Source organism: Schistocerca piceifrons, chromosome 2 (genome assembly GCF_021461385.2).
Source record: "Schistocerca piceifrons isolate TAMUIC-IGC-003096 chromosome 2, iqSchPice1.1, whole genome shotgun sequence".
NCBI lineage: Eukaryota > Metazoa > Arthropoda > Insecta > Orthoptera > Acrididae > Schistocerca > Schistocerca piceifrons.
The window spans coordinates 886861281-886933369 of NC_060139.1; the positions used below are offsets into that span (position 1 = coordinate 886861281).

Below are 72089 nucleotides of genomic sequence, written 5' to 3' on the forward strand. Positions count from 1 at the left end.
ATGCAATCAAAGCCAGACAAGAGACATTTAAAGCATGGAATAGCAACAAGACAGAAGACACATATGATACATTCCTGACAACTAGAAAAGACACTTCAAAACTAATTAGACAAACAAAAAGACAATATGAGAATAGTCAACTCTTAGAAATTGAAGAAGATTTTCAGAAATACAATACCAGAAATTTTTATAAAACTTTTAAAACCAAAATAAAGGGGTACCAACCCCAGAATCTTTGCTTCAAGAAGGAAAATGGACAGTTGGCTCTTAACAACCAAGAAAATTGCAAAGAACTTTCTAAATATTTTAAGAATCTTCTAAATTGCCCCGAGCCCACAGAAAGATTTCCACCAAAAATTCCCCAACAATGCAATCCAGTTTCACTTGCACCAAATGAAGAGGAAATCATTAAAGAAATTCATAGGTTGAAAAACAACAAAGCATCTGGTGAAGATGGAATTGTTGCAGAACTTTTAAAGGCAGCTGGTCCAAAAACCGTTAAAGAAATTACTTCAATCATGCAAAACATTTGGCAAACTGAAAAAATTCCTGATGAATGGAAAACCGCCTTGATTCACCCACTTCATAAGAAGGGAGACAAAACTGATGTTAATAATTACAGAGGAATTTCTCTTCTTCCAGTCACATACAAAATCCTCTCTCAATGTCTTCTGAACCGAGCACAACAACAACTTGAATGGAAAATTGGCGAATATCAAGCAGGTTTCAGGCCAAATAGATCTTGCCCAGAACAGATTTTAGTCCTCAAACTAATTCTCAGACATCAAAAAATTTACAATAAAAAACTAGTTTGTACCTTTGTAGATTTTAGAAAGGCTTATGACTCAGTGGATCGTGAATCTCTTTTCCAAATTGTGAAAGAACAAGGCCTGGATCCTAAAACCACAGCAATTATCAGAGACACGCTAACTGGTACAAAATCAAAAGTAAAGTTCAGAGGAGAAATTTCAGAATCCTTTGAAATAAAAACAGGCGTGAGGCAAGGTGATGGACTCTCTCCGTTGCTATTTAACTGCGTTCTGGAAAAAGTAATACAAGAGTGGCGCGAACGAAAATTGGAGTTCAAAATTGACCAACCAGTGAAATTAGGACGAACAAATATTCGAATAGACTGTTTGGCCTTTGCAGACGACTTGGTTATTCTAACGCAGGACATCCAAATTGCTCAGAAACAAATAGAAATTCTTAAAGAAACAGCAGAAAGAGTAGGTCTCCAAATCTCATTTGTAAAAACACAGTATATGACTAGCAACAAACTGGCACCCAAACTTTTGGAAACTAAGTATGGAAAAATCAAAAGAGTTTCGCAATTCAAATATTTAGGTGAAACAATCTCAGAGACTGGTCTAGAAAAAATTGGAAATGAAATTCGTTGTCAAAAGATGGAGACAGCTTTTAGACTTACAAAAGACATCTACAACAAAAAATGTCTCTCGAGGTACTCTAAATTGAGACATTACAACACGGTCATAAAACCAGAGTGCCTTTATGGGGCTGAAACGCTAATTTTAAACAGAAAAAAGGACATTCAAGAAATCCAAAAAAGAGAAAGAAAAGTAATCAGAAAAATTCTAGGTCCAAAATATACTGAAGAAGGAACATACAGGCTAAGAGCAAATAGTGAAATTCAACAATACACCAGCATATATTCGGATATGAAAAAACGCAGATTAAAATTTTATGGGCATATTAAAAGAATGGATGCTACCAGACTAACTAAACAAGTAGTGGAATTCTACGAAAATCGAAGTAAAGCTAAATTTGAGACAATAAAATGGATTGCTGCTATAAAAGAGGACATGAAAGAGGCAGATATAAAACAAGATGAAATTCAAGACAGAAAATTATTTGGGCAAAAAATTCATGACTGGGTAGTTGGTCAAGCTGAAAAACCAAAGAAAACTGGAACCACATGGTCTGATGAAAGGAAAAGAGCTCATTCCGAGAGAATGAAAACAATTTGGGCAGAGAGAAAGTCTAAAAGAAAATAACTGAATGCCCCGTGATTGTACTTCGCGTGGTCCAGTAGGGCCCAAACGTGAATAATAATAATAATAATAAAGACACATGCAGATTTGAAAACTTACTTTACATGATTGCACATTTTCGAGAAAATAATATGGTGCTCAATGAGCATTCTAGATGTGTTTCTAAAGGATGAATTTCCTTATTCAATGTAAAATAACTGCATTAAAGAATAGAATAATGTGTTGACATTATCGAGTGCAATATTTTCTTCGCACCACTACCAAGAGAGGGTACATGTGACGGCTAGAGACGGTACCATTAGTTACCAAAGTGGTTTTTTCTTTCTCTATGTGATGGAAGGAATTGCATTCGTGACTGAAACTGCAACGTGGATCCACGAGGTAACAACAGTTCGTTTCAGATGCGGCAGTGTACTTTCTCTCCGAAACGTGAAGTAAGAAATAAAGAAGTACACTATACACATTAGTTGTCGTGATAAATCGGCGAGTAAACTGTGAGTATGGAGAAAAAATAGTTCGTTGACATCGCAGATTGTAGGTAAAGTAGCGGTAGAAAGGATTACACTGGCGGCTGGGAGTGGTGGCGTGCTCCTGTAATCCAGCGACCTGGAGGCCGGGTGTAGTGGATAGTCTGAGGATGGGAGTACTGTTTCGCAGCATCCTGTGTTGATCTCGCGTCCGGACTGAGTTCGCCATCAATATGGTCGCTTAAGAGGAGTCTTGGGCGACCAGGTTAGCTAAGGAGGGGTGCACCGGGCCAGGCAGGAAACTGAGTAGCCAAAAGTCCCCGTGGCGGTTAGCAGAGGGATAGCGTCAGAGAGTGGGAACTGTGTAGCAGCATGTCTGATACGACCAGACCTACAACCAACTCTTTTTAGTCTCACTTGCCCTTACTTTCGGTATTCGCTCATATTCCTACGTTTTCTTCCTAGTTCAAACAATTACGCACACATTATTTGCTAGAGAGTGTCACCCTTTCTTCCAATTCCGCATTCAGCCATTACAAAATTCAGGCACATACCTCAAGACTGGACTACATCTTTTTCCATGAATTGTATTTGCAATTGCTAACTGAGATGAGCTGCTTCACTAGTGACTTCAAAAAATAACGAAGGCTAGATTTGACACACTTTTAAAACTATCATCTCTCAGTATAAATGTCTGTCGAAATTTATTTCCAAGTATTGGACATGTGTGTTTCTTGCACGCTAGTGGTCAGCATAAAGGCACATGGGAGAAAACCTTCTGGACTGACTGCTTCTCCAAGTAAGTAAGATCATTTGTGATTCACAGACGGTGCTTGACGTCCTGTCATCCGCATCAAGAACATGGAGACTACTGAGGAGGCACGTCACTCTCCTTGAAGTGCTAAGATTTACGCATGCGCTGTGTAGCGTTCGAGACATCTCTGTTTCACAGTTGAAAGCAGAGAGAACGTGGGAGATTACGAATTGTACACATAAACCACGACGTGAGTGTAAGAAATTATCGTTGCTCAGCCTGTAATCGAAATTATGTTACAAAATGTGGCACACAGGAGATGTAAATGAAAAATTTTCGGCATTCGTTGTAAATATAATAAAGACACATGCAGATTTGAAAACTTACTTTACATGATTGCACATTTTCGACAAAATAATATGGTGCTCAATGAGCATTCTACATGTGTTTCTAAAGGATGAATTTCCTTATTCAATGTAAAATAACTGCATTAAAGAATAGAATAATGTGTTGACATTATCGAGTGCAATATTTTCTTCGCACCACTACCAAGAGAGGGTACATGTGACGGCTAGAGACGGTACCATTAGTTACCAAAGTGGTTTTCTCTTTCTCTAAGTGATGAAAGGAATTGCATTCGTGATTGAAACTGCAAAGTGGATCCACAAGGTAACAACAGTTCGTTTCAGATGCGGCAGTGTACTTTCTCTTCGAAACGTGAAGTAAGAAATAAAGAAGTACACTATACACATTAGTTGTCGTGATAAATCGGCGAGTAAACTGTGAGTATGGAGAAAAAATAGTTCGTTGACATCGCAGATTGTAGGTAAAGTAGCTGTAGAAAGGATTACACTGGCGGCTGCGAGTGGTGGCGTGCTCCCGTAATCCAGCGACCTGGAGGCCGGGTGTAGTGGATAGTCTGAGGATGGGAGTACTGTTTCGCAGCATCCTGTGTTGATCTGGCGTCCGCACTGAGATCGCCATCAATATGGTCGCTTAAGAGGAGTCTTGGGCGACCAGGTTAGCTAAGGAGGGGTGCACCGGGCCAGGCAGCAAACTGAGCAGCCAAAAGTCCCCGTGGCGGTTAGCAGAAGGTTAGCGTCAGAGAGTGGGAACTGTGTAGCAGCATGTCTGATACGACCAGACCTACAACCAACTCTTTTTAGTCTCACTTGCCCTTACTTTCGGTATTCGCTCATATTCCTACGTTTTCTTCCTAGTTCAAACAATTACGCACACATTATTTGCTAGAGAGTGTCACCCTTTCTTCCAATTCCGCATTCAGCCATTACAAAATTCAGGCACATACCTCAAGACTGGACTACATCTTTTTCCATGAATTGTATTTGCAATTGCTAACTGAGATGAGCTGCTTCACTAGTGACTTCAAAAAATAACGAAGGCTAGATTTGACACACTTTTAAAACTATCATCTCTCAGTATAAATGTCTGTCGAAATTTATTTCCAAGTATTGGACATATGTGTTTCTTGCACGCAAGTGGTCAGCATAAAGGCACATAGGAGAAAACCTTCTGGAGTGATTGCTTCTCCAAGTAAGTAAGATCATTTGTGACTCACAGACGGTGCTTGACGTCCTGTCATCCGCATCAAGAACATGCAGACTACTGCGGAGGCACGTCACTCTCCTTGAAGTGAAAAGATTTACGCATGCGCTGTGTAGCGTTCGAGACATCTCTGTTTCACAGTTGAAAGCAGAGAGAACGAGGGAGATTACGAATGGTACACATAAACCACGACGTGAGTGTAAGAAATTATCGTTGCTCAGCCTGTAATCGAAATTATGTTACAAAATGTGGCAATCAGGAGATGTAAATGAGACATTTTCGGCATTCGTTGTAAATATAATAAAGACACATGCAGATTTGAAAACTTACTTTACATGATTGCACATTTTCGACAAAATAATATGGTGCTCAATCAGCATTCTAGATGTGTTCCTAAAGGATGAATTTCCTTATTCAATGTAAAATAACTGCATTAGAGAATAGAATAATGTGTTGACATTATCGAGTGCAATATTTTCTTCGCACCACTACCAAGAGAGGGTACATGTGACGGCTAGAGACGGTACCATTAGTTACCAAAGTGGTTTTTTCTTTCTCTAAGTGATGGAAGGAATTGCATTCGTGATTGAAACTGCAACGTGGATCCACGAGGTAACAACAGTTCGTTTCAGATGCGGCAGTGTACTTTCTCTTCGAAACGTGAAGTAAGAAATAAAGAAGTACACTATACACATTAGTTGTCGTGATAAATCGGCGAGTAAGCTGTGAGTATGGAGAAAAAATAGTTCGTTGACATCGCAGATTGTAGGTAAAGTAGCGGTAGAAAGGATTACACTGGCGGCTGGGAGTGGTGGCGTGCTCCTGTAATCCAGCGACCTGGAGGTCGGGTGTAGTGGATAGTCTGAGGATGGGAGTACTGTTTCGCAGCATCCTGTGTTGATCTGGCGTCCGCACTGAGATCGCGATCAATATGGTCGCTTAAGAGGTGTCTTGGGCGACCAGGTTAGCTAAGGAGGGGTGCACCGGGCCAGGCAGGAAACTGAGCAGCCAAAAGTCCCCGTGGCGGTTAGCAGAAGGTTAGCGTCAGAGAGTGGGAACTGTGTAGCAGCATGTCTGATACGACCAGACCTACAACCAACTCTTTTTAGTCTCACTTGCCCTTACTTTCGGTATTCGCTCATATTCCTACGTTTTCTTCCTAGTTCAAACAATTACGCACACATTATTTGCTAGAGAGTGTCACCCTTTCTTCCAATTCCGCATTCAGCCATTACAAAATTCAGGCACATACCTCAAGACTGGACTACATCTTTTTCCATGAATTGTATTTGCAATTGCTAACTGAGATGAGCTGCTTCACTAGTGACTTCAAAAAATAACGAAGGCTAGATTTGACACACTTTTAAAACTATCATCTCTCAGTATATATGCCTGTCGAAATTTATTTCCAAGTATTGGACATATGTGTTTCTTGCACGCAAGTGGTCAGCATAAAGGCACAAAGGAGAAAACCTTCTGGAGTGATTGCTTCTCAAACTAAGAGATCATTTGTGACTCACAGACGGTGCTTGACGGCCTGTCATCCGCATCAAAAACATGGAGACTACTGAGGAGGCACTTCACTCTCCTTGAAGTGCTAAGATTTACGCATGCGCTGTGTAGCGTTCGAGACATCTCTGTTTCACAGTTGAAAGGAAAGAGAACGAGGGAGATTACGAATGGTAGACGTAAACCACGACGTCAGTGTAAGACATTATAGTTGCTCAGCCCTTAATCGAAATTATGTTAGGGAGCGTGGCACACAGGAGATATAAATGAAAAATTTTCGGCATTCGTTGTAAATATAATGACACATGCAGATTTGAATAATTACTTTACGTGATTCCACATTTTCGGCAAAATATAATGGTACTCAATGGGCATTCTAGACGTGTTTCTAAAGGATGAATTTCCTTATTCAATGTAAAATAACTGCATTAAAGAATAGAATAATGTGTTGACATTATTGAGTGCAGTATTTTCTTCGCACCACTACTAAGAGAGGGTACATCTGACGGCTAGAGTCGGTACCATTAGTTGTCAAAGTGGTTTCTTCTTTCTCTAAGTGATGGAAGGAATTGCATTCGTGATTGAAACAGCAACGGTGATCCACAAGGTAACATCAGTTCGTTTCATATGCGGCGGTGTACTCTTTCTCGTAGAAATGTAAAGTAAGAAATAAATAAGTACACTATACACATTAATTTTCGTGATAAATCGGCAAGGAAGCTGTGAGTATGGAGAAAAAATAGTTCGATTACATCGCAGATTGTACATAAAGTAGCGGCAGAAAGGATTACGTTGGCGGCTGGGAGTGGTGGCGTGCTCCTGTAATCTAGCGACCTGGAGGCCGGGTGTAGGGGATGATACTCTGATGATGGGAGTACTGTTTCACAGCATCCTGTGTTGATGTTGGGCATCTGATGGAGTACGAGGCGCTTATATGTACGACGACGAACATGTTTCCGCGGGCGTGTCAAGACCTATTTTTTCATCTGTAGGTGGGTGGGATGGCCCTCCCCGAGTTCATTCTTCCATACGTCTTCCACACCATCAACCAGATCGGTCGCATCGTGGATGACTACACATACTTTGCTAAAATATTGCAAAGCCCTGGGGGAGACGGGCTAGTGCACTATGTTTCTGGTCCGTCGTGGCCAGACTTTAAGCATCAGGTTTTGAAGTGTTGGATTTCCTACAGGTAACGCACTCATGGTGTTCGACCTGCATGGCTGCACTGTGCTACTCGTAATCTTTATATGTATTTGTAGTAGTGTAGTGTTTGTTAAGCATATCTTATGTTCCTGTACGTGTGTCTCAGAAATCGAAAAAACTCAGAATTTTTCCTGTGACATCATAAATTTAGTTTATGTTTACCGAGACTTTGCCATGACGTGTTTATTTTTACGAATATGAGACTGTACACACTTTGATATCACAACCACTATAGTAATGTAGGGAATGCGTAACTATCGTTTATTGTGTTTACCTATTGCTGTGTGTTACCTGTGTGTAATTTAAAGTCCTTTTAACAGCTTATTTTTCGTTAAATAAGGGTTTACAACATATATCCATGTATCTTTACTTATAGATCATGGATAATATTGAACAATAATAATACTTAACAACCGATTAAAGTTTGGAAAGTATGGGAAAATATGGAACATGGTAAAAATGTGGAAAAGTAGGCAAAAATGTGAAACTATGACAAAAATGGAAATCATGGAGAAGATGTAAAATGTGGAAAACATGGAAAATGAGAGTGCTTACATTTCTGTCTAGATTTTGATTAAATTTAATTTGTTATACACAAATACCCATTTGTTGGTCGCTGCCCTTGACCTCAGTATCGAAACTCACATAATTATAATAACAAAAATTATTCATAAGGCAAACCTGATGGTTCTCGACCTTTGGTGCCCAAACGTCGAATGGAGCATCCCACACAACTTCTCCAGCAATAAAAAAGGTTGAGGTGGTGGTTAAGGGGGGGGAGGGGACTCCAGCTCAAAGGTGACGGAGGAAATGTGCATGGGCAGAACATGAAATCTGATAATCGGGTGAAGATTGATTTGAAATGACGGTGTGGAAGGTGTGTGGGGAGGCCTGCTGGAGAGGGTTTGGGGGGTGGGGGGGGATAGAAAGGGGTGCATGGACACAATGCGAAAGCTGATACTCAAGGTCAAGGCGATATCGTTTGGCCAGCTGCCTCAGGTGTATGGTTAAGGGTGGGGGTGTCTTTAAATATGCCTAATGACGCTTCTCTTATGTTCAACTGTAACCTGACATTGGAAGTCCTTACCAGGTTTATAGATAGGCGTGGGGGAAGTGGGTGATGTTGTGCAGCATGACACTGGAATTCATTTTAAAGTTAAATATCATCAAGGTTGAATGGTCAAACGTCGATGTCGTCTCATACGCTCACTACTTAACTACTGCTTATCAGTTGCAGCATTGTATACTATCTCCAGAAGTGATTCACCATCCTGTGTTTACCTGGTCCACAACTGTACTCAGTAACTAATCTCATCTAGAAGGATTTGTCTTTACCTACAATACTGCTATGTAATACCTGCAGGTTTAGGTGTCATTAACGTTTTTCTTTGTCACTTAAGATGAAAAGGCCAATGTGTTATTTGACCCATGTGTTATTTGCCACTTACACGTTACATAAATTTGATGTATTTTCCGTATATACATTTTAGACCGAGCGAGATCGCGCAGTAGTTAGCACATTGGACTCGCATTCGAGAAGACGACTGTTCAACCCCTCGTTTGGTCATCCCGGTTTAGGTTTTCCGTGGTTTTCCTAAACCGCTAAATGTAATGCCGGGATTGTTCCTTCTAAAGGACACGGACTCTTTCCGTCTTCGTCCTTCCCTAATCCGAGCTTGTGCCCCGTCTCTAATGACCAAGTTATCTCCTCTTCCTCCTCCGGTCATACTAAGTACAAGTATTTTCATAGGCCAACATTGTATAAATTAACAGGACATTAAATATCCACTCTTGAGATTGATTGTGAATGGACTGTGAAACGTGTATCAGGAATTCTTTTCAGTTATTGACTTTTCTAACCCACTGGCTTGTACAGCCGGCTCACCCGCAGTTTTCAAGTTCGTTATTACGTTGCCGGCTGTACGGCTAATAGACCGATAATAGCTGGACCACTGGAGAGCTAAGAAATCAATCTGTTTAGTTGTTTATAACATACTCTATTTCTTTCTATATTTTGGAAGCTATAAGCAGTCGTTTTCTGGATTTTTTTTAGATATATCTCTGCCAATCCCGTCAAGAAAACGCCCTCCATGAGTTGTACAGTTTGCAGAGCAAGGAAGAAGATAAGTGATACACGACATGACTGTGTCAAATGTGTAGTGGTGTTGAACATGTCTGTATTTTTTCAGGTTCACCAAACCAATAAAATCATCTAAAACCGTATTATCTTCACTACTCATCACCAAAATACATAGTAAGGATAGATTTATAAAAAGTTCCTATAAAAAATAAATAAAGTTGAGAAAAGTGTATAAAACGAGAGGTGCTGATTTTCGTAAATTTAAATAGTAAATATAGGGTCGACTATGGAGAAATATATTAGACAGTAAAGGGGTTAATAGGAAAATTGATAAGCTACCTGTTGAAAACAGACATTCAGACTTAGGAATCGATCTACATTTATCTTAAAGGAAGGAAACATGATTAACGTCTTCACAGTTTGTGACTTGAAGCTGAAGTACAGCAGAATATGCATTTTCGAAGATACTAAGTACAAGTATTTTCATAGGGCCACAATGTATAAATTAGCAGAGCAGAAAATATTATTTCGCTCCAGTACCCACATTGGAGATTGATTACGAATGGACTGTAAAACGTATATCATAAATTCTTTCCAGTTATTGACTTTTTCTACACAAAGACAAAGGAAACTCTTGGATGTACATTGTAAGAAATGATTTCACGTATTGTCAGTTAAAAAACCAAGCCACGTATGTAACATATATCCCTTTTATCTTCTTCAAAAGTGTTTTCTCTCTTTGTCTGCAAACATAATAGCTGATAACGGGTGACCGAAATTGTACAATCTGACCATTATTTCATACCTGTGTCAATCGTCCATCATAGCTGTTATGAGTTTGTTCTTGATGGTTATCGTCTTTATTGTGTATAAGGGTCTCTGCATGTACATTCTAAGTAACGTTTACTCGATGATTGTCAAAGAGCGGACAGGTTTTACAGATGTTTATATGATGCACACTAGAGAACCAGTTATTTTCGTCCTTATGTCTACCGGTTAACAATTGTGGATAACTTCGTACTTCAGCTAACAACGAACACATGCCCTGGAGAAGCTAATCAATCCGTGGTTCAGTGGTAGTCGCTGAAAAGTTACTGAAAACCTGACCTCGTGCATAAAAGTGCTTATAATTTTACACGTGTCGAATGCTTTCGCTGTCTTGTCTAGGGTCAACGAAATAGTTCTTATATCACTTTGTCTTTTTACTGCGTCAGTACCACCAACTTCAGGCGCCACTCTAAAACTCGCACTGACAACATCATACAAACAATTGGAACACCTGTAATTATTCTTTACTAATGATGATATGAAGATATTTACAGTTTTATTGTATTCTTTTTATTTTCAGTTGCATTGCTCAAACTTTTCAGCACAGTAGTACAATATTTCCAACGATCCAGGGTTTATTTGTTAAGAAAATCAAAGGGCTATCTAATACTTTCCATCTTCCAAGTATGTTTGTATCGCCCTCTCGCGGATCTGGTCGTACTTCTTAAACAAGGGACTAGTCTTCTGTAGTAGATCCATCCACCTCTGGATATTTTTGTACTTCGAGAGGTCTAGTCTACCCTTTTTTGGAAACTGAAATAGAAAAATAAACAAAAAATGTTGATATTAAAATGATTCGTTGCGCCCAAAAAACAATAGAATAGAAAGTACAGAATGTGTTTGTCACATAGTGTAAAAATTTCACAACTGAAGAAAAATCGAAAGATTAACAAATAAAGAGCTTGGTCTGCAAATGCCAACAGGAAAAGGAATGATCCCGAAAATTACTTAAAGTCCGTAGCACCATTCTCTCCAGTACCAGAGTCTAGGAAAGAAACGTTTCGTGATGTTATAATACAGGTCCAGTCGCGTTAGATAATAATTTCTTTTTGACAAATGATAGGTATTCCCTTCCTCTGTACTCTTAACGAAAAATTTGAATTTATTCACCAGCGCCCATGGCAGGCGGCTACATGTTACTGAAGGCCAAGGCGTCAACGGACGACTAGACATCGTATTTTTATAACTAACGTAGTGTACTCCTCAAACAACACAATGAAGAAAGGATTTTCTGGTTCACTGAATAATTATCTACTACAACCTCCGACCTGTTCACCCAACATTTTCTGGGCCACTACTAACAAATATGATACAGGGATTTACACGAGTTACTACATGACTCTATAGTATCCCATCACTAAAGAAGCAGGTTAATCAGTAAACAAATGCGAAACTGAGGTTGGTTCACAAATGGCAGCAATGCACGACTACATGTAACACGATGCCTTAACTGAAGTTGGCTCACGGCGTAAAACTCCGTCCACGGTAGCAATGCGCCTGCGTTCGCAAAGTAATTTTCAAACAGCACTATATAATCGTCGATTGTGTCGTTTCCGGGTTAAAGCTCCTTAGATGATTTTGATACTTCAGCGATTCTGCATAATGAGTTCCTTCTGCTTCCACTTAAAAGCCTTACATTTCCTTCACTAACTGCTGAACAAAAAGAAATTACTGATTTAATGCGTAAAGATAAGCATCTGCTGCAGCTATCAAATTTTGAGAATTTATGTCCGAGGAGATCAGAAAACTCTTTCCCACATCGGCGACGAAAATCTGCAAACCTCCGTCTACTGGATCACATTTCAGGAAGATTTTTCATCTTCACTTACAAAAATTACAGCTTATGTTTCCATATATGTTTGTGCCACGTGGTGGACTAACAAATTTTCATGGAAATGACGCAATAAAGCTGTCACTCTGATACCATATTACCATGAACGCTAAGCCAGCATCTGAGATATTGTAAGTTTACCAAATGTTACACAGTGCGTTTGGAGATTTGGTGATGTAACACGAGAATAAGGACCTAACCACTATAATAAGATGACAAAAATAGCCACGCAAAACTTAATACACATATACACAGTTCAATACTCGGTCTCTGAAGTATCTATTGCTGAAATGATATGGTTAGCCAGACTTCACAAAACATCCATTTGTATCCAAGATTACGGCTATAATGCATGCTGCACAGATTATTAGGCTTGTGGTGATTATTCGTAATAATCTAAAACCGCACTCCAAGAGTTTACTGTTTCAACTAAAGGAACATATACCGTCTTCCCTAAATAATCGACAATGGCTTTCAAGACTACGTAGACCACAGAAATTTGATAAAGTAACATTGCAAGTGAAAGAGATGTATCTTACTTTCGAACGTGTAGTCGTTTTGCAACAAGACTAAAATGAAGTTTAAATACCTAAGATATTTAGGTAACAGACTGAATCAGTCTTCAACATGCAGCACCTCAATCAATGTAAGTTTTCGTCTATAAATATCCATCGTATACGAGAAAAGTCTTCAGTTATGAAAAAGGAACGTGATATTAAGTTTGATGTACCGTGCGGCTATCTGCAGCATTCTGTAAGATTCATTGTAAGTCCTAAGTTTTTTTTTTTGAACCAATTCTACACTGAAACAAACAAGATTTACTGCTTCAACTAGTACCCAAACACCGTTCCTAGTTGTTGTAATGTTGTTTGCGCTTAAAATATGTGGTTGTTTTCCTAGTCGGACAGATCGCTTGTTTCGTGTAAATCATTTCATATTTACTGGAGAAACCTGCAAAACAGAGGTCTAAATTGGAAGTGACTGCACCTATAATTGAGAATACAGGACCTGAAAAGCCATTGTGGTTAAAATAAATCTTTTTAAATAGATACAGTTGACACAGATATGGATATATGCTAATACATAAAATTAAGGAAAATCTTTTATCTAAGCAGACGAGTCACAGAAGACAAATGTGAATACCTGGTTGATGTGATATTTGAGACCTTATCTTCAAAATCTGCATAATTTATTACACGAATTTGCGGTCATAAACGAACTGCATGTCTGAGAAAGAACGCAATTACAAATAATTTGGGAAAATGTAAAAAAAAAATTAAACTTTCATAGAATATTCTGAACATGAAAACTATAGAATAGTTTAGAATGGAGTAGCTGTAAGGAGTAAAACAAACGGTACTGTCTCCCCACAACTGCATACTGATAGAGAACATGGCGTTCTAGTGGCGAGGGAAATTACTTACGTCAAGGTATGTGACTGTACAGTAGCAACAGTAGTCAGCAATGGTTAAGTTGTCCCCGGCAAGAAACTTGTTGGTGGTCAGGAAGCGTTCCAGAGTCTCCAGGCCGTCTACTAAGTTGTCCCTCAATTCGTCGCTCGGCTCGTTTTTCTGAAGACAGATGTATTCTGCAAAAACTGACTTGATATCTTCATTAAAAGTTAATGTAATTAGAGTCTCAGATAAGGCTCAGGCTATGCAATAAATGAGTGAAAGGGGAAAGAACCTACATTGTGGTTATGGGATTTGATAACTGGACTGACAAAGGGACTTCGAAGAGAAGCCGTCTTAAAAAAAAATGGTTCAAATGGCTCTGAGCACTACGGGACTTAACATCTGAGGTCATCAGTCGCCTAGAACGTAGTACTACTTAAACCTAACTAACCTAAGGACATCACACACATCCATGCCCGAGGCAGGAATCGAGCCTGCGACCGTAGCAGTCGCGCTGTTCCGGACTGAAGCGCCTAGAAGCGCCCGGCCACCGCGGCCGAAGCCGTCTTCGATTCCGTTCATACTTACAGCCTTTTATAATTTATCCTGAGAGCACACATATTACGACTGATATTAATGGCCTGAAGCTATAACCCTTTGTATGAAGTTTGCCTCATGAGTGAACAGCACAGCGATCTCACTGCCGTTAGTAAAAAAAAAAAAAAGATGAGGCAGTAAGCAAACTGTCATAGTGCAACGTAACAATTTAAAGGCCGTGGACTTATATGAAAATAAATTGTAACCAAAATTTGCAGCTGTACTAATTCGACTTTTCAATGTAAATGCGCCCCTTGTAGTAGGAGAAACGCTTGTAGTGCAGATGTAATTGTACACTGTACAGTCCTAAAGCACTGACTGTACACCGAAGAGCGCAGTGCCGCGAAACGGCATCAAGAAGGCGCTGACACGTGCCAGTGATAAGACTAGACAGCGCAACATCTCCAGAAATACAGACCCCTGCCAACGCTGACTTAACCACCCGCCCATCGCTGGTCAGCCTCGAGTTCGGTCGCAGTCTTCGGGAGCATCAGTACTGAGTAATAGCGAAACGAATCTTAGCCGGCGTTCTGCAAGTAGTAATAGTGTGTAAAAGTAATTACATGTAGCTGGCACAGGAAGAACATCAAGCCGCCTCATAACGAGTTATGTTTCTTTCCCTTTTAGAAAGAAAGTGTTCTACTAATCTGCAAATCTTATGTTTCAAAATCCCTCTGTCTTCAGGCCACGAGTGGCCTACCAGGACCATCCGACCGCCGTGTCATCCTCAGTGGAGGATGCGGATAGGAGGGGTGTGGGGTCAGCACACCGCTCTCCCGGTCGTTACGATGGTATACTTGACCGAAGCCGCTACTATTCGGTCGAGTAGCTTCTCAATTGGCAACACGAGGCTGAGTGCACCCCGAAAAATGGCAAAGGAGCATGGCGGCCTGAATGGTCACCCATCCAAGTGCCGACCACGCCCGACAGCGCTTAACTTCGGTGATCACACGGGAACCGGTGCAAATGTTGTGTACATATCATTTTAGATTGCTGGCACCGGTTGTCGCAACTTCTCTCCTTCCTTGTTTGTGTCGGTGCTGACTCCCACAGTAGCCGACTCAACACACACCGTATTTTCTAACAACTACTGAAGAGAAAACAGTACATTTGAAAGTAAAATATCGGTCATTGCTACGGCACGTATCTTAAAATTAACTGCGACTTGCACTCACCTCATATGGCCGAAAATTGTAAATAAAATCGTAAAAATGTGGGACTGCCGAAGGCGGTATATATTAATACTAACTTTGCTGTAGGCAGTGCATTGTAAATAAGTTGTTCTCGTAACTGCTGCGTGTATGAACAAAGGAAAAGTAAGCACTTTTGCAAACAAGAATGTATGTTCATAGGACAAATAAGACTTAATGAGGAAAATTATTCGTGAAATATTTTGACCTAACTCTTGCTATTATTCCAAACACACCCAAGACAATTTATGAACAGTATGTAATAATAAATGTCTTATAAAAGAGTACGTGATTGTACAATTCCACATAATCCTAAAAAGCAGAAAATTAACACAATATGCTTTAAAGTCCCTGTAATACTATTCAGAGAGTGGGAAAGTAATATGAAATAAGAATAGCACTTTGGGGAGGCTCAATATAAAATATAAATTTATCCTCGTGTACGGATGCAAACACTCGAACTGAAGAAAGACCTAACTCTGCTCACATGGATACACAAATCGTGAAAATGTGTCACGTAGATGCTCTCAAAAAATCAAGCGATGCTGAAATATTCAATTCCAAAGAAGGCCAGGAAAGGTGTCATCAATAAAACTGAGTGCTGGAGCTTCGAAATGCCATCCTCAGTAACACACTAGACAAAATGTCTGAACTTATAAAATCGTCAGCCGGCAGAACGATGTTATCGGCTACAGGCAGACACCACAGAAAGTGTCTCATCATAGCTCTAATCTACTTGAAACTCTGCGCCAAACAACCTGGTGCAGTTTCTAGCCATGCATTTTCTCCACTCAATCAAAGATACAACTTCGCTAGTGAGTGATCCACCAGTTGCACATTGATACATAACATAAAAGGTGGTATTAATAGACCTCTTTCAGCTTGAACGTCAGTGCGCGAACATAAATTTCCTACAGAGGTATAGGACAATTCAAAAAAATACTCGGCAAAATAGAAATTTGAAAAGATTACGAGTGTTTTATGTATAAAACACTTCAATTAACATTACAGTAACGCTCGTGGTTGAGCATGAAACATTTTAGTCTCGAAATCACTAAGTCACTAGTTTGATTCCAGATTTTTGTATACTGGTACTTTATTGGAATACATACTGCATATCAAATTTATATGTTACATATCAAATATTGATGTAAACATCATTTGTAGTCAAAATAAAACATGAATTTATAATTTATAGCCCCATAAAAAAGTATATTGATAAGTAATTTAGCATTTTAGTAATACTGCAATTACTTTTTAACATTGTTTGTATTTTTGTAAACTCTAGGAAAAAACTTCAAGTTCTGTGTAATATTTCCTACTTTGCACCGAATTTTATTTCAATGTGGGTACTCCTTTCTTCATATAATAAGAATTTTTTAAAATCATGATTCACATCAGTATTGTTCATTAACATTGCAATTTATTAATAAATATTGAATTCAAATAAAAGTCTGAAAAAACACTGCACCTAGTAGAATTCGAACCAGCGACTTTGTGATTCTGAGACAAGAATGCTGTGTTCAAAGCTGCTTCTTAATGAGCAACAGCAACAAACAGTATGAGTTTCTGTACATTGACCTTGAATACAATATCACAAACACAATGATTTTGTGCTGAAACTGCATAACGTATATTCAGATGCAAATAACTTCATTGTCTTATCTAAATATTCGATGTATCTTTCCTTGTAGGTTTACCGTTTCTCTCAGCTTATGCTGTTGCGATGCTATTAGCACCAGCTACGAGCGATTTAATTACGTTATTTGCGATGTTTTGCACACAACAGAACTCGGAAAACGTCAAAGTCGATTGTTTCTAGTGTTTTTGAAAATTGGATCGAGCTTCTTTAGGAAACTGATTTCCGCAGACTGAGATTCAAGTGCCGTAAATAAGAAGAATATCTAACTGAACCAATCTGAGCTGGTGCGTTTCTGGCGCCAGTTCCCATCGATTGTCTTTTCATCGTTGAGTCGACTTGGATGCTTATTTGTCTTCTTCACATCTTTGGCGGCGGGGGATTTTAACTGCAGTGTGCGCGCTTTGCTGTTGGCCGGTATGCGGGTATCCGCAGTGTGAGGTGGAGTGACGTGGGACTGTGTTTGTATGCAGCACGGCGAGATGCCGAGTCGGCATGATGAAGGAGAGTGCCCAGACGCTATTGCGAGTTTAGTCGTTACAATGCAAATCTTCTGTCAGTGGTGATGGGGATTTCCTCAAGGTTGGAAAGCCAAGTTCCGTCGACTTGGTTACAAGTTACACAGGCCGAATGAATTGGAGTCGTCGAGTTGCTTCGGTGGGTTGTGTTCATATTAACTAAATATTTAAGTGTACTGTAAACTATATGGAATTGTTCCAGTTGCTTATCACTGAATTTCGTGTCTTCACTTGATACCTTGACGACACTTAAGGAAGTGTAACGACGGCACCAAACAGATACGTAGCTAGAAGTAGTACGTAAGTCTGTGTCTGGCGTTCCAAGCTGCGCTGAAGTATTTTTCCAATTCCACCCGTTGTCATTATTATAATCTGGCCTTTAAATGTGCGCCGAGGTTATTCTACCATTATTTTAGTGAGGATTTTAAGGGATTGGATAACCAAATTTTAAGAGCCATGACTACCCAAGTAAGTCACGGAGGTTTATTCTGTTGGTTTCATTTGTGGCGTATATAATACAAAGATATTGATAACTAGTTGTGCATTTAGTATTGCGTATCTCATGCCTCAGAATATTGTCTGCCACTGATGTGTTTTATGATGAAGATAACTGGCAGTGGTTGACGTGAGCAAACTGGGATAGGACTTCCACGGCGACAGAGTGATATTTAAAGCCCTACCACCCCCTCCCCGCCCACTTCACCATGTCTCGGGCTGGAGAGTTATGGTTTCTGAAGCTCAATCGCAGTGCAAAGCTGAGTACCTTTTTATTTCATTTCCTGTCCTGTGTATTTATTGTATTGGTTAAAACCTTTTGGTGTGCTCTCGTCCATCACTAATTCTCATGTAGAGTGAAAGATCTTCTTGGGAAGATCTTCTCGTTATAGTCAGGTAATGAAATCAAATGGTTCAAATGTCTCTGAGCACTATGGGACTTAACAGCTATGGTCATCAGCCCCCTAGAACTTAAAACTACTTAAACCTAACTAACCTAAGGACATCGCACAACACCCAGTCATCACGAGGCAGAGAAAATCCCTGACCTCACCGGGAATCGAACCCGGGAACCCGGGCGCGGGAAGCGAGAACGCTACCGCACGACCACGAGCTGCGGACTGGTAATGAAATCATACGAACCTGGTATATGCAAGAAGTTGGCCGAGTAAACTTTAAAAATTTTGGGGCTTGTTGAACTCAGAACTTTGATGTGAGTTATGTTAGTCATACTTTTTGAATCAAGATTTTATGAACATTGCATTAGTCAATGAAAAGTTGCCCAAGTGAACCTTAAAAATATTGGTGTTTGTCGAACTCAGAACTCTTATCTGGGCTAGAAAGTCAGTCATATTTTACGAAAGATACTTTTATGAATATTGTTTTTAATTTACGAAAAATTGGCCGAAGAAGCCTTAAAAAATTACTGTCTTTCTGAATTCCGAACTTGGATGTGATGAAAAGATGGATAAAAGAGTTTCCATGTAAGTGATGAAGTAGGTGTGATTTATGTGTCAGTCATATTGAATTAATTATGGGTCCGTGGACATGGTTTAAATTAATGTAAATGGTTGAAAGCAAAACGATATATAGAAGGTATCTTAAAAGATTTTTGTTGAAAGACAAGCTTTGATGTAATTATGATTACTGTATTATGAGCAATATGTTTGTAATAAAGAAGTGTGTGGCAACTACAACTGATTTCGATTGTGACTTGCGTGCGTCGTTAGGGGGACACTGCACAGTCCATAAGGATCCTTGTGAGATTATTTTCTTGTATCCTCGGCAAGTGCCACCAGACATTGAATAATAAAATTAACGAAAAGAATAACAAACTGTTTAACCAATAGAAAAAGATATGTATAACTCATCAGCTTGATAGTGATTAGGGCTTCTAATGTGTAGTAATGTTCTAGTATTATCATTGGCATGAAGATAAATGCGAAGACGAGAGGGGATGAAACCTGGTGCCGACGTGTAGCTAATCTTTCACGAGGTTCAGGTCCTTCATCAAGAGATAGAAGGAAGGAACGACAAAGGTTAAATACACTACGTGATCAAAAGTATCCGGACACCTCCAAAAACATACATTTCTCATATTAGGTGCATTGCGCTGACACCTACTGCCAGGTACTCTACATCAACGACCTCAGTAGTCATTAGACATCGTGAGAGAGCAGAATGGGGTGCTCCGTGGAACTCACGGACTTCGAACATGGTCACGTTATTGGGTGTCGCTTGTGTCATACGTCTGTACGCGAGATTCCACACTTCTAAAAACATCCCTAGGCCCACTTTTCCCGATGTGATATTGAAGTGGAAACGACAATGGGCACTCACAGCGCAAAATCGTACAGGCCGACCTCGTCTGACTGTCAGAGACCGCCGACAGTTGAAGAGGTTTCGTAGTGTGTAATAGACAGACATCTATCCACACCATCACCCAGGAATTCCAAAGTGCATCTGGATCCACTGTAAGTAATGTGACAGTTAGGCGGGAGGTGAGAAAACTTGGATTTCGTGGTCGAGCGGCTGCTCATAAGCCACACATGACGCCGCTAAACGCCAAACGACACCTCGCTTTGTGTACGGAGTGTAAACATTGGACGATTGAACAGTGAAAGAACGTAGTGTGGAGTGACGAATCACGGTACACAATATGGTGGTCCGATGTCAGTGTGTGGGTACGGCGAAGGCCCGGTGGACGTCATCTGCCAGCGTGTGTAGTGCCATACTAACTTTCGGAAGCGGTTGTGTTATGGTGTTTTCGTGTTTTTCATGGAGGGGGCTTGCATTCCTTGTTGTTTTGCGTGACACTATCACAGCACAGGCCTACGGTGGTGTTTTATGCACCTTCTTGATTCACACTGTTGAAGATCAATTCGGTGATGGCGATTGCATCTTTCAACACGATCGAGCACCTGTTCATAATGCACGGCCTATGTCGGAGTGGTTACACGACAATAACATCCCTGTAATGGAATGGCCTGCACAGAGTTGTGACCTGAATCCTACAGAACACCTTTGGGATGTTTTGGAACGCCGACTTCGTGCCAGGCCTCACCGACCGTCATCGATACCTCTCCGCAGTGCAGCACTCCGTCAAGAGTGGCCTGCCAATCCCCAAGAAACCTTCCAGCACCTGACTGAAAGTATACCTGCGGCAGTAGAAGTTGTCATCATTGCTAAGGGTGGGCCAACACCATACTGAATTCCAGCATTACCGATGGAGGGTGCCACGAACTTGTAAGTCATTTTCAGCCAAGTGTCCGGATACTCTTGATCACATAGTGTATCTCTTCGACTGTGCAGTGATTCTCAACTGATCATTAGCTTATTTTCCAGACCTATGAGAAAAACAATCGACACACGACCTCTCGACGGAGTGATTTTGACATTGACACGGATTGTTGTAGGAGGAAGAAACTAAACCTATAGATTATGTTTGGGGTACCGAGCGTTTCCTCAGTCGAAACTGACATCAACTTACAAAAATATGCTTATGCGACCAGCTATCACTCTACTAAGAAAATGACCAGATATACCAACACACGAATATGGTTGTCGATTTGGCTAGCTGATGCTTTTGATTATTCATCACAGACCACATGTAGCGTAAACTGTACATTAACTCTGAGCATCCAAGATAGCCCGTGTTACTCATTTTTAGTTACGGACAGAGCAAGGAGGGTGAGATAGCTGGCCCCTACACTCACCTCTCGCTGCAGTTGTCGGCCGTTCAAAACTCGGTGTGATTCCTCTTGCATTTTCTTTTCCTTAAAAATCTGAGTGAGTTGCCAGGTAATATGTCTAAATGCATGTGAGGTTAGGGAAACAGTGGCAGGAGCGGCAGCATTCGCTAGGATTGACATATGGGATGTAGATACAATGCAGCGCGTGGCGGTTTCAGCATGTGCAACGCAAGGGACCTAAAGGCAGCTGTGGTTCCCTGTGCCAAACTGGCTCCACTGGATAACTGTTAGGCTTGCCAGAAACAAATTTTTTACCGATTAAGCTACCTTCTTTTCTATTCTCTTCACATTCACCTCAACTGTTCTTGTTTCCTCTTTATGATCTCCGTCATATCGTTTGTAAATGACTTATTCTATTTGCTGGTTAGCAATATTTCACTAAGCATCATCAATAAAATTGCATCGAAGCAATGTATTTTATTTCTAGTCCTCTTACTTATATTCATTTCTAACTGCGCGTTGCTAGTTCAAAGGTCACCTGAAGTTAGTCTTGCAAACATTTCAGTAAGAAAATGAAGGGTGGCAATTGTTGAACTATATGAAATAAAATCGTCAAACTTGTGAACGGTTTGTGTTATGAAGTTCAAACCGCACGGTTGGCCGCGGTGTGTGATTGGGAATAGTATGCACTGTTTGGTTTGTTTTAGCGACAAAGCCTTCTTTCATTTGGTTGGGTTCATTAGTTTGCAAAATTGGCGCATTTGGTGGACTGAGAATCCGCATCTCGCGATCGAGAACGGGTGAGTGTGCGGCGTGCAGTTTCCAGTCACGGAATAATCGGTGCGATTTTCTTTGATGGCTGGGTGACTACCGAACGATACGTGAAAGGTTTGGAAAAAGATTTAATACCCATTATCCAAAATGACTCTGATTTCGACAAGATGTGGTTCCTGCAAGACAGAGCTCGTCCGCATCGAAGTAGGAGAGCACTTTGGGGACAACATTCTGGCTCTGGAGTACCCAGAGGGGACTAGCATGGGCCGCTATTGGCCGTCATATTCTCCGGATCTGAACACATACGACCCCTTTTTGTGGGGCTATATTAAAGATAAGATGTGTAGTAATAACCCCAAAACCAGAACCATTGCTGAGCTGAAAATATCCATTCAAAAGGTCATAGACAGCATCGACGTTACGACACTTCAGCGGGTCGTGCAGAATTTAGCTATTCGTCTGGCCACATCGTCACCACCAATGACGTCAGGCATATCGAACATGTCATAACATAAACCCGAATATCTGTATGGATATTTACATGTTGAATAAAGTGTGTGTGTACGCCCGGTTTGTAACCAATTTACGTTTTTTTTCCTTATAGTTCAATAATTGTCATCCTGTATATACAACACCTTACACTACCAAACCATCACATCTCAAACTACAATATCTGCTTGGTCTACGTTTTCTTTATTTGGTAAAGGGAATGACTTACTTGAAAAATGAGACATAAATGCTTACCACAAACGTTATAAGTTTACTATAAAGCGCGACGTCGAAAAACAGCCTCTCGTGAACTATGGAGCGTTTCAGGATGTCCTTCGGATATAGGTTTTCATTCTTCGCATATTTGTCCGCTAAATAGGTCACTATTGCATGACTGAAACATGAAATACACAAAATCAGACACGATTGCTTGATAAAATAATTCTTAAATATTATAAATGTTTCTAAGGTCCTGTTTTGTGTAACTGCAAATATTTTAGAATTTCGAGTATTTTTTTCTTTTCTTCAAATGATCCCTTGCCGTCTTTATGTACGTTTATAGCAAGCAAATGATGCGAGGAGTAATTTCCTCTGCATATTTCAGTACTTTGGAGCGCATTTCATTTTGCTCTTATTTCCCACCTGTGGTTAAACCTTACAGAACCTTGAAAACCAAAAGTACTTTTTTTTAATGAACATTCACTCAAAAACTTATTTTGGCATCTTTGGTATTAGTTTTACCTATGATCATTTATGGCTGTGCTATAGAACCTGACAACGATTTTAATAAGGTTCACTACTCCTTCCTTTGTCTTCACTGTCAGCTGTGCGAAGTCGTACTCCTATTACTTACTTACTAAATTATATACTGTAAGAGTAAATTTCTCTACGAAAACGTTGAAATATATTTCTCACTCAACAGACTGAAAATAAATGCACCAACTGAAGGAAAATGTAAATTATCGAAAATAAAATGAATAATCAAAAGTGTGTAAAAGTTTCATTTTTCAGTAACAATGTAGAATGAATCATGAGAAGTAAAGCAGTGTAAAATGTTGTATTAAAGGCCGAATAGAAAAGTAACAGGTTATACAAGATATTAACCTTACTCTCCATAAGGCAAGTGTGCGGTGTCAGCTTTCGTCCTATCGACTCTCCTCCAGAGATCGTACCCTTTCGGCGCTCGTGATGTAGTCGTAAGGTTGCGAGCACGAGAGAGGATCGGCCGAACGAACGTGCGGCTACCTTGGCGGCTAATTCTGTCAATATGAAGACGTCCATTCGGGTCGGCGCTGCCTGTATTGAGCGCGTTTTGGATCGACTGTGCAGCGAAGAAGTTTGGTGGTCGTTAGCCGATGCATAATGTTGAAGTTCCTGACTCGTGACCTACCTTTCCGATGCTGCTGGACAAGGACTTCAACTGACGTAACAAGATGATATCATTATATTCACGTCATTGGTGAGACATTGTCTCCCATTCGTGTTGCAAGTGTGATAAACCTAACACAGGTTGCTGGTTGATTTTCAGTCACGGAACCTTGTGTACAATTTCTCTTGTGGTTCGCCTCTACGAAACATCTGATTGTAGTAATTTGTGTTAGCGTCAGATGGCGTCGATAATCTGGTTTATTATTTAAATCTTGGGGCTCACTGTGTATTATTTCTTAATCTTAGTGTTTAGTCTGTTTGAGAAAGCACGGTGTATCACTGAACAAATCGATGCACCAACGTACGGTCTTTGCACCAGATCTTTCTGTGGAGTCATGAATGTTTGGGTCCATCAAGGACGTGTAAGTATTGTAAGGCTAATTTATCCTTTTATGCCTTTCCTTGACGTGATCTTATGTCAGTGTGATTTGAATTGCTTGTTTTAAATACCTCGGGTTTGAGTGTGATTTGATTACTGTTTGCAGGCAGTGACAATTTGTTTAACGTGTTTTGGTGCTAGTTTGATGTTTTTATTGTTCTAAGTGCACTGGCTTGGGTTCATTAGGGTAGGATTATTTATTTAAGGAGTTTAAGTTGTAGCGTATTCGTTATTGTAGTGTGACGCGCAATTTATTGGATAACAATTTCTTACGATTTGTTGTAGTTCTGAGCCAGTGTTGTGAGTTTGACCTACGCCTTCGGGCCCTTGTGCGTCTTTCTTATTTAGTGGACTTTAACGTTCCGTTTATGCTCCAGGTACACTCAGTACCAGTTACCTGTTTTAAAGTTAGTACAGTTTGAGGGAGTATATGTGAGACAGTGTCGGTCTGAGACTTGTGTAGCTCGAAGTATTGGGCCGGCCGACAAGTGTGTCATTTAATGCCTGTTGGTCGATTTTATCACTGTTCAGTTTGTCTTCAGTCTAGTCTTCGAGACACTTAACATTGAAAGCATTTTATTGTAATCGCATTACTATAATCTCAAAAATCTGTATTGACGTCAATTGCCTTCTGCCGTTTTATCTATAATGATTGATCCTATCATTCTACTGTTATTCATGGTCCAATAATCCCATGAAGGTTGCATTAGTGTCAATCGGCTACTGTGGTCTCATATGTAACTAGTAATCACTGTAACGATACACTTTCAGAGAACTGTTATTTAATCCCAGTTTCTTCTCATTACTGACTGTATCTGTATCACAATTAATGTCTAAATGGCAAACTTATTTAGATATCTGGTAATCATTCATTTGGCAAAATCTTTGATTTAATTGTTTACATGAATAAAACTTTGTCTCAATAAAAGGTGAATGAAGTTCTGCCTCCCCCCCCAAGGTTTAATCCTTCAACTTAGTCCTTTAGGGAGTTTTATTAGGCACCGATATATCTCTTTATCAGCAATATTTGTTTTATAACCAGATAAATGGTTTTTAAAAATTTTTACCACTTGTACAGTGGCAATGCTACTCAACACAAACAAAATAACCATGGATAAAAGATCTTTCAAGCTTCATATACTTACTACAGTTTTCAAGAAAATATTAGGAGACTGTAGCTATCAAAATTTATACTAGCTTCATACATCAAACGTACTAGCACATTCTGAAATAGGTCCATGTAACTAATGCACTCATCACAAATGGAAAATGCCGCTTACGATACGTAATTTCAATAACGCTGATAGGAGCACTTAAGTAATGTCAAATACTAGCACAAGTCACATCATACTCCACATATGAATTCGTTACTAATATTACAAATCAATTCAACAAAAAGTACAATTAAACGAGTTATGCTTTATAACCAATCCAATATGGCATTAATAAGATGTAAGTGAACATACCTCTCAGACAAAAAGAATCCGCCATCGTTGATGGTTGGAATCTGGTGCATTGGGTTCATCTGCAAATGAAACCAAAATTAGAATGAGCATTTAGGTAGAAAGTACTGAGGGCTAGAATTAATAGTAATTATTAGAGAGAAACAATAATTATTAGAGAGAAACACAATTAGTAAGGCACTACACACCGTAAGTTTTCTCATTATCTTACACAGCTTCTTCATGTGCCACTGGAAATGACTGTCAAGTGAATCAGACCACAGCATACGCTGTGAATTATTCTGCTTTGTGTGCCTTTTTCACACGCCTGTGTTATGTTTGAGCTAGGATTAAGAATAATGAAATGTGTATGAAAACGAGCAACTCTTCTGCTCCCGATGATAACTGCTTGTCGAAGTATGGACTGATACTTCAGCCTTTACGGCAGAATAACGGAAGTCGTTCCGGTATTAAGGACCAAGTGCCAGTCAACAGCGCTACGTGTGAGTCATGTCCTTCAACTCGTCACATCATCATACCATATTCAGGTACACTATCTGTTAGTAAAGGTATGGATCGACATTTCTTATAAAATTAAGAAACGTAATCGATGTCTAATTACTATTTCGCGCAAAGGCTCAAATACGAGGCTAATTTCGGAAAATTCGTGTACTGTTGTGAAACAGACTTTCAGGCTGTTTATATTGTTGTAATTGCTGGTCTTCAGTCCCAGAACTGGCTCGATGCAGCTCTCCATGCTACTCAATCCTGTTCAAGTCTCGTCAACCCCGGATAACTGTTGCAACCTTCTTGGACCTCCTTGTCGTATTCATGTCTTGATCTTACTCTGCGATCTACCCCCAAGCCCCCCATCCACCCACCCACACACACACACACACACACACACACACACACAGACACACACACACACACACACACACACACACACACACAAACAAACAAACAAACAAACAAACACACTTCTCTCTACTAACATATCCATACGATTCCTTTATACCTCAAGATGTCTGCTATCAATCTACCGCTTCTTTTAGGTAAGATGTGCAATAATTTTTTTCCATAATTCGATTCAGAACTTCCTTATTAGTAAAACCATCTAACGAGCTAATGGTTAACTTTCCTCCATACCACGAAATTACAAAAGTTTCTATGCCCTTCTTGTCTGAACTGTTTATATTCCAAAAGTTGCGCAAAACTTGGAGGAAGTTATGTAGTAGTCGAACTAAAACAATTTCGGAAGACGAACTGAGGGTCTTAGAAGTAATCCTGAGTAGTAGAAGTTTTGCAATGGCAGGAATAACAATAAGCAATGCACGCGCGGTAACATGTATTGTTGTTAGCATTCTCTGCATATTAAGAGAAAAAATGAGAAACATAATACACATCATCTGGAGCCATTAATAAAAAAAATTTGTTGCTCACTATATTAGCTGATAATTATACATATTCGGTATTGCACAACGCTGATCAGCCAGAACATTATGACCACTGACCTACTATCGATATTAACCCGCCCAGGCGATTGCAGCGTCACCTGGAGAGGAATGACTGCTAGTCAGACACAAGCACGGGGCACGTAGTATCAGTGTATGTCCTCTCCGTGTGGGGAAGGCGTGCAATCTATCTGAGATTGACAGAGGGCAGATTGTGATGTCGCGGAAGTTCGGCATGAGCATTTTGGGAGCTGCACGACTTGTCAGTTGGTCGAACAGTGTGCTGCGATGAGTGTCTTCAAGATGTGGCGAAACCAAAGTGAAACCACGTCCAGAGGCCGTGGGGTTGGGCGGCCACCCCACATTACAAATGTTACACGTCATAGGCTGCGCGGACTGGTAAAACAGGATAGGCGGCATACTGTGGCGGAACCAACATCAGACTTTAATAGTGGGTGTAGTACCGGTGTCTCTGAACATACAGTGCACCGAATACTCCTAATGATCAACCTCCACAGCCGACGACCCATGCATGTGTCAATGTTAACACCATGACATCGACCCGTGACTATTTGCACTGGGCGTTGCCGCAGTGACAGAGAGTTGCATGGATTGATGGTTTCCGATATCTTCTTCAACATGCCGGTGGGAGGGCAGGAATCCCTCATCTTCCAGGGGAGCACCTGTACTGTGTGGTTAGACACTGGACTCGCATTCGGGAGGACGACGGTTCAATCCCGCGTCCGGCCATCCTGATTTAGGTATTCCGTGATTTCCCTAAATCGCTCCAGGCAAATGCCGGGATGGTTCCTTTCAAAGGGCACGGCCGACCTCCTTCCCCGTCCTTCCCTAATCCGATGAGACCGATGACCTCGCTGTCTGGTCTCCTTTCCCCAGAAATCAACCAACCAACCTGTACTGTGGGATGGAAACAAGCGGCAGCGGCTCCAGTATGCTCTTGGGAGCATACCCGTGGGCATTCATGACTCCAATGGTGCTCGTGAAAGGCACCGCGACAGCCAGGGCATATGGTACACTGGTTGCAGACCATGTACACTCCTTCATGACGACGATCACGTTTCACAACGGCAGTGGCATTTTTCAACAAGATAATGCGCCATGTCACAAGGCCAGGACTGTCACGGTGTGATTCTAGGAGCTCAATGTTGAGTTCTGATGACATTTTTGTGTTTAAAAATATGTGTATGTACAAATTGTTCCTGCTGATGAAAATCTGACAATTTAAGAAATGGTCACGCTTAGGAACAATGTAAGAAATAGGTGTCACGTAAAAGCCAGTATGCTTTTGTTTGGAACGAAAGTGGCTATGGGGGGTGGAAAAAGTGACAAGGGTGAATTTGCGCGCTGCCTAGGACAAGCGCGGGAAGTAAGCCACTCAGTCTGTTGGAAGCAGTGACTGAGGCAACACCTATGTGGAGTAGGAGAAGCTTTGCTTGCAAATTTGCACAAAAATGCCTCGGATGAAGACTGCAAACGGCTTACTGCATAGCCGCGAGTTGTTTGGCTACTGTATGTAAAATTGAACGCCGCCAAGAAGAGAAATTAAACCGATACAGCGAGATGAAAAAATGGTTCAAATGGTTCTGAGCACAATGGGACTTAACATCTGAACTCATCAGTCCCCTAGAACTTAGACTACTGAAACCTAACTAACCTAAGGACATCACACACATCTATGCCCGAGGCAGGATTCGAACCTGCGACCGCAGTGGTCACGCGGTTCCAGACTGAAACGCCTAGAACCGCTCGGTCACTGCATCTGACACAGCGATATGATTGCAGGACTTACTGTGGTAGTGTATCTGTCATAATTGTTCGCAACATCCAAGCCTACAGCCACCAGATAAGATTATTTCGTATTTTTACTTTTGTACAGAGTGAACCATTAATTTAAACTGGGTTTTAATTATGGTTCATAAACTTTAAAGAAACTGGTTCACCCTCTTATTTAATCCTAATCATACACATAGGGTTCCTTTCTGGTATTTGATTAATCCGAGTATCCTATTTTACAGACTTATGGTGCCAATTCTATATAAAGAGGCACCATTTAAATTGTTTTTTATGTTTTATTAACAACTGCAAAGTGTTATAGTAAAAGTTTGCTTACATAATGTTCAAACAGAGTGTAACCAAGTAACTAGAATCTGTTAAATGACTATACAGAGTTAGTTCAAAGAATAGTAGCTGTTGAAAATAGATCCCAATAAGAAAGAGGTTCTCGTGAAATCTTCAGTATAAAAAGTGTGCACTTTAGGATCTACGTATTTTAGTATTTAAGTTTGTTGATTATGGAAAGTGTTTTTCTGAATGTTCAAATTTTCTGAATGGCCAAATTTTTTTAGCTTCCTTGAAGCTGTCTACTGGACTTTTTCTCTTTTAAAAACTTAATGTTTAAGGGTGTAGTCCAACATTGTTTAAGTGGAGTAATACTTTTGAAGAAGCAACTTAAACAGTAGCAGGAAAGTAAGAAAAATTCATACTTCTGCTTTTCCAATATTTCACTGTCTCATTGCCTCGATAGGCTGGCGACTATTAGTACATGTTTTTAACCAAGAAATCAACTGAGTTGTCCTAGCTTCAATATCATATCAATTATACTGCATTTCTATCTAACCGCTGGGTAAGATCTTAGGAAAAGAAATTAATATTCTGATTTACTTAGACACAACACACGGTCAAATCCTGTAAAAAGGGTAACTCTATTGATTAGCTTTTCCTATTAACAGGACTATCCTCCCATAGCGTACTTTATTTGGAAATTAAACTAAATTTTAGTAAGAGGGCTATACGTGGCTTTTCCCGTAACAGGACTATTTGTTCCCTCGGGGTATAGTATATGTGACAACACCGACACAGGGTTTTCTGTTATTTAGGTAAAGATATACTACATTAAAATAGTAGTGGTAGTGTTATATATGGCGTCTGGTGACAGGACCTTTTACAGCAGTCGGGAGTCCATTAAGTAGTTAAGCACAGTTATACATTTTACAGATAGGTAGGATTCGCTTGGAAGACGTATAAACGTCTCATCAGGGATGTGGTGGTGGTGTGTTGGGGCTTTTGGGCGCTCAACATCGAGGTCATCAGCGCCCTGACACACATTTAAAAGAAACAAATGTGGACAGACCTAAGAAAACTACAGCACACACTCAAACAAAGCAGGAAAAGAAGGAAAATGCTACCTGGGAAAGTAAAACCTAAGGAAAGGGGAAACATAGCAACAAGAATGCCACTGAAATTGTCACTGGCGGGCTACTTACATAGAATATGGGCGAGCTTGTCACACAGTGAGCAAATTAAAATCCTCTCCCTAAAATCTTTGTAAAAACATTTGACATGGCACAGAACTTTAAAACTTTAACCACATTCGTCCGAGTGTTGCCTAAAAGAGTTGGCAGGTCCGCTGGCAAGTCAGCCGTGGCCCGCTGGTCAGAAAATAAAACGCAATCCAAGAGAACGTGGCGCACAGTGACCTGGACGCCGCAAGCACTACACATTGGAGGGTCCTCTCGCCGGAGCAGGAAGCCGTGCGTCATAGGGCTGTGGCCTATTCGAAGCCGAGTGAGGAGAACCTCGTCCCGTCGACGGGGCTGAAAGGAAGTACACCACACACGCGTTGTGGGCTTGACTATACGGAGCTTATTGTCAGTCACTTCCAGCCACTCATCCTCCCACGGATGCATGACCCGTGAGCTCAACAGCGAGGTGAGTGCGTGCAAGGGGATAGCACACTGAGATACTTGTGGAGCGAGACACGCCTCCTTGGCTGCGAGATCTGCCCTTTCATTCCCAGCAATGCCAACATGCCCCGGAACCCAGCAGAAAGCTACAACCTTCCCCAGTCGCTGTAGTCGGAGGAGGGCATCCTGGATGGTCTGGACAATTTTGTCTGCCGGATACAAACGTTGCAATGAGAGAAGGGCACTGAGTGAATCGGAACAGACAAGAAATTTAGGAGAGGAAGAATGTCTGATGTGCTCCAGTGCCCGCAAGATCGCAAACAATTCTGCATCGAAGACAGTAAAAGTCTGAGGCAGTCGGACCTTAAGGACACGATATGGAAAAACAACTGAGCAACCAACAGAATCCCCTTGTTTCGACCCATCCGTAAAAACAGCTACATAGTCGTGGTGCTCAGATAAAATGGCAGAAAATGCTGCATTAAAAACGGTGGCAGGAGTGCAATCTCTCTTGTACTGCAATAAACCTAAAATCACTCCGGGCCTCTTCAGTAACCAGGGTGGCAGGCGGTTAAAACCTTGGATTTGGGGTTGTACAGACTCCACACCGAGAGACTCTAGTACACGTTGCACACGGATCCCAAACGGCAACGTAGCCCGGGGACGGCGGGAAAAAAGGCGGTCCAGAGGTGGATGGGCAACAAGATGGTGAGCAGGCGATCTGGGAGCTGCAAGAAACTTACAAGCCTGGCGCACCAGCAGGAGCTGTCGGCGGATGGTAAGTGGGGGTTCGCCAGACTCAGCACAGAGGCTGGGTACGGGACTGGTCCGATAAGCACCCGTGGCCAGTCGGATCCCAGCATGGTGAACAGCGTCAAGGATCTGCAAATAAGATGGCCTCGCTGACCCATATACTGTGCACCCATAGTCCAGCCGTGAACGCACAAAAGCTCCATAAAACTGTAGGAGACGCGCCCTGTCCGCGCCCCAAGACCTGTGGCTGAGGCACTTGAGGATGTTCAGTGCCTTCAGGGTTCTGGCTTTCAAATCACGTAGGTGTGGCAGCCATGACAACCTGGAGTCAAAAATTAGGCCCAGAAACCGCACTGTGTCTCTAAAATGTAGTACAGTATCCCCCATATGCAAGGCAGGCAAAGTAGAAAGATGACGAGAACGATTAAAATGAACACAAACACACTTTTCGGCAGAAAACCGAAAACCCGTCTTTGCAGCCCACTCCTCTAACCGCCGCACTGTTAGCTACAACTGACGGCTCACGGTTGCAACACTGGAGGAGGAACAGAAAACAGCAAAGTCGTCCACAAATAAGGAGCACTGTACTGGACTCCTCACTGTAGACGTTATACTGTTGATGGCTATGGCAAAGAGGGTAACGCTTAAAACACTGCCCTGGGAGACACCGTTCTCTTGCTCAAAGCGATCAGACAGTGTGTTACCAACGCGGGTCCGAAAAAACCGCTGAGACAGGAAAGACCGAATGAAAATGGGGAGGCGGCCACGAAAGCCCCATTGATACATTTGTGCAAGAATACAGTGTCTCCAAGTAGTATCATATGCCTTACTGATATCAAAGAAGATACCGATACAGTGATGCTGACGGAGAAAAGCCTGCTGAATAGCTGCCTCTAGGAGGGTCAGGTTGTCGACCGTGGACCGAAATTTTCGGAATCCACACTGAAAGCGGCTAAGGAGCTGTCTGGTCTCTAACAGCCAGACAAGACGCCGGTTAACCATCCGTTCCATGGTCTTTCCGACACAGCTTGTCAAGGCAATACTACGATAACTACCGGGACATGTGCGGTCCTTTCCTGGTTTGAGGAGAGGGATGAGAATTGCCTCCCTCCACGAGGTGGGGAACACTCCTGTCTGCCATATGAGATTAAAACATTCGAGGAGGATTTCCTTTGACGCCGCTGGCAGATGTCGAAGCATGGAGTACCGGATGCGGTCGTAACCTGGTGCAGTGTCAGAAGTCTCAGTAAGTGCCGATTCAAGTTCCCACATGGAGAAAGGGGAATTGTAGGCCTCAAAACTGTTCGACCGAAAGTCCAAGGTCGCTCTTTCGACAGTCGCACGGTAGCGACGAAACGCTGGATCCTGATTTTTAGTGGCAGTACTTTGTGCAAAATGCTCTGCCAGCGTCTGAGCAATGGCTCTGGGTGTCGTTTGGAGGCATCCCTGGTTCAGGACAGCAGCTATTGGTAAACGGCTATGTTTACCGGAAATCCTCCGGATGGCTTCCCATACTCTTGTGGAACAAGTGGAACGGTTGATGGAGTCCAGGAACTCCTGCCATGACCTTTTCTTGCTCTCTTTAAAGACACGCCGTGCCCTGGCTCTCGCGATTCGAAAGGCGGTAAGATTGACCGCTGTTGGGCGGCATTTAAATCGGCGAAGAGCCGCACGCCTGTCCCGGATTGCTGAACGGCACTCTTCTGTCCACCAAGGCACAAGGCGCCGCTTAGGAGTGCCAGAAGACTGTGGTATGGACAGGTCAGCAGCATGATGGACCACAAGCGTGATGTGATCCACCCATTCCTGTACGTTATTGTGGCGGTCAAAGACAGCCAACCGAGTGAACAGTGGCCAGTTAGCCCTGCCAATCATCCACGATGGTGGCCGCTGCTCCAGCGATACACCATTCAGGAGATGAATGCGGATAGGGAAGTGATCGCTGGAATGAAGGTCGTCAATGACTTCCCAGTGAACAGAGTCGGTGAGGGTTGGAGAGCAGAAAGATAGGTCAATGGCTGAGAATGACCCTGTAGCAGTAGAGAAATGAGTCGGAGTACCTGTGTTGAGTATGCACAACACTTGAGATGTTAGGAGGCTCTCCAAAATTCGACCTCGAGCGCAAAGAGAAGTGGAGCCCCACAGGACATGATGGGCATTGAAGTCTCCCAGGAGAAGAAATGGGCGGGGGAGTTGGTCGATAAGATCTGTGAGAGCGTCTAAGGTCATTGCATCCAGAGGGGGTAAATAAAGGGAGCAAACGGTAAGCCTCCGAGGTGAATAAATTTCAACTGCAACTGCTTGCAGGTCAGTATCCAGGGGGAGGGCAGAGGAGTGGTGGTCATTATTGACAAACACAGCGACTCCGCCTTTGGCCCTTTCTCCAGTCAGGTCATCTTTGCGATATGACGTATAGCCCCTTAGTACAGGAGCATCAGATGGTTTTAAATGCGTTTCCTGTAAACACAAGCACAGGGGGCGTTGCCGTGCTAGGAGGTTCAGTTCCTCCACATGTGCCCGGAATCCATTCATGTTCCACTGTATAATGTGAGCCATCTATCAGGGTGGGAGTACCTTCATTCTCACTTTCTGTTGGGGAGGAGAGCCCACAACAGGTGGAGGCTCAGTTTTGGGGCGAGATGATTGCCCCAGTCTGACATCAACCTCCATCGCCGCAGAAGAGGAGTCGAGAGAGACGTCAGGGAGAATGACCTCCACATCAGGAGACTGTATAACTGCAGTCTCCTTTAGTGGGCGAGTCTTCACCTTTGTCTTTGGCTTCGATGTTCTGGCTTGAGGTGGCATTGGAGCCAAAACCTCAGAAGCAGTAGCGGGTGTAGCAGTGCTGGGCAGTGCACTAGACTGGACCCGGGAAGGGGCAGGAAGTTCCATGATGTCAGCTACCACAGCCTGGTCAGATGGCCGGGGGGGAGCAGCAGGCTTCACAGGAACGGCAGCAGCACACGTACATTGACAAGCGCAGGTGCTAGTGCAGACAGTAGCAACCTCCGTTTGTGTAGCGGCATCGGTTTTCAAGACTGGTTGTTTGAGAACGGAAGAAAAGGAAGCAGCGAACGTGGGCGGCTGCATGGACTTGTAGATTTTCTTCGCCTCACCATACGGGATGCGTTTTGTAGTTTTTAGTTCCTGGATCTTCCGTTCCTCAAGGAAAACTCTGCATTCCCTACTCTACACAGGGTGATCCCTAGAGCAGTTGACACACTTGGGAGGAGAGGAGCAACCAACTCCCTCATGGGCGGCTTTACCACAATTCCCGCAAGTGGCTTCCCCTCTACAGCCGAGAGTAGTGTGTCCAAAGTGTTGTCATTTGAAACACCGCATGGGGTTGGGGTAATAAGGCCGTACACTCAGACGTAGGAAACCTGCCTTCACATGCTCTGGCAATTTGGTGGTGTTAAATGTAAGGATAAACGAGTCAGTCTTTATGAGAGCACCATCCACCCGTTTCATAATGTGTTGCACGTCCACAATTCCTTCCCGGGACCATTCAGCCCTCAGTTCGTCTTGGGGAATATCAACGAGATCTCTGCAAATCACAACACCCTTGCTGTAGTTCAAGGTGTTGTGAAATTCAGTCTCTATCGCAAACTCCTCAAGAAATTGTGCCTTCTGAAGGTTCTGGACTTGCTGGAAGCTAGATGTTTCAACCAACAAGGTGCCATTTCGCAAGCGCTTTACAGATTTTAATGTGCCAGCAATACCTTCTAAGCCCTTCTGTATATAAAATGGCGAAACTTTTTCAAAACTCCCATCTTTTCTTTTAATTATGAAAAACACATTCTGCGAAGCAGCATGCGTTCTGTTACTACTACCTGAATCAGGAGGACTGGCTACACGAGCCCTCTTGTTGGATTGGGTGTTAGAACCCACCAGCGATCCACCCTTTCCGCTGGCAGGAGAAGAATAAAAGTTCGAGGGTTCCATCTCGGTCCCACGAGCAGCTAGGGAACTAGAAGTCCACCTAGACAGAGCCCCGCGTGCCTAGGTAAGCCTTATACAACTGGGGCGCGGCAGGTGCCCCAGAGGTTGCCCGCTTGCGACTGTTCCACCCCAACAGCCATGCATCTTATAGGCGCGCAGCACACCGTAAGATTGAGGGTTTTTTATAGAGGTTTACCTTCCTCGCAATCCAGGCGGTCAAGCCAAGATTACCATTCCCCGCAGCACACAACGTTCCACCGCCGCGCCATGCGGTGGTCGCTGAAGCATGTCCGGGGGTTACGGTGACAGGAGACTGGTGGCGCTGACCAGTCCCCATCTCAGGACCCCGGGGTCGCCAAGCCCGTACTCAGCAAATGAATGCTGAGCCCCTGGGGGCTCTCATCAGGGACACGAATTTGTTAAAATAGTTAAGAGAAAGTTATAGCAGTATAAATTATTATACATTTGATTTAAGCAATTATTAAAAATGGACAAAGATAAGTACGAGTATATGCAGTATAGAGAAGTAAAGCAGGAGGATAAGAGTGATGACACTTCTATCAACCGTGAACGGGAGCAGGACAGAGAGGAATCGATTTCATTGATGAAAAAGGAGTAAGAAAATACTGATTTGGGGAATGAGACTTCTATGCTGTTAATGCCATCTCAGATTAAGAAGGAAGTAGATTCAGAGGAGGAAGACAAGAGGGTAAACAATAATGAAACACAATGAACAACAACCGATTGATTTGTATGCATTGCTGCACAGTTTGCATACACAGCTGTTAGCACGAAACAGGAACACTTCAGTTCTAAGCAAACAAATGCAAGCACAAAATGAAAAATTTGAAAGTCGGAATAAAATTAGTAAAGAAAAGGTTAAGGTTACTAAAAGGCTATCTGAAAAAATGGAATCACAGTCTAAAACCACTGCCAGCGTAAAGGCAAACCTTAAGAAAAAGAGTGAACAAATGGAAAGGAATAACTAAAGGTAGAGAAAGTTAATAATAAAATAGGTTTTCTGACTGAGGAACTTAGTAACATAACAAAGATGTGAAAGATGTAGGTGAAACTGTTGGTAATATACAGGCAGAAATTTTGAGCATTAATGACAGATTTGAAACCGAAGTAGAGAAAATACAGGAACAGGTCGAGCCTATGGTAGAGTTAAAGGTTGAGGAAAAATTTTCCCATATTAAGACAGCAATAGCGAAAGCGAATGAACAGATTTCTCAACTGAGGATGACTGTTAAGGAGACTGAGAAAAACCCAGAAATGAAAGTAGAGCATTGCGAAGAGAAGTGTTGCAATAATACAAGAAAAAGTTAGTGACCTATAAAGAGAGATTTCATGTAATGGCCCTTAGGTGGTAGACAGAACTCCAATTTACAAGGTACTAGAGGGCAAAGAAAAATTTGCCTTTTACTGAAAACACAGTGGATTATCCCCTGTGGACTTTATTGAGAACGGCGAAGGGCTATTTCCTGAAAATACCACAGGTCAGGAAAAAGTAAATATAGTAATTATTTGTTTAGCTGGAGATGCTAAACGATGGGGAATTAACTTAAGTACTGAAGCAATGACCTTCAGTGAGTTTAGACAGAAGTTCTTGGACGAATATTGGTCCGTGCAGATAGGAAAAGCCTCTGGCGCGAGTTTATAGTGATGAGAATGTTCGAAGGTAAAGGCCGAATTAACATGAAAGAATTTTGCGACTCATAGTATAGAAGACTGGCTCACTTGTGGAATCGAAGGAGTGATTTTTGAAGTCATATGGGAACTCTGGAAAAAATTAGCAGGAGACTCCAAAAGATATGTGGGCAGTAACCACCGTACTTTTTCTGCATTTTTAGATTAAATGATTGACCAAGACCACTGGCGGGAAGACAACTTCCGTCAGAATAATAACCTCTTGGATGAAAGAAAGGATAGGAATAACAGCAATGATGAGCAGAATCATAATCAGTATCGTGTTAATACTGTTCAGAGAGGAAGAAGCAAAGGAAGATTGTCCTCCAAACATCGCGGAAGAGGACATAGGCCGCAAAATAGCTTCCATAGAGAGGAGTTGAACTAAATAACGCGAACGTTGAAGTGGAAATTTCACCAACATTCTTGTATTTTTAAAATTTATTAAACGGTATCTAATCAAAATAGCCACGGCTAAAGCAATTTTCCATAATGAAATAGGAATACCAAGGAGAGTACTATCTAAGAATGGTCCGCATTTTTTTTTTCACAAATATGTATAGAAGGAATGGAGCAGAAAGAAATAGAAGTAACACGCACATTTCCGCTTATCATCCATCTAGTAATCCCATAGCAAGCTATATGTGAGAATAAGGAGGGCTATGCAGGACCTACTGTCACCAAAACCATAGTAATGGGGAAAATTTATTCCAAAATTTGAAGTAATCATGAATTCATTACAACATTAAACCACTGGTTGCACACCTGAAGAAACTACGTTAGGTCATAAAATTAAAAGTTTTATATAAGAAGTGTCAGAATACCAGCCCAGTAAAGAAATAGATTTCGTAGACAAAAAGGAAGTGGTGAGGGAACTAAATAGACGAAAATCAGAAGCAAGAGCCAAATGGTACGATGAAAAGGTAAAATTTTCAAAATTTATCATTGCTTAAGTGGTACTTGTTAAACTTCGCGAAGAATATAGTGAGTTAGATCACGGGAGTTCAAAATTTACTACGGTTATTTTGAATTTCAAGGAATGCCACATCCTAACCCAAACTTTCTGGCTTATCCCAAATCCAGAAAACCATTAGGAACTAGAAATATTGTTGACCTAAAAATGTATATAGCCAGAACTGTGTAAAAAATGGTATTACTATCCAATGTTTGTATTATGTATAAATTTTATTGCAACAATATTAATATCTGTCAAGTTTAAGGTTCTGAGATACTTTTGTATAAATGTACAATGATGGAAAATTTAAACAAATGTGTTCCTTAGAGGATAGTTAAGTTTAATATTGCAGCCCAAGAGCCACACCAAGTCCATGTTTTTTGACGAAAAAGGACTGCCACATATTATGTCAAAATAAAAAGAGCAGCCTACAAGGAAGAATGCACAAAGTGTTCTTAAAGAAAATGTAACATGGACTGCTTTTGATAACGTAAAGAGGCAGCCAAAAGAAAAGTGTATGCTGTTGGTTCAGAGGAGCCAAGAGGGACTGCCGTAATACCCGTATTGGGGGCAGCAACTTGTTTTATTAAGTGTAGTAATTTTATATTATTAATGTTAAAAAGTTTATGTTCAACGTGTGTTTTTATGATATAGCTTGTAACAGACTTAAGTATATGGTGTTTGTTCAGGAGGACAATGCTTTAATGGTTGGTTGGTTGGTTTGTTTGGGGAAGGAGACCAGACAGCGAGGTCATCGGTCTCATCGGATTAGGGAAGGACGAGGAAGGAAGTCGGCCGTGCCCTTTCAAAGGAACCATCCCGGCATTTGCCTGGAGCGATATAGGGATATCACGAAAAACCTAAATCAGGATGGCCGGACGCGGGATTGAACCGTCGTCCTCCCGAATGCGAGTCCAATGTCTAACCACTGCGCCACCCCGCTCGGTAATGCTTTAATGTAAATTAACCAATGAAACCTATTGTTTTTGGGTATTTCAGTCATACTTTCCTGTAGGGACACAAAATTGATACAGGGGTATATACCGTGTGTGGCAGAACCGACTAAGCAGATTTAAGGAGCAATAAAAAGTAAATCTCTATGTATAGAGAAAAAATGTTTTTATTTTCTATATTAGTACGATATACCATTTTACACTGATTTAGTTTTGAAAATAATGTCCTCAATATGGCGGCTGTTAGCATCAATATATTGATGTTGACGATCCTTGAAGTTTGGAAGAGCTCTTGCACACACATCGCGGGGTATGGCATTCACTTCGTCAATAATCCGCTCTTTTAACTCTAATACGCCGTGAGGGCGGCTTTTGAAAACCTTTTCCTACAGATATCCCCAAAGAAAGTAGCCACAGATGCTCAAATCTGGTGAGCGCGCAGGCCACCCGACATCACTCCTTAAAGAGATAAGCGTCCCTGAAAGAATTCTCTCAAAACTTCAAGTGAAATTCGAACTGTGGGAGCAGTAGCTCCATCCTCTTGGAAACACAAGTCCTCTAGTCCATGTTCTTCAACAATCTCGTCCATTCTCAGTTGCAGAAAATTTTGCAACATTGAAACATAACGTGTGTTCACTCCTTCCACCTCAAAGGAAAAGATGGAACACAAAATCGCACTGCAGAATCCTTCTCAAACTGCGGCCTGAAATCTCCAATGCTACAGCATGTCGTCCAGCAGAACGTTGCGGCGATTGTTGAACTGCTGTTCTCACCCGCTGCACATTTTCTGTCGTTCTCATGGATGTGCGTCGGCCATGTGTGTCTATTCTTAGTGTGCTACCAGTTTCCTCCAACTGTCGAACCCAGGACCGAACTGTGTTTGCATTAGGAACGGCGTTGTTGCGTGGAATGTTGAACTGTCGCCGAAAAGCTCTTTGTGTAGCGATCACAGATCGCTTGTTTTCATAATAACTGCGAACGGCAAAACCACGGTGTACACCGGTCCAAACCATGTTGGCTACTGAAATTGGATCAACAAATGTACAAAGACAGATCACGTGATACTGCCTACCCCCACCACAGCCCCAGCGGTAACTGATAGAAACTGCTTAGTCGGTTCTGCCGGACCCATAACATTATTTTTTTATGGTTAATTTAAATTATTATAATTTTTTCTGTGAAATTTTCGCATATTGGTACTATATTTTCTGTAGATGCAAAGAAAAGTGTGCTATACAGGAATTTTAAGACTTTACATTGTATGTGAGAAATGTATGTAAAATACTATGTAAATTGATTATTACGTTAAATAATTTTCTGATAAAATTTCTTATTTAAGGATATTTGTGTGTATAGAATGATCATGTAGATGTGAATTTGACAATTTAAGAAATGGTCACGCTTAGGTACAATGCCTACCCATGAACCATGGACCTTGCCATTGGGGGGGGGGGGGGGGGGGGGGAGGCTTGCGTGCTTCAGCAAATCAGGTAGCCGTAAAGTAGGTGCAACCACAACGGAGGGGTATCTGTTGAGAGGCCAGACAAACGTAAAGTTCCTGAGTTCCTGAAGAGGGGCAGCAGACTTTTTAGTAGTTGCAGGGGCAACAGTCTGGATGATTGACTGATCTGGCCTTGCAACACTAACCAAAACGGCCTTGCTGTGCTGGTACTGCGAACGGCTGAAAGGAAGTGCAAACTACGGCCGTAATTTTTCCCAAAGGCATGCAGCTTTACTGTATGGTTAAATGATGATGGCGTCCTCTTGAGTAAAATATTCCGGAGGTAAAATAGTCCCCCATTCGTATCTCCGGGCGGGGACTACTCATGAGGACGTTGTTATCAGGAGAAAGAAAACTGGCGTTCTACGGATCGGAGCGTGGAATGTCAGATCCCTTATTCGGGCAGGTATGTTAGAAAATGTAAAAAGGGAAATGGATAGGTTAAAGTTAGATATAGTGGGAATTAGTGAAGTTCAGTGGCAGGAGGAACAAGACTTTTGGTCAGGTGATTACAGGGTTATAAATACAAAATCACCCAGGGGTAATGCAGGAGTAGGTTTAATAATGAATAAAAAAAATAGGAATGCGGGTAAGCTACTACAGACAGCATAGTGAACGCATTATTGTGGTCAAGATAGATACGAAGCCCACGCCTACCACTGTAGTACAAGTTTATATACCGACTAGTTCCGCTGGACTGGACTGGACTGGAACTGGACAGTAGGAAAAGGAAGAGAAGGAAACGTAGTAGATGAATATGGATTGGGGCTAAGAAATGAAAGAGGAAGCCGCCTGGTAGAATTTTGCACAGGGCACAACTTAATCATAGCTAACACTTGGTTCAAGAATCATAAAAGAAGGTTGTATACATGGAAGAAGCCTGGAGATACTGACAGGTTTCAGATAGAGTATATAATGGTAAGACAGAGATTCAGGAACCAGGTCTTAAATTGTAAGACATTTGCAGGGGCAGATATGGACTCTGACCACAATCTATTGGTTATGAACTGTAGATTAAACTGAAGAAACTGCAAAAAGGTGGTAAATTGAGGAGATGGGACCTGGATAAACTGAATGAACCAAAGGTTGTAGAGAGCTTCAGGGAGAGCATTAGAGAACGAGGGACAAGAATGGGGGAAAGAAATACAGTAGAAGGAGAATGGGTAGCTTTGAGAGACGAAATAGTGAAGGTAGCAGAGGATCAAGTAGGTAAAAAGACGAGGGCTAACAGAAATCCCTGGGTAACAGAAGAGATATTGAATTTATTTTATGAAAGGAGAAAATACAAAAATGCAGTAAATGAAGCAGGCAAAAAAGAATGCAAACGTCTCAAAAATGAGATCGACAGGAAGTGCAAAATGGCTTAGCGGGGATGGCTAGAGGACAAATGTAAGGCTGTAGAGGGGCATATCACTAGGGATAAGATAGATACTGCCTACTGAAAAATGGAAGATATCTTTGGAGAAAATAGGACGACTTGCATGAGTATCAAGAGCTCAGATGGAAATCCAGTAATAAGCAAAGAAGGGAAAGCAGAAAGATGTAAGGAGTATATAGAGGGTCTATACAAGTGTGCTGTTCATGAGGACAATATTACAGAAATGGAAGAGCATGTATGTGAAGAAGAAATAGGAGATACGATACTGCGTGAAGAGTTCGACAGAGCGCTGAAAGACCTGAGTCGAAACAAGGCCCCGGGAGTGGACAACATTCCATTTGAACTACTGATAGCCTTGGGAGACCACGTCCTGACAAAACTCTACCATCTGGTAAGCAAGATGTTTGAGACAGGCTAAATTCCCTCGGACTTCAAGAAGAATATAATAATTCCAATCGCAAAGAAAACAGGTGTTGACAGTTGTGAAAATTACGGAACAATCAGTTTAATAAGCCACGGCTGCAAAATTCTAACACGAATTCATTACAGACGAATGGAAAAACTGGTAGAAGCCGACCTCGGGGAAGATCAGTTTGGATTCCGTAGAAATGTTGGAACAAGTGAGGCAATACTGACCCTACGACTTATCTTAGAAAATAGATTAAGGAAAGGCAAACCTACGTTTCTAGCATTTGTAGACTTAGAGAAAGCTTTTGACAATATCAACTGGAATACTCTCTTTCAAATTCTGAAGGTGGCAGAGGTAATATACAGGGAGCGAAAGGCTATTTACAATTTGTACAGAAACCAGATGGCAGTCGTAAGAGTCGAGGGGCATGAAGGGGAAGCAGTGGTTGGGAAGGGAGTGAGATAGAGTTCTATCCTATCCTCGATGTTATTGAGTCTGTATATTGAGCAAGCAGCAAAAGAAACAAAAGAAAAATTCGGAGTAGGAATTAAAATCCGTGGAGAAGAAATAAAAACTTTGAGGTACGCCGATGACATTGTAATTCCGTCAGAGACAGCAAAGGACCTGGAAGAGCAGTTGAACGGAATGGACAATGTCATGAAGGGAGGATATAAGATGAACACCAACAGAAGCAAAACGAGGATAATGGAATGGAGTCTAATTACATCGTGTGATGCTGCGGAAATTAGATTAGGGAATGAAAGGCTTAAAGAAGTAAATGAGTTTTGCTATTTAGGGAGCAAAATAACTGATGATGGTCGAAGTAGAGAGGATATAAAATGTAGACTGTCAATGGCAAGGAAAGTGTTTCTGAAGAAGAGAAATTTGTTAACATCGAGTATAGATTTAAGTGTCAGGAAGTCGTTTCTGAAAGTATTTGTTTGGAGTGTAGCCATGTATGGAAGTGAAAGGTGGACGATAAATAGTTTAGACAAGAAGAGAATAGAATCTTTCGAAATGTGGTGCTACAGAAGAATGCTGAAGATTAGATGGGTAGATCACATAAGTAATGAGGAGGTATTGAATAGAATTGGAGAGAAGAGAAATTTGTGGCACAATTTGACTCGAAGAAGGACACGGTTGGTAGGGCATATTCTGAGGCATCAAGGGATCACCAATTTAGTATTGGAGTGCAGCGTGGAGGCTAAAAATCGTAGAGGGAGACCAAGAGATGAATACACTAAACAGATTCAGAAGGATGTAGTTTGTAGTAGGTACTGGCAGATGAAGAAGCTTGCACAGGATAGATTAGGATGGAGAGCTGCATTTGACTCACCCCGTATATGAGCTACATTTTCCAGAACTCACGCCTTAAACTTAAGTCGACCTTTCACCTTCTCTACAAGCAACCTTCCATACTACTTTCATGTCGAGCAACCTGTCATTTTTTGCACCAAATAGAAATTGTATTTAAGTCGTCTCACACATGACGCTTTCCCGTACACTGGAACATCATCAGTAAAACATCGCAGTTTGCTGTTCCCCAATCCGTCAGATCGATTACGTATGTGCTTAACAACAGTGGTCCTATTACATTTCCCCGAAGCACAACTGCCGTTACAATTTATGTATGAAAAGCGCTCGCCGTCCAGGAAAACGCACTGAGTTCTATTAAAAAGTATTTGAGCCACTCACATATCTGGGAACATAGAGTGTATCCTTAGACCTTCGACAATAATTTGCCGTGGGGCACCGTGTCAAACGCTTACCTGATATATAACTGCTACCATCCATCCACAGTTCATAACATAACGTGCGAGGATTTTCAAATCAGTGTTGATTTGTGGACAGACTCTTTCCCCCCCAACGAAATGTATTATGCGAGAGACAGCACACAATCTTTTGCTTCCACATTTACTTGTTTATTTCAATTTCTCTCTACATTCCGTCAGTATAGTCTCCCTGCTTCTCTAAGGCATACCTCCATTATTCCATCTAAGTCAGACTTCTGTTTATCTGTCAAATGGCTCACGTAACGGTGATAAAGAGCTCTTCGAGTGAAACATAGCGACGTCCTCGCGTAGGATTTTTCAACTTCAGGAGCAATTCGAATTCATGATATCCGGTGTTTTATCGCGCTGTACAATCAGATAAGATCATTTATGTGGGTAATAGCGTATGGTACCTGAAGATGACAAAATGAATTGCCGAAACTGGTTGCTTTCAGAATAAAATAAAATATCTTAAATTATACGGCCGTTGGTGAAGTTCATTTAAATCGAAAATTCGAAGTTGGTGGATTCATGTCCACTATAGGCATGATGCGCCAACACTCCTCATCGGTATTCGCACAGTTTTTGGCCTACAACATTGCCGATATGCGGGCGAGAATTGTCGTGGATAATGAATGGCCAAGTCTCGAGCAACTAAGGTCGGGTTTTCCATGAAGTTACGATAATACACTGCTGTGACACTTGTTCCCCATAGACCTCTACCTGTCAAGATAATTCTTTGGTGATCATAAGCAAAAATCATCGTTTGATTGAACTTTGACTGAAAACGTCGTAATTTCTTTGTACATGGAAAACCTGACGCTCTCCACTCATTGCCAGCCGGTGTGGCCGAGCCGTTCTAGGCGCTTCAGTCTGGAACCACGTGAGCGCTGCGGTCGCAGGTTCGAATCCTGCCTCGGGTATGGATGTGTGTGATGTCCTTAGGTTAGTTAGGTTTAACTAGTTCTAAGTTCTAGGGGACTGATGACCACAAATGTTAAGTCCCATAGTGCTCAGACCCACTTGAACCATTTTTCTCCACTCATTGGATTTTAATTTCAACTCGTGTTCAAGTCTTCAATCCACGTTTCATCAATAGCGACAATTCTACATAAGAATGCTTGACCTTCGCGGTCAAATCGTTGATAGAGCGAGGTTGCAATGTCCAGGCGTTTCTGGTTCTCATCAGCAGTGAAACAGTGTGGGCTCCACCACGCAGAAACTTTTTTCTTCAAACCGTTTGTCAGGCAACTAAATACTGCCGTTGAGACAATGCTCGTATCTTCACAGAGTTCCTCACGAGTCGCACTGCGATCTTTTTCAAGAGCATCTAGCACAAGTCGCACACCTGGTTCATCTGTTGACGTTTCTGGCCTTTCGGGTCTTGGATTATGATCTATGTTCATACGATCACCAGGAAAATGATTAACCTAACGTGAAACTGTACTACGGCCCACTTCAAACTCACCACAAACATCACTTAACGCAATGTGAATTTCTGTCGGGTTTTTGCCCAACGAAGTTACCATTGTGATGGACGACCTCTGGTCTTCAACTGTCCCTGCAGTGCTCCATTTCTAAATCTCGCCAATTTTATGTTACACAGCGAAATAGCAATAACACTTGCTTCTTCCTCAAGTTCCCAACTACATCTGATGTAATTTTCATTATTGTTGCATCAAACAATCTACAGTAATACCAACCTGTACACTATTTACGAAGGTCTCTCGTATTCGGTCTACGGTTATATTCAGGAATTCTGCAGAAAACCGACATTAAGAATGTTGGTGTTTAATTTTGTAGGTTTCAGACTTTCCGCTGGCCGAGAACAGCTAACGTTGGTCAGTGGCTTTGTTTGACAACACCCGCTGCGGTGGGTGGTTGTGACTATAAGGTACCTTTGCTCTCTACCAAATGAATTACCTTGATGTATTCGGGTTTCTTGCACTCCCCTCTCAAAGGGTAGGTCCTCTTCAGGTCCACGTCCAGTCCCACCGCCTCGGCTACCATCCTGGCCGCTCGTGCTGGTGGGCTGAGGTCGTTCCCATAGACCGTTATGGTCGGCATGGTGTCTCGCTGGAATATCCTGGAAAACGAAACGAAATCATACAAGCTTTTGTCGTTCTAGTAACATTTTAATGATGGAAAGGTAAAAGAATTTACACTGTTTACATACGGTACTGATTATTCACAAACACTAACAACGGTAGTAAGGTATGAGAACGAAGTCTTTCGCGACGGCAAGTTGTATAAGACATTTTCAGACTTCTTGAGCGTCAGTTCAGGTTAAAACCTCAAGCTTTCGACGTTTGTCTCCAATGTTGTCGTCAGGAGCAAGTGACTGTGAAAACTGCCGCTGTGGCGGTGTTACATTCATGAGCCATGACGTTATTACCACCTGCTTAATAGCTTGTAACGAAATACATAACTGATTCTGCGTATCACGGGTCCTACAGTTTTTTGTTAGGTTTTTTTAGTTATGTGGCACTAGATGCCTACGCACAGGTCATGTAATTCGCGTAAAAAACGGGCCGCTGATATGTGTACTCAGTGGTAGCGTCCGATAGCGACACAGATGGGTTCCGCAGGATTTACACCGGGCGAAATTGGCTGCCAAAGCATCAACGTGAGTTCAGTATAGTGCTCCTCAAACCACTATTCTGACATCGAGGCACGGACAATTATACCACCGACTGATGTCATCGCCGTCGGGGAAGTATGAAGGGCTGCAGGTGGTACCCAGTTGTCGTGTGTCTTCGATTACTACCACATGTCCCACGCAAGGGCAGGAGAATGTCTTCCATGGCGTAATACTGCTCCCACCAGCTTACGACCATGGCGCGCTGCATGTTTCTAGCCACCGTTCAAGTCGATGATGGCGTTTGTGGAGACGACCAGCGACCTAATGGAGTGAAATCGTGATTCACGTCTCCACTGATCGACGGTCCAATCCCGATGGTCACGTGCCCATTGCAATGTAACTGATGATATCGTTGTGTCAACATTAGAACACTTGTGATCTGCTGCGAAGCTCCAAGTTCGACAATGTGCTATGAACGGTGTGCTCCGAAACTCTTATGCGCGCACCAGCATTGTGCTCTTTCGACAGAGATGCCTCAGATAACCATCTACCCTACTTTACAGAGCGCAGAAGCCTCAGAACCCCACGTTCTGTGAATAGTCGTGGACATCCAACCATTTAGCGCCTAGCGGCAGTCCCACTGTCCTTCTACCTCTTTTTTCTGCTCTCGACAGTAGCAGGTGAAACTGGAACATTTTCGTTGTTTTTGAGATACCGGTTCGGAGGCTTTGTGCAATAATAATATGTCCTTTGACGAAGTCCTTCTCTCAGTGGATTTCCCCATTTGCAGCCCATATCTTCTCTAGGGTGGTCTTCACTCGTCTCTGCTGCCCTTACACGTTTTTCACAGTGCGTCACGTGCCCGAAACGCCACCAGGCTGCACCCAGTCTCGCGGTAGGCACTGGTCACAGTGTTTCGACTTATCAGGTATATATCTCATAGACGGCTTCTGATTGGTCGGTAATTACGTAATACTGTCGCTGCCGTCGTGGCGTCAGCATTGCGACGAATATCTGTCTCTCTTCTCTGCATCGAGAGCTCGCTTCCATTCATCGCTAAAATTATATCCGCTGTCACGTTTGAAGATCTTCTCACACATTCTTATTTCTGTATTCTCTTTAATCACATAATCCCAGTGTGTAGGAGCCTGGGACAAAACTTTTGTTTCGTCAACCAGTATTTTGTGTTTATTTGTGAGTCTTTGCCCAGCAACTGCGAATTTCTCAAGTTCCAGATTTTTATTATACCGTTAATATTCTTCAGAGCGGCCGGAAACGGTGCGGATGGACTGACAATGTAATTTCTTCCGCATTCGCAAGGAGTCTTTTAAATCCCAGGGATCCTGAGGGCGAGACTGTCCTTAACAGGAATTATCATTTTCTCTATATTCTTAGGAAGTTGTAAAATAGATCTTATACATCTTTCTGGAGAAACTCGCAGTACTGGCTTACAAACACGAAACACCGTTTGACGAAATAAAATTTTTGTCCCCGGCTCCGACATATTGGGATTCTGTAACAAAAGAGGCTGTAGAAATAAAGTGTGAGAACATCTTCCACCGTGAGAGCGACTGAATCTTAACGGTGCGTCGAACCGAGCTCTTGATGCAGAGAAGGGGAAGAGATATTCGTCGCATTGTTTACACTACGAAGGGAACAGTGGCACTACCAGCGCAGACGTTGACGACAACAGTGACAGTAATATTGAGGATATTCAGCCCAGTTGTCAATCGTGTCACTACTGCCACAACATGTTTCGGGAAAACATTATCCCATTGTCAGCTCGATTTTAGGTTGTGACAAGGCCTATGGTATAAGTAAAATTTTTAGTACTTGAGAATGCGATAATATTGTCCCGAAACATGTTGTGGCAACAATTACACGATTGACAACTGGACAGAATATCTTCCATATTGCTTCAACAAAAATTGTATGATGACTTTGCATCAGTTATCTGCGACAGCATTACGTAATTACAGACCCATCAGAAGCTGCCGCGGATAACTGATGTTAACTCACCATACAACTGTTATTCAAGCAATATTGAAGATTTTCAGCCCAGTTGTCAATCGTGTAACTATTGACACAACTTGTTTCGGGACGAAATCATCCACACTACCACAGCAGCAGTTTTGACAAATCAGTAGCTCCTGACGTAGACGATGTGCTTCAGAAAGTTGCAACTGACTCTAAATAATAAAAAGTGTGAAATCACTCACATGAATTCTAAAAGGAATACGTCAGATTTCGGCAAAACAAATTCCACAAATCGAAAGGCTGTCAATTCAACTAAATGCCTAAGGACAACAATTACGAACAAGATTTTGTTTTTCGGACCTCTGCGACTGTTCTGCAAGACGTTCACGGCAAGCAAAACCTTCACAGTCATATACTTTTATTGACCGAAATCTTTCACGCCACCGGCCGCGGTGGCCGTGCGGTTCTGGCGCTGCAGTCCGGAACCGCGGGACTGCTACGGTCGCAGGTTCGAATCCTGCCTCGGCCATGGATGTGTGTGTGATGTCCTTAGGTTAGTTAGGTTTAAGTAGTTCTAAGTTCTAGGGGACTTATGACCTAAGATGTTGAGTCCTATAGTGCTCAGAGCCATTTGAACCATTTTTTCTTTCACGCCAGATACATTACAACGGTTTCGGGGTCTTACCCCCATCATCAGGTGTATCTGAAATCTGAAGTAAGACGACAGTTGTAGCCTACTCCTTTAATCAATTAAGAAATTTTAAGTAATTAAAGATGTAACATTTAAAAACTGAACAATCATATAAAAATATTAAAAAAATATCCTGCCTAGCGTTTTAGGACGTCATGTCCTTGCCCAAATAACTAGAAGGCAAAGATCTACCGTAGGTGGACCGTCAAATAACATCCAAATTGTGGGTGCAAAGAACCCCAACTTTATAACGCGGTCTGGGAAACTGCCTCTTGTCTTAAAATTACCGCGGGTATGCACGCAATCTATAAAAAGAAAGCCACCATAGGACACCAGGTGGAAGTCACGCGATAGGCCAATATTAAAATAAGTCTGACCCCTGCGTTGCAGAAAGCGCAAAGCAGTTTACAACCTGATATGATGAACCACAAGAAAACTCCTACTTACGAGACCACCACTTATCGAACGCCGATAAGCGCACCTGTGTGACCTTTGCGGCTACTGCGGACTGAGCAGTAACGCTGCGGGCCGTATTCGTTGTAAACACCGTGAATGGGAAGCATAACACGTAGATGCTAAGTAAAAAGATAATCCAAAGACCGATATACATAAAAAAACTAATTTCATTTAATAGCAGAACACTCCAAACACAAAAAATGACAGGTTATGAACCAGTGAAATTAAAAACATTTCTAAGATTAAAAGATGTATTCGTTGTAAACACCGTGAATGGGAAGCATAACACGCAGATGCTAAGTAAAAAGATAATCCAAAGACCGATATACATAAAAAAACTGATTTTCATTTAACAGCAGAAGACTCCAAACACAAAAAATGACAGGTTATGAACCAGTGAAATTAAAAACATTTCTAAGATTAAGAGATGTTAAATATTTTAAGACGTTCGAAAATTTTAAAAAACGAAAATATGTTTTTACGATAACTGACTGTATGATGTTATTGCAATAAAAGAGATACAAAAAGCAGATTAACGGGCCGTGGGAGGGCTATGAAATAGGTGCAGAGAATACAGTAAGCTACCTTCGAAACTGACTACTCAAAACATTGTAAAAGTTTTTCACGAGATGTTTGTGCTTGAGCCGAACTTACTCGTTAGGAGCAGTCTCAGGATGGCTAAATCTATTTTAAACTCTAGAACTCTTCCAGAACGTTTGCAGTGAAGCTCTTATTATAGACGTGAAATATGGGATGATCCTCCTCAATACGAACAATTTAAACTGCAACGATGGCGTAGATAATGTTTGCGGAAGACGAGCCAAAGGCAGTGGATTCGCAGAACACATAGAAAATAGAACAGATCGACTAAAAAGACTGTTTACACTACGCTTGAGCGTACTCTGTTAGAGTAGGTGGTGTTTTATGGGATCCTAACCAGATATGATTGACGGAGGACATCGGAAAAGTTCAAAAACGGGCAGCTCGTTTTGTACTATCGCGAAATAGGGGATATGATACGCGAGTTGGGGTGGGAGTTATGAAAACAAAGACTTTTTTGATGCGTCGAGATCTTTTCGTGAAATTTCAATCTCCAATTTCCTCCTCCGAAAGCGAAAATATTTTGTTGGCGCTCACCTTATTGCTTGCTCAATCGATAGACTGAACTGTGTCTACAGGCGGCCGGTGTGGCCGAGCGGTTCTAGGCGCTTCAGTCTGGAACCGTGCGACCGCTACTGTCGCAGGTTCGAGTCCTGCTTCGGGCATGGATGTGTGTGATGTCCTTAGGTTAGTTAGGTTTAAGTAATTCTAAGTTTACTGTTTACTCAAAGTATAGTTGAACTGTGCCTAGAATCGGGATAGGCTACAACCCTATCTCACTTCCTACTCTATTACTTCCAGCCTTTCTTGCCCATCGACTCTTATAACTTCAGGCCTTCTCATGTACCGTCGACACTCTCTATTTTAACCTGCCCTACTTCTGAAATTCCCAACAGTGTTTTTCAGTCAACACTGCCACTAAGCCGGCCGTTGTGGCCATGCGGTTCTAGGCGCTTCAGTCTGGAACCACGCGACCGCTACGGTCGCAGGTTCGAATCCTGCCTCGGGCATGGATGTGTGTGATGTCCTTAGGTTAGTTAGGTTTAAGTTGTTCTAAGTTCTAGGGGACTGATGACCTCAGAAGTTAAGTCCCATAGTGCTCAGAGCCATTTGAACCATTTGAACTGCCACTAAACTGCAGTATTCAAATTAACGGCGTATAATTCTCTTACGTGTTCAAGTGGTTCAAATGGCTCTGAGCACTAAGGGACTTAACATCAATGGTCATCGGTCCCCTAGAACTTAGAACTACTTAAACCTAACTAACCTAAGGACATCACACAACACTCAGTCATCACGAGGCAGAGACATCTTATGTGTTCATACAAAGAATTGCATGAGAGGCAGTGGGTGCTTTAAAATGAACAGAACGTTGGTGGGTGAGCCTCCTTGCTTGAAGGACCACGAGACTTCATTTATCGGGCGACCTATGAATGACGTTGCGAGATGAAGGCAATCAGACGTAGATATTGCCGCGTAACTATTAATTCTTGTATTATGCTTAGAGGGTGATTTTTAACCATGCCTTAATGTACAGAAGAATCAACGAAGCGCGTCCGAGCACTCCATTATTAACTCTAAAGAAGTAGGGTCTTAAGTAAAGTACGCAGAAGACATCACGGAAGTGATGTTTGTTCAAAGTGAGCAGCCATGTGAGTGCCGAAATACTATCATCACAGAAAGGAACGACTGCAGAAGCACGCATATACGCGGACCATACTCACGATCAACAGTAACCCGTTTTCTTCAACGATGATTTGGCTTAGCGAAACACTAAAGAACAATACGAGTGCATGCACTTGTTATGTTGATTCTCACCAGTAACGACTCAATTGCCTTTCATAGGTTGTGTTCAAAATGACGACCTGCAACTGCTATGCACACATCCATTCTGGTATGGAACGACTGCTGCATACGTGCTAGCATTTCAGCTGTGATGTCCGACCAGGTAGCAGTAGTATGACGTTGCATAGCGTTTGAGCTGATGGTTCACTACCCCACACCATTCGTTTACAGTTCACGGACACTGAAGTTCCACCTGAAAGTTCCACCTGACGAAGCCAATAGCGGATGATCAACAAATAGTGCAAGTTTCTGCGGCCTCATCTGGGCATGATTGGTAAATGTGGTTTCAATACCAAATAAGATACACGATACATCTGGAGCCTCATGCATTTATGACCATGTACATAAGTTAATACGATTGTTATATTCGTTTCCATGTAGCTCTTGATGGATAGAGATGTGATAGTGATGGACTCTATGTCGATGGTGAATGCGTAGGGCACTTGCGTGACTCATGCCACTTCCTCGAGCGATTGCGAGTTAGCTAACGTGCGGATCAGCTACAACAGTTGTAATAACAACAATTTCCGCCTCTTCTGCCGAAACGTCTTTTTTTGCCTTTTGTTACGTTGTCTAGGTGTTACACTACCACTTTCACGTAACTGTTTGGAGCGTTTGATAATAATTGTCGCGGTAGTTGATGTCTATTGTGATATCTTGCCGCATACACCGTACAAGAACGAACTGCGTCCTTCCTACACTCACCATACACCGCTGCATTGGTAAATTCCATCGTCTGCTCACGACCTACTACTCGGACAGTCACACACTCACTAACTAACTAGCAAGTTACAATTTACACAAGCAACACACAACACACGGTAAGCAAACATAACAATATCGTACTTAGCAGCGACGCATGTTGGGTGGCAAAAACAAGTGTCGGTGTGGAAGCTTTTCAAAATTCAAACTCTCGTAAATAGGTGGTTAGTGTTTAACGTCCCGTCGACAACGAGGTCATTAGAGATGGAGCCCAAGCTCGGGTTAGGGAAGGATTGGAAAGGAAATCGGCCGTGCCTTTTCAAAGGAACCATCCCGGCATTTGCCTGAAACGATTTAGGGAAATCACGGAAAACCTAAATCAGGATGGTTGGAGACGGGATTGAACCGTCGTCCTCCCGAATGCGAGTCTAGTGGGCTAACCACTGCGCCACCTCGCACGGTAAACTCTCGTAAATGACTCGCACTATAAAAAAAAGTAATTTTGGTTTGTTAAAGTCCATAGGCAACGTTACAATTAAAAAATTGTATGTTTGCACAAAAAATTCACTTTCTAGGTATTATTACAATCTGTTGATTGGCTAACAACACGAGCCTCTTACTACAAACCTCTTCTGTGAAAACCGCGCATCATTAGTTCCTTTCATTTCCTCATTGTCTGGGGTGCTACTTTTAGGCGATTCACCCTGTATACTTTCAAACGAGTCTCGTTAACAGGGAGCATTTTTTAGTACACCATGAAATGCAGATAGTTTCTCGCAGCACATAACTGAAATATACTTTAGATAAAATGATGGAAATTAGTGTTGTTTCGAGGATGTGCTAATCTTTCATGGTTCGAACGATGGAGAGAGTGTGTATGAGAGAGAGAGACAGAGAGAAAGAGAAAGAGAGACCATCTGTGACAGACGAAAGTATTGGCGTCTGTTGAGATTATGGAGGACTCGATGGATAGAACATTGTCGACTAGAGTGACACCGGCGGTCGACTGAGAAAACCTAAACAGCGCCAGCGGTTTTTTTAAATGGGTGGCATCGATGTAGAAATAAAAACGACACATTATTTGATATCGTGATGTATCAATTAATTATTGTTAGTTATTTTCTTGCTTTTTGGAACGAGAAGGAAGAGTGTTGTTGCCTTCTGGAATGATAATGAAAATGATCTGTTAGATTATGGACACTGAATAGAGTTTAGTTGTCAGATTTCAAGGAGGAGAGTCCATTGAGCATTTAAAAACTGAAATATTAAAATAAAATATAGGCAAACAGCTCTTTATTTTCACTAATCACATTGCAGACTGTTTGCTTTTTTGTAACAATTGACTTACAACTTTTAGGTTAAAAAATCAGTATGTGAGATTTTTGCTGGTGCGTACGAAACCTGCTGTGAATCGACCCCAATTGCGCTCACATGGGACGGGGTATATGTTTATTTTCAGAAAGAAAAGCAGTTCCATATCTATCCACCGGGTAGGTAAACTGAAAAAATATTACAAAGGAGTAATTCACATTGTCGCAGTTGGTGTAATATTTGTAATATTTTTCCCGCATGATTGCAACAACGAGATAGTGTGCTAGATGGATGATTTTGTTTAGACATATCCTTTCATTTATTTATTTCTATGTAGTAATCCTAGCCTCCCAGCTGGTAACGCGGGAAGTGCAACAAAATTTGGTCAAAGAATGGCGCTCTATATTTTAATCTGGTATTTACAGATTGCAGATTATCACACTACAAAGCCATCCCTGCAATTGTGAAAACTAAATACCTTCTATGTAGTGAAATCCTGGTCTTAGCTTTCCCTCATATTACAATAGAAAATCTTCTTTTTTACTTCGAGCACTGGTTTTGGCTCAGTATCCTGGAGATCGAATTTAATTATACTGTACTTAAAATTTTCGTTCATCTCATGATCTGTGTGATAGTAATACGAAAGTGGATATACATACGAAACTATTCACGACTCTAAAACAAGACCGAAATGGTTAATGACTTTTTCATTTACTAAACACAGTAAGAATACAAGTAAATTATTTCAAGAATGAAACGTCCTGGCAGATCTTATAAGAATGTTGTATAAAAGAACTTCTCAGATTAACATGAAAAAAATTCTTGGCTTTCTAAGTCCTACAACACTGCAAGAGTGAATTTCGGTTTACTTACAAACTTTGCTCATCAAAATGTTTGGGCATCCGTTCCTTTGTTATCTTAGTTATTCCTGTTGTGTTCCATTGTTAATACATATAAGTGCAATTAAGCAAAATATTTTTAAATGTTGAAGCTATTCAAGAATCATAATAATTTGAACGCCAAGTCTAAGATACCTCAAATAAATGATAAGTCTGTATCAGCCGTTCTTGAACACGGATAACGCGACGGCATCATGACATAAGAGAACGAATCACCAAAGCTCAATTACACAAGTTATCTCCACGCAAACCAACTGCAGAGAGAAATATGTGAACACAGATAACGAAAACATTTCAAATAACAAAAGATTCGTATAATGTGACAACGTCGTACGTGGACGTACAATAAATGGTCCAAACGGATGAGCAGTAACAGAATCGTAATATTTTTTGTAGATTAAAGTAAGCAGACCCGCTTGGGCAGTAACCATCTCAGAAGAGAAACTTAAAAATGTGATATGATCATTTCTGAAAGTCTCGCTGTATCATACTTTTGATTTTTGCCTTAATTTTCAGCTACTCGTTTATAAGAGAGTAAGGTGTTGGATCAGATAAGAGGCTTGTTTTTTTTGGTTTCCCCGAAGAAGCACTTCAGGCGGGTGCCTGAGTGATTCCATCAAAAGAAGTTCGATGAGAGTTCTTCTTCACACTTCTCTCTCTATACGTCCTGTTTTCTGAATTCTGTGTTGCTAAATGACTCTCGCTGTCTAGTTTCGCCTCATACTTCGACCCAAGTAATCGCTATTAAAAGGTTATCAACAGTTTGCGCAGCAAATTATCTACAATTCTGTAACCATAATGGCCGGCCGGTGCGGCCGAGCGGTTCTAGACGCTTCAGTCTGGAACCGCGCGACCGCTACGGTCGCCGGTTCGAATCCTGCCTCCGGCATGGATGTGTGTGATGTCCTTAGAAGAGTTAGGTTTAAGTACTTCTAAGTTCTAGGGGACTGATGACTCAGATGTTAAGTCCCATAGTGCTCAGAGCCATTTGAACCATTTTTGTAACCATAATGTGAAAATACCTTAAAAGGAGTACCGTAACAGTTACACGAAGAGCTGAAATAATATTTGCATACGAACGCACTTGCGTTCTGGAATCTACACTGACATTCGTATTCCTTGTGCCTTATTTATTTTAGAAACCAATAAACCGAATTAAACATAATCAATTCAGTACTTCTGCATTTGTTAAAGTTGTCATACTTCCTGCACTCGTAAACTCATCATTTACTTACGAAAACAAGAACTGTAGAGATTACATCGCTTCTGACGGACCATAGACGCTAATGTCATGTGAAATTGGAATATTGTCATTTTCGAATTCATTACTTCCTTTTCTATCAGTCTGTGCATCGTTCCGATGATTTAATCGATTGTTACTAGTCAACACAGATTACACTTATCCTTACTCGTAAAGTAAGTGTGTCATTCGTGAATAACGTTGAGACATTTGTTTAGTGATGTAGGTATTCTTTCTTGCGTGATTCGAAAACTTAACCCACATTATTATTTGTTTTCACAGTGCCTTTATGAATTACCCGCAGCAAGAATATGTGCAGAATGTAAATAATCTTATGCCTGTTTTCAGCTCTCCATTGAATAATTTGAGATTCCGGAACTGCAGTTGTGAAATACAGAAACGCCACAACGTGGTGCTAAGCGGTCTCCTATGCGGGTGGTTTGCTGCTGCCTTCCCTCGATGTATTGTGAATTATATCGCGTACACTGGTTTATGAAACACTGATGAGTGTTTGTGCACTGTATTGTTCGCACTAATACGGATGATATTGGAACCGAAGGAGGGAGAAAGTGCTTGGGCATACCATATTCCTCTACCGTAAAGCCAAGAGGCTACCGCATTTGATAGATAGATAATTGTTAACAGTATTGGATACCAGTACGCAAAGGACATTGGAGCTGGGGGAGTGGGGGTGGAGAGGGGGTTAAAATTTAATTAAATTGAATATGGTGGGATGTAGTTGGTGGTTACTAACTGTGCTCTGTCTCTCATTTCACGTCGCCAAACTCCATGTCTCGAAATGATTACCTACGGGTCAAGGCTCGTAACATTACTGTATGTTAGTTACCACCATTATGGACGTGGGTTATCCTACATAGCCAACTAATATACAAGGGCTGCTCGGAAAGTAAGGTCCGATTGGGAGCGAAATGGAAACCACATTGAAAATCCGATGAAGCTTTGCACAGATTTGATGGACAGTGTCTCTATTATGTCCGTCGATCGCGTCACGTCTCTCTTTTCAGTTCTGAGAGAACAGTGTGCACGTAAAGGTATCTAGAACAATAATATCTCACGCCAAGTATGACGGGCTGGCGACAAATTTCGACACATGTCATGCAGTCCACATAACGTAACTATCATACATTTCCTTCTTCATGACAGGTCTCGGCCGCACTAGGCGGGGGTAATGAAGTTCCTGCAGTGTTTTCGTTGGGATGGGCTTATCTTCCTGTCATATTCATCTCTGCTCGCAAGAGCCGCTAGCTAAGAAGGAAAAATTTGGCACAGACAAAGAGATGTAGAGAACTGGCAGAAATCACAGGCGGCTGCCTTCTATGACGAGGATACCGGAAAGCTGGTACCGTTGCCTAAGTGGTTTCAATTACGCGACCGATCGGACCTGACTTTCCGAATAGCGCTCACATAAAATAATTCGACTTTCTAGTTCAGTTTCTCGTATTAACTTATTTCTACCGCATATTGATGAACACTAAGATAATAATCACATCGCAGATATTTTGAATATGCTCAGACATATTTGTTCCTGAAACTTGACAAAAAATTTACATATGCCTCTTATGTTCATATGCACTGAAGAAAGTGATAACGATGAGTTGTATTCATTACAATACCAAAAAATAGGTTGATATGCAGATGTACTTACGTGTTGTCTAATGCAAGAAAAGCATTGTAAAACTGTACGCAAAGGGATTCTCATCGGCTTATATAATTGCACAAGTTCAGAGAGTCAGAGATAAGATAGCTGCTGTCAGCATGACACAACCAAACGGAAAGACGATGGACTTGGTGACTTGCAAGTAGATAAAGCGAAAACAACGCCTTTCATCACTTCCTGACCGTGACCAAGAAACAGAAAGCACTGCAGCGAAAATAAAGCCGTAACCAATTAAACAGCACCGTACGTGAGTTTTGCCAGTGCAGGAGTTAATAACATCCGCTATCATTGTTCTGAATAAAGTTTTTAATGTATAAAAATCAATCTACGAATGACCATAAATATATCTTCTGTGTCTTCGTAATAAGCCGTAATGGCATGACATAATTTTAATTTTCTACGAACTCTCGCTCCTTCTCAAGGGAAATGCGTAATCTTTTATTTTACAAGTGCTTTTGTCCAGCAAATAAAAGATATTATTCGTGCTGCTTAGATGCGTTTCCCCCCCTTCTTTGGCTTATTCATAGTAATCGAAGTTTTGACCGGTACGGTATAGTTCGGAGGCGGGTTTCTAAAATTGAAGTACACCGTGACATTCTGTCCCACTGTCGTGAAGGGCACTGAACACTATTGAATCATTAGGCACTGATGTTTATATACTAATTTTGTCCTGTGCAGGATTATCCCTTTGTCAACAATCCTCTACGTGATTTGTGGTGGTATGATTTTACCAACCACTATTTCTGCTGTTCATATAAAAGGTAACATTCATATCCAGAAAGGCACTATCAGTGTGCGAGCAACTTGTTTGTTGTGTGGGAGCATCTTGTTCGTTACTCTTGGTACACCCTGTCGTTTGGAAAAAAATTCAGAGAGAGACGCATTCATTAGAGCAAGAAGTTCTACAAACTATTACCTGAAGAAGGAAATGATATGGACGTGAGACGTGAACGTGGGAAAGCCAAAGAACAAAGAGCACCATCTGAAATGAGATGTTATATAAAAATTGATGTGACATGAATATTTATATGTCCGTTATGTACCATCAACGGAGAGGATTTTTTCAAATTTCCGTGAAGAATATCAATCATTAGTTCCTTCTGGCACTAATTTATACTCTACTGGCCAATAAAATTGCTACACCAAGAAGAAATGCAGATGATCAATGGCTATTGGACAAATATATTATACTAGAACTGACATGTGATTACATTTTCACGCAATTTGGGTGCATAGATCCTGAGAAATCAGTACCCAAAACAACCACCTCTAGCCGTAATAACGGCCTTGATACGCCTGGACATTGAGTCAAACAGAGCTTGGATGGCGTGTACAGATACAGCTGCCCATGCAGCTTCAACAGAATACCACAGTTCATCAAGAGTAGTGACTGGCTTATTGTGACGAGCCAGTTGCTCGGCTACGATTCACCAGACGTTTTCAATTGGTGAGAGAGCTGGAGAATGTGCTGGTTAGGGCAGCAGTCTAACATTTTCTGTATCCAGGAAGGCCCGTACAGGACCTGCAGCATGCGGTCGTGCATTATCCTGCTGAAATGTAGGGTTTCGCAGGGATCGAATGAAAGGTAGAGCCACGCGTTGTAACACATCTGAAATGTAATGTCCACTGTTCAAAGTGCCGTCAATGAGAACAAGAGGTGACCGAGACGTGTAACCAATGGCACCCCATACCATCAGGCAGGGTGATGCGCTAGTATGGCGATGACGAATACACGCTTCCTATGTGCGTTCACCGCAATGTCACCAAACACGGATGCGACCATCATGATGCTGTAAACAGAACCTGGATTCATCTGAAAAAAAATAACGTTTTGCCCTTCGTGCACCCAGGATCGCCGTTGAGTACACCATCGCAGGCGCTCCTGTCTGTGATGCAGCGCCAAGGGTAACCGCACCCATGGTCTCCGAGCTGATAGTCCATGCTGCTGCAAACGTCGTCGAACTGTTCGTGCAGATGGTTGTTGTCTTGCCAACGTCCCCCTCTGTTGACTCAGGGATCGAGACGTGGTTGCACGATCCGTTACAGCCATGCGGATAAGACGCCTGTCATCTCGACTGCTAGTGATACGAGACCGTTGGGATCCAGCACGGCGTTCCGTATCACCCTCCTGAACCCACCGAGTCCATATTCTGCTAACAGTCACTGGATCTCGACCAACGCGAGTAGCAATGTCACGATACGATAAACTGCAATCGCGATAGGATACAATCCGACCTTTATCAAAGTCGGAAACGTGATGGTGCGCATTTCTTCTCCTTACACGAGGCATCACGACAACGTTTCACCAGGCAACGCCGTTCATCTGCTGTTTGTGTATGCGAAATCGGTTGGAAACTTTCCTCATGTCAGCACGTTGTAGGTGTCGCCACCAGTGCCAACCATGTGTGAATGCTCTGGAAAGCTAATGATTTGCATATCACAGCATCTTCTTCCAGTCGGTTAAATTTCACGTCTGTAGCCCGTCATCTTCGTGGAGTAGCAATTTTAATGGCCAGTATTGTCAAATGCGTAATGTCAGCGAATTTTTGTGTACTCTTTGTGCATGTGGTAATCGATAACCTACGTCTATATGACGGATTCACTTCCATCGCGGAAACTTCTCCATCCATTTGAGTTCTACCTGCCGCTCAACACACGAAGGACACTCTTTTCGTCAGAACCTCGTTAAAGGAAGTAAACTAAAAAATCATTATTCTGACATCACATCTATGGCCATATGAGAATAAGCAATAACTTATAAAACAAATGTGCACTTTTTACGATCTAAATGTCCATTCTTATTGAGAGTTTACTCAACAGAACATCAGCTGTCATTGTCAGGCCATAGTGTCATACCTACACATTGCTTACGAGCTTTACATTTTAAAAGCCATCCTGTAACTAGAAGATAATTTCACACTATCTCTTTGCAAGGGCTGTAGAATGGAATTTAACTTGATATTATAGTACGAACAGGGGAAGTATATGCACATTAGCTGCGATTTATGAGGTCAAAATAAAAATCTGGCAATACTCTGAAAGGGCTAAGTCGAAACAAGTAGACTTCGTTGAAATCTTTTGGAGAGACAGCCATGACTTAACTATTCCACATGATGTGCAAGATCTACGAGACAACCTATATACCTTCATATTTCAAGAAGAATTTAATACTTGCTGTATAAAAAAGGCAATTGCTGACAGGTGTCAATATCACCAAACTACGACTATTACAAGTCTACATCTACATCTACATTTATACTCCGCAAGCCACCCAACAGTGTGTGGCGGAGGGCACTTTACGTGCCACTGTCATTACCTACCTTTCCTGTTCCAATCGCGTATGGTTCGCGGGAAGAACGACTGCCGGAAAGCTTCCGTGCGCGCTCGAATCTCTCTAATTTTACATTCGTGATCTCCTCGGGAGGTATAAGTAGGGGGAAGCAATATATTCGATACCTCATCCAGAAACGCACCCTCTCGAAACCTGGACAGCAAGCTACACCGCGATGCAGAGCGCCTCTTTTGCAGAGTCTGCCACTTCAGTTTTCTTAACGTCTCCGTAACGCTATCAGGCTTACCAAATAACCCTGTGACGAAACGCGCCGCTCTTCTTTGGATCTTCTCTATCTCCTCTGTCAACCCGATCTGGTACGGATCCCACACTGATGAGTAATACCCAAGTATAGGTCGAACGAGTGTTTTGTAAGCCACCTCCTTTGTTGATGGACTACATTTTCTAAGGACTCTCCCAATGAATCTCAACCTGGCACCCGCCTTACCAACAATTAATTTTATATGATCATTCCACTTCAAATCCTTCCGCACGCTTACTCCCAGATATTTTACTGAAGTAACTGCTACCGGTGTTTGTTCCGCTATCATATAATCGTACAATAAAGGATCCTTCTTTCTATGTATTCGCAATACGTTACATTTGTCTATGTTAAGAGTCATTGCCACTCCCTGCATCAAGTGCCTATCCGCTGCAGATCTTCCTGCATTTCGCTGCTATTTTCTAATGCTGCAACTTCTCTGTATACTACAGCATCATCCGCGAAAAGCCGCATGGAACTTCCGACACTATCTACTAGGTCATTTTTATATATTGTGAAAAGCAATGGTCCCATAACACTCCCCTGTTGCAGGCCAGAGGTTACTTTAACGTCTGTAGACGTCTCTCCATTGAGAACAACATGCTGTGTTCTGTTTGCTAAAAACGCTTCAATCCACCTACACAGCTGGTCTGATATTCCGTAGGCTCTTAATTTGTTTATCAGGCGACAGTGCGGAACTGTATCGAGTGCCTTCTGGAAGTCAAGGAAAATGGCATTTACCTGGGAGTCTGTATCTAATATTTTCTGGGTCTCATGAATAAATAAAGCGAGTTGGGTCTAACACGATCGCTGTTCCCGGAATCCATGTTGATTCCTACAGAGTAGATTCTGGGATTCCAGAAACGACATGTTACGCGAGGAAAAAACATGTTCTAAAATTCTACAACAGATCGACGTCAGAGGTATAGGTCTATAGTTTTGCGCATCTGCTCGACGACCCTTCTTGAAGACTGGGACTACCTGTGCTCTTTTCCAATCATTTGGAACCTTCCGTTCCTCTAGAGACTTGGCGTACACGGCTGTTAGAAGGGGGGCAAGTTCTTTCGCGTACTCTGTGTAGAATCGAATTGGTGTCCCATCAGGTCCAGTGGACTTCCCTCTGTTGAGTGATTCCAGTTGCTTTTCTATTCCTTGGGCACTTATTTCGATGTCAGCCATTTTTTCGTTTGTGCGAGGATTTAGAGAAGGAACTGCAGTGCGGTCATCCACTGTGAAACAGCTTTGGAAAAAGGTGTTTAGTATTTCAGCTTTACGAGTGTCATCCTCTGTTTCAATTCCATCATCAACCCGGAGTGTCTGGATATGCTGTTTCGAGCCACTTACTGATTTAACGTAAGACCAGTACTTCCTAGGACTTTCTGTCAAGTCGGTACATAGAATTTTACTTTCGAATTCACAGAACGCTTCACGCATAGCCCTCCTCACGCTAACTTTGACATCGTTTAGCTTCTGTTTGTCTGAGAGGTTTTGGCTGCGTTTAAACTTGCAGTGAAGCTCTCTTTGCTTTCGCAGTAGTTTCCTAACTTTGTTGTTGAACCACGGTGGGTTTTTCCCGTCCCTCACAGTTTTACTCGGCACGTACCTGTCTAAAACGCATTTTATGATTGCCTTGAACTTTTTCCATAAACACTGAACATTGTCAGTGTCGGAACAGAAATTTTCGTTTTGATCTGTTAGGTAGTCTGAAATCTGCCTTCTATTACTCTTTCTAAACAGATAAACCTTCCTCCTTTTTTTATATTCCTATTTGCTTCCATGCAACGGCCTTATGACCACTAATTCCCTGTTCTGTGGTTACAGAGTCGAAAAGTACTGCCACGAATGATTTAAAAGTAGAATGGAAAAGCTGATATGAGTCGACATGGAGGGAGTCCTGTTTGGATAATATACACTTTGCCGGATATCCACAACTGTTGATAAGACTTTTTTCTTAATGAATAAATCCGGTCCAGCTGTATTTGACAAATCCCTTACAATCGACCCAGGTTTCTGGATGTAAATACCATCTTTAGGCGCTACAAAAAAAGGAAAACTACGGAGGATTCTCCATAAAATTAATTAACATTGAAATTGCACTTACAAATGTGATAGCGTGATTTTTTTGGGAGAACGTCGTACCAATCATGAAAAATATACAGAAAATGTATCAAGTAGCTTGGGAGATCCCGTGAAGCATGGGGTAAACACGGTGTAACTGAAAAAATCGTAAATATAACAGCAAATAAGCACACACTGTCAGTCTAATATAACCTATAAACCAAGTGCGAACGACCAGATATGTGGCATGGGCTTGAGAAATTGAAGGCATAAAAACGGTAAAATGTAAGGTAAGCTGGTTTTAGCGCTTTTAGTAGCGGTTGAGGTTTGAGATAAAACGTGAGGTTGCGGACGTATTGTTAGCTATGACTTCTTGTGTGGTCCCTCCCACCCTCGGTATTAGTTTCCATGCCCGCATCTCGTGGTCGTGCGGTAGCGTTCTCGCTTCCCACGCCCGGGTTCCCGGGTTCGATTCCCGGCGGGGTCAGGGATTTTCTCTTCCTCGTGACGGCTGGGTGTTGTGTGATGTCCTTAGGTTAGTTAGGTTTAAGTAGTTCTAAGTTCTAGGGGACTGATGACCATTGATGTTAAGTCCCATAGTGCTCAGAGCCATTTGAACCATTAGTTTCCATGGTAGCCGCTCTCTGACGTATATGTACTCATTGCTGGTTCGCGCGGCAGTCGACCGCTCTCGCTGCGAAGTGCGACGTCCTGCATGCTTGTATGGTAAGCTAGTTTTGAGGTTCACAGATTGGGATTCTACAGCTGAAGTCAATGTCACTTGTCTTGTCGTTCGCAGTTGGTTCATAGGTTACATTCTACAGGCAGTGTTTGCCTATTTCCTGTCACACTCATGGTTTCTTTCTGTTACGCCCCGTTTGCCTGATATGGTACTAGCTGACTCAAAGGCCTTTTTCATGCCTCACCAGCGCGCGACCATACACTCTACTTGAGAACTTTGCTGGATTTTTTTACGTGACTGTTGCGACTCCCTCGTAAGCAATAAAGATATGGCTTGATATTCACATTTGTATGGATCTTTTCAATGCCTCTTAGATTTCCTTGTTTTATGTAGCGCCTAAAGAAGGGTTTTCATCTCGGAACCCGGATCGTGTGCACGAGTTTATAGAAATAAGAAATTTATCAAATACAACTGGAGCGGATTTATTCATCATGAAAAAGTGCTATTTGGGTCCCAGAGAAATATAGGGCACACACGAGGCAAAAGTGATCCAAGGTTAAAGAAAAACTAACTTAGGTTTACAGCATTTACAGATTTAGCGAACGGATTCTGAAAGTAACAGGTATAAAATTCACCCAGCGCAAGTTATTTACAACTTGTGCAGAACTGAGACTGTAGTTATAAGAGTCGAATGACATGAAGGGAAAGCATGAATTGAGAACGGATTGAGATAGGCTTGTAGCCCCATGTTAATGAAACTGCACATTGATTAAGCTATGAAGGAAAGGGATATATAGTCCAAGGAGAAGATCCTAAAACATCGATATCTGCCGATGACTTTGCAGTTTTGTCAGACACATCAGTGTACTTGGAAGATCAGTTGTACTGAATGGATAGATAAACACCCACCAAAGTAAAAGAAAGGTAATGGAATATGGTCGCATTACACCAAGCGATACTGAGGGCATCAGATTAGCTGAAATGGTTCAAATGGCTCTGAGCACTATGGGACTTAACATCTGTGGTCATCAGTCCCCTAGAACTTAGAACTCATTAAACCTAACTAACCTAAGGACATCACACACATCCATGCCAGAGGCAGGATTCGAACCTGCGACCGCAGCAGTCGCGCGGTTCCTGACTGAGCGCCTAGAACCGCGAGACCACCGCGGCCGGCTCAGATTAGCTGAAGTGAACTAGATATACAGGGTGTAAACGTTATAAGGCACCAAAATTATACAGATGGTACATCTCTGTGAGCTTGACAAAAAAGTCTAATGACATTTTCTTGTAACATGTATTATTAAAACCTAATGTTCGTAGGATAGATAGTATACGCATTTCTGTTTACGTAGTCAAAAAAAAAAATGGTTCAAATGGCTCTGAGCACTATGGGACTCAACTGCTGAGGTCATTAGTCCCCTAGAACTTAGAACTAGTTAAACCTAACTAACCTAAGGACATCACAAACATCCATGCCCGAGGCAGGATTCGAACCTGCGACCGTAGCGGTCTTGCGGTTCCAGACTGCAGCGCCTTTAACCGCACGGCCACTTCGGCCGGCGTTTACGTAGTCAACCGACAGTACACGGCGTACCGAGCTTATTGCCTACAATGACGGGGCGGCCAGAGAAAGGCAACGAGCCGACCAGGGTTCAACGACATGGTGTGATAATCAGGTGGTATCGAAAAAAGGAATGTAAACGGTTTTTGGGTTGTCAAGAATGTTCAATTCGCTTTACGTGAATTCAATACAACCAGTCTGTTTCTCAACAAGTCGATAACGAAGGTCGTAGTAGTAATGACAAGCTAATATCAAACACAATGTATTTCCATTAGTACAAATTCAATCAATCACCAAGTAGATAGTTGTGTATTAATTACAATCAACTGTTTCACCTTTTTACGGCAATGCCATAACGAATACTATTATTTTCCTTCTGTACAACAACATCGTTACGAAAAGAAAACCCATTACCTCGTTTCCTCTTACACCAATAAATGTTCGAAATGACCACCATTCGCTACTACACATGCGTCATTACGGCGAACCCAGTTTCGTCGCACTCGTTCACATCCATGCACATTGGCCTTTATGGTATTGGCAGCATCTAAAATCTTCTGCGTCAATTCGTCCACATTATTTACTGGCTCAGCATAAACAAGTTCCTTCATATGGCCCCAAAAGCAAAAATCCAGTGGATTTAAATCAGGACTGCGTGCTGGCCATCGACGTGGACCCGAACGCCCGATCCATCGTCCTGGAAATCGACTATCCAAAAATCTGCGTACTCTGTGACCAATGTGGGGTGGAGCACCATCGTGTAGGAACCACATGTTATGAAGTATGCCTAACGGAATGTCTTATAACAACGTTGGTAACGTGCAGGTAAAACATAGGGCCCAATAATGTAATTATAGAGCATACCCGCTCAAACATTTACGGAACATCGTCGCTGAAAATGTGCTGCCACTACGTGGCGAGGATTCTGTACACTCCACGTCTGCATGTTATGGAAATTTGCTATTCCGTCGCGAGTGAAACACGTTTCATCTCTGACGAGTATTTTGTTGACAAAATCATGCTGCGCATTGTGTAACAAAAACCACTCTGAGAATTCACGTCGTGGAGGGAAATCTTCTTCTTCCAATGCTTGTACGCGTTGAATATGGTAAGGCCGCAGACGCTCCTCTTGCAAAGTGCCATGGACGACAGTGTGCGATATACCCACGTGGCGGGCGATGCTTCTAGTACTCTGAGAAGGATCCTCCTGGATGCGGTCCAGAATTCTTTCCTCAGCTTCCAATGTACGATCGGCGCGTTGTGGGCCTCTGCCTTCTGCGCGGGGCAGTAAAGAGCCAGTATCTCTCAATCTAAGGAAATTAAATACGTACTCGTCACTTGTATTCTGTAATGATGTAACAAAAACGGAAAGTATATCAGAACAGAAGATACGTTTCGCATACGGACGAAAATTTACAAAGGTGTAGATAACTACTGTACTTTATTAAGATGTAAATGCATAATAATCGCATACAAGTAGAGAATTACAATGACACAAACCTTTGGTGCACAGCAGCAAAGCCGGCCGGGGTGGCCGTGCGGTTCTAGGCGCTTCAGTCTGGAACCGCGTGACCGCTACGGTAGCAGGTTCGAATCCTGCCTCGGGCATGGATGTATGTGATGTCCTTAGGTTAGTTAGGTTTAAGTAGTTCTAAGTTCTAGGGGACTGATGACCACAGATGTTAAGTCCCATAGTGCTCAGAGCCATTTGAATCATTTGAACAGCAGCAAATGTATTTCGTGCAGGAAGTCGTCGTTGTGGGAAGCGTTCTCGACAAATTCGTACAGCTGCCCTCGCAACACCTTTTGCCTCGCCATTAATTAAATGCATATCGCATAGTTCAGCTATAGTAAATCTCCTTTCCATCCTAACAGTTAACAGAGTTGCAATAACATCTGTACAGGTTACTCGCCTACTGTTGTCGCTCGGTGTATTACAATGACGCAGCCACTGAGGCCGCAGTTGCTTATGTGTTTACGATTTACGCTCGCTATGTCAATGCGCGCAGCGGGCAATAACAGGAACCGATTGCTTACGTACGTGCACGGCCGAGTATCTACTTTTCCAAAACCATTATCCTGAGACGAACTGTTTTTTTTCTGAGACAACCGTAGGAAATACGCAAACATGTTACTAGACTTTCTTGTCAAACATCGCGAGATGGGCCATCTGTATAATTTTGGCGCCTTATGCCGTTTACACCCTGCATAATGCAAACTGCCAATACAAGGAAAAGCGTTTCTGAAAACCAGAAATTTCTTAACATTGAAATCAAATTCTAATGCTAGGCAATATTTCTGAAGAAACTGGAAATTGTTTTATTTCGTCTGTTGTAGTAATACCAAATTCTGGGGCAGTGGTTACCGATTTCGGGCTGACACGCCCATTCTCAAACCACACACCTAAAAGTTACAAAGTACATGTCTTACAACAATGTATATGTCCAATATGTATGTCAGTATTACAAGCATTCATATGCTTATAGACATACCTCCCTATAAACTATAAATATTCATACAATATTCTATCAAAAGTCATGAATAGCTTCTGTACAGCAAAGTACCCAGCGGGCAACAAGTACACTCATTATTCTTAGCCTATGTGTCTGTTGCAACTGACTGACGCAACCAAACGGACAAATATTAACAGCATAAAAAGCTGGGCGGTGACGTCATAGCGCGCCCTCCTGTATACAACCCTTTATTTTAAAGCAGCATAAAATACCAAGAATACTACATTGCACACAGTGAGTCAATGCTAAAACCTAAAATATGCTGTTCATTATTGTATGTTAACCAGATATTGTCTATAGTTAAAATAAGACAGTTACATCTTTATAATTTATATTATTAGTGGTAACAAACCCACAGTAACAAACAGCACCATACTGAGAACGTACTATGCAATCAACATGAAAGGCGTGAACGCTGTTTTTAAAAGCATAAGATGGCATTCTTTAACGAAATGCTGACACGCGTATGCAAACTGCCATTGAATGAGAGGGAGATAGGGACCAAACTCAGGGTCCTCAAGCAGATGACCGCTGCCAATTGTTACAGGGCTGAAACTGAAAATTATCTGTATTGTAAGCTTCAACAAAAGAAGTCTGTGCTTAATAAAGGGACTAAGTGGTCTTCAAATGGTTCAAATGGCTCAAAGGCTCTATGCACTATGGGACTTAACGTCTGAGGTTTACTTAATGCGTTACTGTGCGTTTGTTACCAAAGGTTATACCAATAATGTATTCTGTAAAGATGTAATTACATTATGTCTTTCGCCATATTTCATATTTAGCTTATGTGGATAACATACAGTAATGAAAGGCATATTTTAGGTTTTAGCATTGACTCCCTGTATGTGAAGTAGTAATGTTTGGTACTGTACCTTGTTACAAAAAGGAAGGGTTGTACACAGGAGGGCGCGCTATGTTGACACCTGCAGGCTTTGTATGTTCCATTTGGACGCAAGTTATTTTGTAAAATAAAATTGTTAACATTTCCTGTTATGCAAAATTTACATTTTCATTTGGATGCTACGTTATTTTCTAAATCAATATTATCAACAAGTCCTGTAATGTAAAATTATTATTTATTCACTTTTTAAAAATCTTATCAATAAATTACAATGGTTCTGACAACACCATAGAAAACTACTAGGTAGCCATATGCGCATGCGCCTACATACATTATATGATCAAAAGTATCCGGACATCCCCAAGAACATACGTTTTTCATATTAAGTGGATTGTGATGCCACTTACTGCCAGATACTCCATATCAGCGACATCAGTACTCATTAGGCATCGTGAGACAGCAGAATTTGGGGCTCCACGGAACTCACGGACTTCCAACGAGGCCAGGTGATTGGGTGTCACTTGTGTCATACGCCTGTACGCGAGATTTCCACACTCCTATACATCCATAGGTCCACTGTTTCCGATTTGCTAGTGAAGTGCAAACGTCAAGGGGCACGTACAGCACAAAAGCGTACAGGCCGACCTCGCCTGTTGACTGACACAGACCGCTGACAGTTGAAGAGGGTCGTAATGTGTAGTAGGCAGACATCTACCTAGACCATCACAGGAATTCCAAACTGCATCAGGATCCACTGCAAGTAAGTTCAAAAATGGTTCAAATGGCTCTGAGCACTATGGGACTCAACTGCTGAGGTCATTAGTCCCCTTGAACTTAGAACTAGTTAAACCTAACTAACCTAAGGACATCACACACATCCATGCCCGAGGCAGGATTCGAACCTGCGACCGTAGCGGTCTCGCGGTTCCAGACTGCAGCGCCAGAACCGCGCGGCCACTTCGGCCGGCTGCAAGTAAGTACTATGACAGTTAGGCGGGAGGTGAGAAAACTTGTATTTCATGGTGGAGCGACAGCTCATAAGCCACACACCACGCCGGTAAATGCCAAACGACGCCTCACTTGGTGTACGGAGCATAAACCTTGGACAATTGGACAGCGGAAAAATGTTGTATGGAGTGACGAATCACGATACAGAACGTGGCGATCCGATGTCAGGGGTGGATATGGCGAATGCCCGGTGAACGTCATCTGCCAGCGTTAGCAGTGCCAACAGTAATATTTGGAGGCGGTGGTGTTATGGTGTGGTCGTGTTTTTCGTGGAGGGGGCTTGCACCCCTTGTTGTTTTGCTTAGCGCTATCACAGCACAGGCCTACCTTGACGTTTTAAGCACCCTCTTCCTTCCCATCGTTGAACAGCAATTCAGGGATGGCGATCGCAACTTTCAACACTATCGAGAACCTATTCATAATACACGGCCTGTAGCGGAGTGGTTACATGACAATAACATCCCCGTAACGGACTGGCCTGCACAGAGACCTGACCTGAATACTATAGGACACTATTGGAATGTTTTGGAACCAGGCCTCACCGATCGATATCGATAAGTCTCCTCAGTGCAACACTCTGTGGCTGCCATTCGCCAAGAAAGCTTGCAGCACCTGATTGAAGGTATGCCTGCGAGAGTGGAGGCTATAATCAAGGTTAAGGGTACGCCAACACCATGTTGACTTCCAGCATCGCCGATGGAGGGCACCACGAAATTGTAAGTCATTTTCAACCAGGTGTCCAGATACACTTGATCACATGAGGGCGACGCTTACCAAGATGTTTTTTTCATTACTGTAGGTAATATTTGTCAGTTTGGTTGTGTCAGTCACTTGCAACAGACACATCGGCTAAGATCAATGAGAGTATTTGTTGGCCGCAATAAGTTTTGCTGTACAGAAACTGTTCGTCACTTTTGGCCCATTTGTATGAATAATTATGGTTAACAGCAGGATATTGTCTGTGAGCATATAAGTATCTGTAATATGGTCATACGTATTGTATGTCCACATCATTGTAAGACACACACTTTGCTATTTTTAGGTGTGTGGTTTGAGAATGGGCGCGTCAGTCCGAAACGTGTAACCACTACAGCAGAATTCTGTACCAATGCAACTGAGATGGACCAAATAAAAAATTATTCAGTTTGCTCAGTACCGAACAGCTGCGAACCCTTCTACGGCAGCGTGCCTCGAATAAGCAAGTATTTCTGATAATACTCGTCTGGAGTACACCGCCGCTGGCATGAAACGTGGACAATAAACAGTTCAGGCAGTAAAAGAGAAACTTTTGAAACGTTGTGCAACAAACGAATTCTGGAGACTTGGTGCACATGCCGTGTAGTTAATGAGGACCTACTGAACCGATCTGGAACCGCGTGACCGCTACGGTCGCAGGTTCGAATCCTGCCTCGGGCGTGGATGTGTGTGATGTCCTTAGGTTAGTTAGGTTTAAGTAGTTCTGAGTTCTAGGGGACTGATGACCACAGATGTTAAGTCACATAGTGCTCAGAGCCATTTGAACCATTTTTACTGAACCGAACCCGACACACGGAA

General features: G+C 42.0%; 1 protein-coding gene across 1 annotated transcript; it reads right to left on the reverse strand.

The window, feature by feature from the left end:
* Positions 1-10928: 10928 nt before the first annotated feature.
* Positions 10929-58302, reverse strand: LOC124777203 (glutathione S-transferase 1-like). Its single transcript, XM_047252518.1, has 6 exons — positions 58265-58302; positions 46220-46382; positions 25811-25869; positions 22793-22931; positions 13675-13821; positions 10929-11172 (listed from the first exon to the last, which is right to left on the reverse strand). The coding sequence occupies exons 2-6, from the start codon at positions 46361-46363 to the stop codon at positions 11023-11025; spliced, it is 639 nt and encodes a 212-aa protein (XP_047108474.1). The 5' UTR covers positions 46364-46382; positions 58265-58302; the 3' UTR covers positions 10929-11022.
* Between the last annotated feature and the right edge of the window lie 13787 nt (positions 58303-72089).

Bases quoted from the DNA above. Each gene is read 5' to 3' on its own strand.
- LOC124777203 (XM_047252518.1), bottom strand. From the start codon at position 46,363: ATGCCGACCATAACGGTCTATGGGAACGACCTCAGCCCACCAGCACGA. The intron at 22,932-25,810 runs GTATGTTCACTT...TTCATGTTTCAG, and splicing joins GGATTCTTTTTGTCTGAGAG to TCATGCAATAGTGACCTATT. The intron at 13,822-22,792 runs GTAAGCATTTAT...ATCTGTCTTCAG, and splicing joins GTAAACTTATAACGTTTGTG to AAAAACGAGCCGAGCGACGA.